Below are 54,672 nucleotides of genomic sequence, written 5' to 3' on the forward strand. Positions count from 1 at the left end.
GATTTCAATAGACCCCTGAGTTCCTCTGCATACGTGTTTTGTTTAATTTGCATAATATGCATAAGAAATCTTAACTTGTGTTTCGTCCTGTTTTCAGCCTTTGTTTGACGTGAAGTGTCAACTGGCCGAAGCCGGTGCACTGTTATAACTTGCTCTGCATTGTGGAATGAAAGGAAACCCAATTCGACAACATTGTAATTCATGTCTTCTTTAACACATTTCATTATCATATTATCGTGAGCAGTGTCTCGTTAGAGTCTGGTGGAGATGCTAGAACGGTTTCATAATATATCTTTTTCAGTTGATTTTCTTTTTTTGGTTAATATTATAAAGTTCCACATATTCCTTTCCTCCATTAGAATAATAACATTGCTTTTTCCATAACCGGGCCTATAGTGAATTCCGCCATGGCCCATAGCTCCCTAAATTTGGCTATAAACAGATGCTACATTCTAAAAGGGGATCGTTTCCAATCCACACTGCCGAAAAGCCGGCAAAGTCCGATCGATGATAACAGCATTTCTGCCCTCTTGTCTGTCCAGTATTGAGCTCTGTCCTTGCTATATATAGAGGAGCCTTCTTTCTAGATAATTCACCCGATGCTAGAAGAGGAGTAGCCAGAGTGAGCAGCACCTTGCATATCAACTCGGAAGTTAATCGTGGAGAAACCCTGAAAGATTGAAATGGCCGCAAGAACTAGCTTCTTTTTCCTGCGGATGGCACTGGTGCTTTCTCTGCTGGTTACTGTCACAATGGCTAGTCGCTGTAAGTCTTCTTTTCAGGCATCACCCAAAGTTCATCCAACAAATCTTCATATATAATCTTCGTAATATTTATTTGTTTCAGGAGCCGTGCAACTTCTCTCTGTCATTTTCATTTCTCTTTTTTTCTCTATTTGAAATGCTTAGCAGTCGGGATCTTGAAGGGAAAAGCTGCTGGCCCACAATGCGATACCGTGTATGGGGTCAAGACTGGAGACACATGCTTTTTCGTTACTGAAGCATTCAATCTCACTGAGTCTTTCTTTCTCGGGATCAACCCAAATATCAACTGCATCTCAATCTTTGTCGGGCAGTGGATCTGCATTGCCGGCAGTCCGAACTGATCGAAGAACATTTGCTCTTAAGAATGCTAACCTCAAGAAGGCATGAATAAGGAGAGCTAAAGTTCTCCATTGTAGTTGTTAGAGAGAGAATCAAGGGATATGCTATCAAGGATATCGAATAATATATGACATTTATGATATTGTTTAATCTTTAATATCCTCCAGATTTATTGTATTTCGTCTGCTATAAATAAGGACACCTCCACACGATTATGTGTGTGAGCCAATTCTATGTATTCTAAAAATTCTTCATGGTATCAGAGCATAATCGTGACCTTCCGTTGCTTTGAGTGCCGACGCGTCTGGGCGCACTCGGCAACCCAGATTCCGCTATAGTTCTCAAAATCCTTGCCTGGCAACCCAGTTCTGACTTTTTTTGTCGGTCTTTATCGATATCCCTACAACCTCTCTAATCTCTCGGTCAGCCCTAGTGGTCCATTCCTCACATACTTTCTCCTTCCAGGTCATTCCCTCAACCACGCCACTGTTTATACCGTAATTCTCTATCAGCCGACTCTCTCTCACTCAATGAACTTGTCATTCGATCCCCTCAGTACCTAATTCTTCAATCTTCCGATATGAATTGTGAGCTTTGCTCCTCCTCTGCCTTTCTTACTGCAAACTAAGCCAAAATTGGCTTTATTCTCCTCTCATTGTTGTTGTCTCTCTCCTACTCTGTTGCTATTGCTTCTCCACTTCATGCAGCCCCCTCTACTTTCTTCCCCTGCTAAACTGCGCTTTCGCATCTCCAAACACCACGTGCAGCCTCTGCTCGCTCTTTGGCCATCCAGCATCTCGACGAGCTCCCCTTCCCTCCTCTTACTCTTTTGGCCATCCCAAGCTTCAGCCAGGGCCTTGTTATCACAAGATCTCTCTCTCCAATATTAACCGGTCATCACAGCTTCTCCCTCTCTTCCGGCTTCCGACCGCTTGGCATTTTCTTGATCTCATCACCTTCTCTCAATCATATTTAGTTCCGGCCCCACAAAAGCACAATCATCTTCTTTTTCGTCTTCAAGACTCTAGTGAAGCTGCTACTATCATGTCCTCCTTTCGTTTGAGGGATAAATGCTGCTATGGTGTCCTCATTTGTTCTCTCACAAATTTAATTTCCTCTCTCGAGTCAGCAATATCATCATCTCGGTCTCCAATGCTTAGGTGAAGGGCTTCCACGATGGCTATGAACGGGAATGCAAATCTAACTTACCTAGAGCTAAGGAAGAGGAAAAGGATAGGGGCCACATCACTCTACCCAATTTTCAACAATGCCCACCTCACGTCAGAACAACTAAAGGATGACAATCATATGGCAAGAAAACAAGGATTTTTACTGATCCAATCACAACATGAAGTTCATCTCGTTATGCTTGCGGGTGAGTGTTAAAGAGAGAATAAAGGGATATCGTATCAAGAATATCGAAGAACATCTGATATTTATGATATTGTGTAACCTTTTATATCTGTCAGATTTATTGTATTTCATCTGCTATAAATAAGAGAACCTCCACACGATTATGTGTGTGAGCCAATTCTATCTATTCTAGAAATTCTTCAGTAGTTTTGTATGTCCTTTGCTAGAGTTGCTTCCATGGCCCTCACATGCCACTGGGAGATGATGACTTCTTGTTTTCCAAATTTATCTTGAATAGGAATCTTTGTCTTAATTCCTTCTTTTCGCTTTGGATTGCATAATTCAATGGGGGAATCCGAGTTGTTATCTCCTCATTATTGTTGTCCATTTGAACTATGATCATGGCTTCTTACATTCTCAATGGAAACCGCAAGGAGAATCAAAATCATTGCTGTTGGACAGAATAAACAACGGGGCGACTAAGTTAACCCACCCTCCTCGGACATCAGCAGTGATTCGTGGAAAGCCAGGGTGAGTGCAGTAAGCGCCAGGCATGGCAGATTCAAATCGGCATTCGAGATGTTGAGTGATGGACAAGGGAGGCACTCGGACACCCCATGGTCAAGTGAAATTGATCATTATGGCCCAGTTCTAGCTCCTGGGAAGGAGATAAGGCGTCCTGTTTTTGCAGGCCCCTTAGTTCCTACGTATGTTTGTATTAAATATGCAATTGAACTCTTACCTTGTACTTCATCATGTTTTCAGCCTCTGCACAAACGAATTTCTGGTAAAATTCTAGTATGATCTCTCACGGTACTAGCATTCCAAGTATTCCTTTATTCGCTCTTTTAGATTCAGGAGTCCAGCTTTCATCATCAAACCCAAATCTCGAGTTCTTACTCTATCAAAGGAAGAAATTCGCCTCTTACTTGCGGCTCAGTCTACTTTGGGTCGTCCAATCCGTGAATGTATTCATGATTTGCTCCATACAGTGGAGAAAAAGAAACGTAGTTCAACAACATTGTAATTCATGTCTTTTTTCTTTTTCTTTTTTTAATTTCATTCCCTTATCATCAGCAATGTCCCATTGGGGTTCGGGGAGATGGGCACACGCCATTAGCATCATTTTGCTAGAACACGACTAACATACAATTTCAGCTTAGTTTTTCCTTTTTGTATGGTTAATATTATAATGTTTCACTCTAACCTTTGTCCTGTATCTTTCATAAATTAACCTTTGCCCTGTACCTTTCATAAATTAAATGATCTTATACTCTCCTCCATAAGGCTAGAAGGGAATCCTTCCCAATCCACATTGAGAGAAAAAGACGGCAAAATCCGGCTGATCATAACAAGTTTTCGCCCCTCTCATCTGACCAGTGCTGTGGCCTGAGCTAGCTACATATAGAGGAACCTTCGTTCAGGAAAAATCTGCCCCCTGCTAGTCAGCAACGCTTGCATATCAACTTAAAGTTGATTGCAGAGAAAACCCGAAATATTGAAATGGCTGCAAGAACTAGCTGCTTCTTCCTGCTGGCAGTGGTGCTCGCTCTTCTGGTTACTGGCTTTAAGTCTTCATCTCAACCATTGCTCAAAGCCGACCAAACGAATCTTCATATATAATCTCCGTGACTTGTTTAACATATTTGGATAATATAAACGGTGTACTAGTTATTGGGCATGAAGAGGCTCTCGAGTTTTCGTTTCCCAGCAGAGAAATTTCCAAGAATCTTGCTTCTTCTGTCTGTCATTTTCACTTGCCCTTTTCTATTTGAAAATGTTTAGCGGCCGGATCCTGAAGACAAAAGCTGCGGGTCTGCAATGTCGTACTGTAGACGAGGTCAAGACTGGAGACAAATGCTTTACCGTTAGTCAAAGTTTCAAACTCACCGAATCTTCCATCCCCAGCCGGGGACCAGCCCCACCGAGTGAGGTCGCCTGCCAGGGAGCAGCCGTTGTTGAGTTGCCCCATCTCAAACGGAAAAAATAAACTTTTAAGAAAAGAATTGAAAAATATAGAGTCTTAAAAGACATCATTTTGCTTTTATTTATTTCCTTTAATTTTTATGCATCGCATCAATATTTTGTGACGGTCGTTTGACATTGCATTATTATTTGATTGATTGAAGTTTTAGGCACTATTTTGATGGTAAAAAGCTTTTGGAGACCAAAGTGATAATTGATATAACTATTCAAAAATCGAATCGAATCAAATCAAATTGGTAGTTAACTCTAAGGAAGGGGAAAATTGAAATACAGATTGGTTCAATTTTTACTTTCATTTTTTAAAGAATAGGGTTTAATGAATGTTCCCAAGATAATCTCGTGTATCTTACAGTTATGTATATTAGTTGTATATTAGGTAGTCCCTGATTTTCCTAGGTAGCGTAGCGTACTGAATTTATGGGATATTTTCTGGGATACTTCCCTCTTTGTATTTGGCTTCTCCTATATGCACACAGACGTATAGTAATGAGAATCGACTTTTGTCCGTCATTGCCGTATCAAAAAATTCTAGATGGTTTCATTGATTCACCATGTCGAACGGCAGTACCTCTACCGTCGTCAATATTTTCGGTCTTTCCTCCTCCAATTGCCCAAGCAATATTCTCTTTCTTGCCAGCTCAATGGCTCAAATTATCTCACCTGGTCGCGCCTAATGCGAACGGCTGTTCGTGCGGAGAACAAATTGGGCTTTGTTGACAACACCATCAAGGAACTGGCTACTGTTAACCTGAATAAAGACCACTGGAGCATCGTCAATTCTATGATTGCGGACTGGATATCAAACACCTTGGAGAAGACTTTGCAACTGAGCATCGCGTGCATTGAAGACGCAAAACTTCTTTGGGATGACCTGAAGCGACGGTTCTCTCAGGACAATGAGACCCGTATATACAGCTAAAGTCCAAAATCTGCCTCCTCAAGCAAGAACAGAGGACGGTCTCTGACTATTACTCCCTGCTTACGGGATTATGGGTGAGCTTGATCAGTTGTTCGAATGCACGATTTGCTCTTGCGCCTGCACATGTGGAGCCACGACGGATGGAACACTCACCAAGAGAGAGAAAATCTCATCAGTTTCTCATGGGCCTTGGTCCCAAGTTGCCACAGTTTGTTCGAATATACTTAATGTTGAACCATTTGCATCTCTCAGTCATATCTTCTCTATGGTCGTTCACGAAGAACGACAAAGAATTGTAGCTCGTTCTCAAGAGACACAGGACATAGCGACTTTTTTTCGCAAAAGAGGGAATGACCGTCAAGCCAAATCCTTCCCGTCTCAGCAGTGGCGGTCGGGTCCAGTGTGATTACAGTGGTAGACCTGGGCACACAAGGAGCACATGCTACAAACTCCATAAAAGACCCCCCGCAGGTGACAATTTGCAATGCCAGAAATCTGGAAACCGAGAGCAGCGTTCTATGGCCTAGGACTCGCAGTCCAAAGGAACAGGGCTGAGATGCCCACCTAGCAAGAATCCCAACAAATCAGCTGACCTAGGCTCGTATACGGGAGGCAGAGGAGGTCAGCAGGCCAACGTAGCCCAGTTTGCAGGAGGGAGCAGTTCAACCCAGTCGGTCGAATAGTTCACTGGGCTTCCCTTCACGGAGGCTCAAATTCAAAGGTTGCTTAGTATTGCCGGGCCCGATGATGATGTCGAGCCTCATACCGGTAATGCCTCTAATTTTATTATCTGTAGCGATGACTGAATATTGGATAGGGTGCCTCCAGAGAGATATTAGAGGTTGCTCGAATTTTTTGAGGAATATGGTATCTATCGGCGGGAATTAATCGGTTTTCATTCTTAACAGACGCACGAAAGTTAATCTTGGAGAAATTTTTAAGATTTCTGGTGTGTTATTAGTTCCGGATTTTAATTGTAACTTAATCCCTGTGACGTAATTATCAGCTCAATTGAATTGGAAAGTGACTTTGACCCTAATTTATGTCTCATACCGGACCGCACCTCAAGGAGGATGATTGGAATAGGTGAGCTCACCGGTTGGGGTTCTATCTTGGGTGGTGTGTGGCGTCTACTGGAGTCACTTTTCATGCAGCGTCCGCTAAGATCAGTGATGTTTAGCATAGAAGACTTGGACATCCATCTCACTGAGTTCACCTTGAGGGAATACCCATAGACGGGCTATCAATTCAGTATGTGAGGTATGTCATAAGGCCAAGCAAACTCGGTTTCAATTTCCAGTTAGCTTGAATAAAGCAAAATTATTATTTCAGTTGGTACATTGCGAAATATGGGGCACCGGTGCTCTCTCTTCCGGTTACTCTCACAATGGCCAGTCGCTGTAAGGTGTATTTGTTTCAACTTAATCAAATAAGTGCTTAAAAGTTAGTTATAAAAGAGAAAATGAATGTAAGAAAGAGGGAAAGATGAGAGATAAGGTAGAAAATATGACTTAATGAAATAAGTCATTTTTCACTTATTGATGCTCTTTTATCTCTCACAAAACTTTTCTCATACTTATTCATTCCTCCCATCTTCCTATACATTTCTCCTCTTAACTAATTAAGTGCTTAATTTTTAAACACTTTATTTATCAAACACCTACTAAGTCTTCTTTTTAGCCATCGCTCAAAGGTGCCCGGACAAATATTCATATTTAAATCTTGATAGCGCCATCAAGATTTACTAATCATCTTCCTACTTCCAACTGACTTTGCTCTGTTTTGGATCAATCAGTCGAGTAACTAAGCAAGTGTTTATCAAATTTTTAGGACTTAAGAGCGATTCGCTGAGCCAAATAGTTTCCGTTGATTCCAGTCTGGACAAGGCATCATTACATCTGTACTTCAGCGAAATCATCTGGGAACACTGCAGATTTTTCATACAAGCAATGAATACCACACCCTTCCTTTTATTCATTAATCTATCAGTCACTCTGGTTTAGTCGGTATCTGACGTATCAGCAAGTGATCTTGTTCAGCCACTGTACTGTCTAATATATCTATTAAGTTTCATCGAAATGAACGGTTTCAATATTTGCCCAACTCAAATTGACAATTTATTATTAAGTTATGTACAGTTCTTTTCTTTGTTATATTTGGTCATAAATGATTGCAGTGGTTCTGAGTTCGGACTTACTATTGAACATCAATAAGGGGGGTTCCAGATGAACTTGGACAGATTACTTTCTCAATATTCCGGCAAAGAGGACTCCCTGCAATGTGTACCGAAAAAACACCTCTATTATCCGCTAACCAAACTGCTTGGTCTTCTCTTCTCTATTAGAGTTGGGTTGAAGTAAAGCAGCTTCTTCTTGTATTTGTCTCATCAAGTGCTGCCTGCAGGGCCTCCAATACTAATTAGTGTCTTTAATGACAGCAGCTATTTGTCAAACCAGAAATATGTGTCAGTTCCTGACCCAATTTCATGCTTTATGATTCAACGCGAGTATGAAATTCGGGAAGGAGAAATGTGTCATGTCATGTACATATATGATCGAGCTCTAAAGATCCACAATGTCCCTGCTGCCTTGAGTTGCTCTATTAAATTGTATCCTTGTTTTTCCTCGCAATTTTCCATCTTTTTTTTTTGTTTATATTTAATCAACACATGAAATTTGGGAAGGAGACAAAGCGTCATGTTTTCGCAGACCTCGTAATAACTCTAGACGCTGGTTTGTTCGCATCATATGCATCGGAAGTTATGAGATGCATCGATCCATCCAGTTTTGTGCCTTTGCTGAATGTGAAGTGCCAATTTGCTGAAGCTGATGTTGTGTTATATCATCGACTAACCATTGGGTCAGGATCGACACTTATGCACTAAGAAGGACTACATTTATGGTCCCTCGTTGACTCTTTTAAGCTCAGAAATCCAGGTTTCATCATCAAACCCAGATTTCGAGTTCTTGCTAAATTCGGCGAAGAAATTCGCTTCTTACCATGAATGCACTCATGACTTGCTTCACATGTTGGAATGAAAAAAGAAAAACATTGTAATTCATCTACCTTATTTTAGTACATTTCCATATCATTTCATCATAAGGAATGTCAAGTTGGAGTTCGCCAGAGACCGGCAATCAGCCTCGATTTGCTAGTACACACTTCATACAATTTCATTTTAGTTGTTTGTTTTTCTGGTTAATATTATAATGTCTCCCTCTCCCTATTTCCATTGTCTTGTTCTTATTTATAAGTTAGCATTGTAAGCACTTCAGGTTTTTCCTCCATTAGAATAATAAACCCCGTCTCTTCCTATAGAGGAGTCCGCCGTAGCTCACTAAATAGAAGGGAATACTTCCCAATCCACATTGTCAGAAAAAGCCGGCAAAATCCGGCTGATCATAACAAGTTTTTGCCCCTCTCATCTGTCCAGGACTGAGGCCCAACATCGCTATATAAAGAGGATCCTTCTTTTGAGAAAATCCATCCAGGTGCTAGAAGAGGAGAAGGAGCTAGGGAGAGTAAGCAACTCTTGCATATCAACTCAAAAGTTAATTGCGGAGATAACCCGGAATCGAAATGGCCGCAAGAAGTAGCTTTTTCTTCCTGCAAATGGCGGTGGTGCTCGCTCTTCTGGTCACTGGCTGTAAGTACTCTTCTTTTCAGCCATTGCTCAAAGTTGATTGGGCAAATCTACGTATATAATTTCTGTAATAATTTACTTGTTTAATGGGACCGGCTAATATAATAGGTGTCCTGCTCTCGAGTTTTCATTTTTCGAAATTTTCCTGAAACCTTGCGTCCCTCTTTGTGTCATTATTCATATTCCTTTTTCTGTTTGAAATGCTTAGCAGTCGGGATCCTGAACGCTGAAGCTGCTGAGCCACAGTGTGATACGGTGTATGGTGTCCAGCCTGGAGACACATGTTTCTCCGTTATTGAAGCGTCCAAACTCACTGAATCTTTCTTCCTCGGGATCAACCCTAACATCAACTGCGACAAAATCTTTGTCGGGCAGTGGCTCTGTGTTGCCGGCAGTCCGAACTAAACGCAGCACGTTTGATCTTAAGGATGCCAGCCTTAATTTCTAAGGCGGCTTGAATAAGAAGAATTAAGCCTCTTCACGTATTGATGTAGTTTAATATGTTCTATTGCTCAATTTGCCTCCATGGAGCTTACTGCCATTGTGAGATGAGTTGTTGTCTGTTTTCCAAATCTAATTGCTGAATGAGAATCCTTTGTCTTTTGATTTCCAAATTGCTCCCTTTTGCTTTGAATTGCATAATTCCATGAGGGAATCCATGTCGGTATCTCCACCATCATTGTCCATTTGGACTAAAATCATAGCTGCTCACGTTCTCATAGAAAGTCACAAGGAGAGCCTAAATCATTGCAGTTGGACTACAAAACCAATTGCGGAAACTAAGCTAATCACACTCATCGGACATCAGCAGTGATTAATGGAAGAAAAGGCCTAGAGAAACTGCCAGCGCTTGACAGCAGAAAAGGTTGGGCAGATTCAAGCCTTCTTTGTAGATGTTGAGTAATGGACAAGTGAGATATGGAAGCCCATTACAAAAGCTATAGCCTTGAACAAGTTGCAGGCACTCGAATTCAGTCATATAAGCCAGCGAACTCAATCCCTATGGCCGGGTTGCAACTCCCCCTCGATTTAAAAATTATCCTCCTCGCTACTTCCATGCGGCCTTGCTCTGTTTTTGATCTATCAGAAAGTAACATAGTCAGTGTGATGTCAAATTTTTGAGGACTTGAGAGCGATTCGCTGAGTGATAAAGATTGTGCTGGTTCCAGTCCGGACAAGGCATCATTACATCTGTACTGCTGTGAAACCATCAGGGGACACTGTAGAATTTTTATACAAGCAATGAATGCCACACCTTGCCATTTGTTATTAGTCTAGCAGCCATTCTGGTTTTATTCAGTATCTGACCTTTCAGCAAGTGATCTGTACAGCCGCTTGTACTGTCAAATATATCTATTACGCTTAGTCAGTTTCATTTTTTGGCCACCTTGAATTGACAGTTTACGATTAAGTATCATTCTTCTGTTTGTTATTTTTGGTAAATTAATGAGTGCCGTGAAGTGTAGAGCAGTAGCGTACACCTTCACCTGTCAACCAAGAGGCTGCAGCTTGCAATCTGCAACTTACAGGTCCGATTCTTATGTTGGGACTACTAGTGCCCTTTGATGAAATACTAGGATTTCCGTTCATTATACTAGCTAGCTCTATGGGCCTCTTTGTAACGGAAAGATATATATATATATATATATATATTAGCAGAGTCGTCGGATTGTTCTGATCCACATGGAGATTGAAGTAATTTGTTAAAAAGAAAACTAATGCAGTAAAATGCAAGAATTCGAACACAGATTCCACTGATGTCTTGGTCTTGTATCACAGGGCCATACATCCAGGCTTCACATCGATCTTCCTTTAGGACTCGTAGTACAGAGAGACGAGGATCACTTTGCCCAACTAATCATTTATGAGAAAAGGTGCTGCTCGTACCTCATCTGGCAAACTTTCAAAACCAACTCAGCACCAACACCGTCATAACATTTGTCGATTATCTGTTTCACGAGTTTGGTCATGCATTTAGCACAGTTGTCAAAACTGAGAACGGTGTTACACAGGGCGTGGCCATAACAAGCTGCATCTTAATTTGGAGACTGGGTGTGGTCATTATAGCACCGGAGGTTGGGTGTCTTAAGTAGTCCTTGAGAACGTACTGCAGGCCATTAGAAGGGAAGAAAAAAAAAAAAAGACTTGAGTGATCGATCGAGCTCCTTCGAAAGGGACTTTCTCAGAATGTTAAATAAATTAATATAATATGTCTAATTTTTTCACCTCAGATCCTCACAGCATTAATAAAAAAATAATAAAACCACGTCATATGAGGTAACCTAAGTCATTTTACAAGGTTACATATATTTTTGTAATTTTCACAGAATTCTTTATCGCACGATCAATGGTTAAACTAGGCAATTCAGGATTGATGCACACATCTAATATTCGATCTTACGAAATGCTTTCCTGTTTATTCAGTTTGATACATTTGATAGATGTACTTTTGATGAGCTTAATGAACTGATGCTTCGCTTCTCCAGCTAATGGCAGCAACCTACCTATGCTAATTCCATGTCCAGAGTTTTGAATCTCTCTCGTGTAACTTATTTCAACAGTCATTTGGAACGACCAATCAAATTTACCAGAAATTGCTAAAGTGAAAGCCACCCCAGTATAATCTTGACGGCATATACCATCAAGAGGGGAGACACCTGCTATTAACGGTTTCAATTTCTGCCCAACTTGAATTGACAATTTGCTATTAAGTTATGTACAGTTCTTTTCTTTGTTATATTTGGTCATAAATGAGTCCAGTGGTTCTGAGTTCTGACTTATTATTGAACATCAATAAGAGGGGTTCCAGATGAACTTGGACATATTACTTTCTTAATATTCCGACAAAGAGGACTCCCCACAATGTGTACCGAAATAACACCCCTATGATCCGCTAACCGAACCGCTCTGTCTTCTCTTCTCTATTAGAGTTGGGGTGAAGTAAAGCAGCTTCTTCTTGTACTTGTCTCACCATGGGCTGCCTGCAGGGCCTCCAATACCAATTACTGTCTCTAATGACAGCAGCTATTTGTCAAACCAGAAATATGTGTCACTTCCTGACCCCGATTTCATGCTTTATGATTCAACACGAGTACGAAATTCGGAAAGGAGAAATATGTTCACGTCATGTTCATATATGATCGAGCTCTATAGATCCACGATGTCCCTACTGCCTTGAGTTGCTCTATTAAATTGTATCCTTGTTTTTCCTCGCAATTTTCCATCTTTTTTTCTTGGTTTATATTTAATCAACGCAAGTATGAAATGTGGGAAGGAGAAAAAGCGTCTTGATTTCAGAGACCCCGTAATAACTCTAGATGCTTGTTTGTTCGCATCATATGCATTGGAAGTTATAAGATGCATCGATCCATCCTGCCTTGCGCCTTTGCAGATTGTAAAGTGCCAATTTGCCGAAGCCGATGTTGTGTTATATCATTGACTAACTATTGGGTGAGGATCTACACTTATGCACTAAGAAGGAAGGACTGCATTTATGTTCCCTCGTTTACTCTTTGAAGCTCAGAAATCCAGGTTTCATCATCAAACCCAGATTTCGAGTTCTTGCTAAATTCGAGGAAGAAATTTGCTTCTTACCCGTGGATCTTTCTACTTGGGTTGTCCAAGAGACGTGAATGCACTCATGACTTGCTCCACATGGTGGAATGAAAAAAGAAAAACATTGTAATTCATCTACCTTTTTTTAGTACCTTTCCATATCATTTCATCATAAGGAATGTCAGTTGGAGTTCGCCAGAGACTGGCAATCAGCCTCGATTTGCCAGTACACACTTCATACAATTTCTTTTAGTTGTTTGTTTTTCTAGTGAATATTATAATGTCTCCCTCTCCCTTTTTCCTTTGTCTTGTTCTTATTCATAAGTTTATGATCTTATTAGCATTGTAAGCACTTCAGGTTTTTCCTCCATTAGAATAATAAACCTTGTCTCTTCCTATAGAGGAGTCCGCCGTAGCTCACTAAATAGAAGGGAATACTTCCCAATCCACATTGTCAGAAAAAGCCGGCAAAATCCGGCTGATCATAACAAGTTTTCGCCCCGCTCATCTGTCCAGGACTGAGGCCCAACATCGCTATATAAAGAGGATCCTTCTTTTGAGAAAATCCATCCAGGTGCTAGAAGAGGAGAAGGAGCTAGGGAGAGTAAGCAACTCTTGCATATCAACTCAAAAGTTAATTGCGGAGATAACCCGGAATCGAAATGGCCGCAAGAAGTAGCTTTTTCTTCCTGCAAATGGCGGTGGTGCTCGCTCTTCTGGTCACTGGCTGTAAGTACTCTTCTTTTCAGCCATTGCTCAAAGTTGATTGGGCAAATCTACGTATATAATTTCTGTAATAATTTACTTGTTTAATGGGACCGGCTAATATAATAGGTGTCCTGCTCTCGAGTTTTCATTTTTCGAAATTTTCCTTGAACCTCGCGTCCCTCTTTGTGTTATTATTCATATTCCTTTTTCTATTTGAAATGCTTAGCAGTCGGGATCCTGAAGGCGGAAGCTGCTGGGCCGCAGTGTGATACGGTGTACGGTGTCAAGCCTGGAGACACATGTTTCTCCATTACTGAAGCGTCCAAACTCACTGAATCTTTCTTTCTCGGGATCAACCCTAACATCAACTGCGACAAAATCTTTGTCGGGCAGTGGCTCTGTGTTGCCGGCAGTCCGAACTAAACGCAGCACGTTTCTTCTTAAGGATGCCAACCTTAATTTCTAAGGCGGCTTGAATAAGGAGAATTAAGCTTCTTCATGTTATTGTTGCAGTTTATTATGTTCTATTGCTGAATTTGCCTCGATGGCTCTTACTGCCATTGTGAGATGAGTTGTTGTCTGTTTTCCAAATCTAATTGCTGAATGAGAATCCTTTGTCTTTTGATTTCCAAATTGCTCCCTTTTGCTTTGAATTGCATAATTTCATGAGGGAATCCATGTCGGTATCTCCATCATCATTGTCCATTCGAACTAAGATCATAGAAAGCCACAAGGAGAGCCTAAATCATTGCAGTTGGACTACAAAACCAACTGCGGAAACTAAGTTAATCACACTCGTCGGACATCAGCAGTGATTAATGGAAGAAAAGGCCTAGAGAAACTGCCAGCGCTTGACAGCAGAAAAGGTTGGGCAGATTCAAGCCTTCTTTCTAGATGTTGAGTAATGGGCAAGTGATATATGGAAGCCCATTACAAAATCTATAATAGTTGAACAAAATGCAGGCACTCAAATTCGGTGTTATAAGCCAGCGAAGTCAATCCCTGTGACCGGGTTGTAACTCCCTCTTGAGTAAGGGACGCGCGACGGACGCGGGTGAGAAGGAGTCGCCACTTATTGTTTACGATCCGTAGGTCGAGGGCCGTTGAGTCGCCCGGATCTAGGGGTACGGGGTACACCTAAATGCTAAGGCAATGGTCATACGGAAACGAAAATTCCAAATTCGGGGGTTCTATTACGTGCGGGTCTATATCCCGCACGCCCTTTCGGTACTCTAGTTTGCTAGGCTTGCCGTTTTGTTTATTTACCACGTGATTTAGGGTTGCACTTGACTCGCCCGTTTTGACACCGTAAAGTCGATGAATTGATCAAGTTGGGCCAAGAACACGAAAGATGAGTAGGCTTGTGCGTCGAGGAATCGGTTCACTATCCTAACGTTTACAGTTCATCAAACCACGGCGATCGACTCCCTGCGTGAACCGAAACCGCGAGTATTCGAGCTTACTTGTCTCTAGGTATTAATAGACCGAGAGGGAGTTACAACCCGGCCACAGGGATTGACTTCGGTCTTATAAACCACGCTACTTCCATGTGGCCTTTGTCATGACTCGAAATTTCAACAAAGTTTCCCTGAATTTTCTCGATATCCATTACAGCACATAAATTATTCACATAAAAGCATGTTTTTCATAAACACGCAAATATATATGTAACCAATCCAGCAAACTCTAATATCTATATACATCTCAAGAGAGTACTTTTTCTTACTAACATCAGTAACTCAACTAAACAAAAGTTTCAAGTCATGACATATTTATAGCGTTTTGCATGAACTTACTACCTATACTACAAGTGGGCCTAGCAACAAAATCCTTCATGTTGGTTCCTGATGTCCAAAAAGATTTTCCCGTGCTGCTAGTCTAGCTCCTAGATCATCTGAAAAAATATATGCAGGAGGTGAGCTGTATCTCAGTGAGTGTTAAATTCCACAATAAAATGAAGTATCAGACTTGTTTATGCATTCATATGAACAATTAGTCATATCACCTTTTCAAAATGCCTAATGCTATATATGCTACTTTCCAGCCTCAAACCGTTCTCTTACCAACCAATTCAATATTACATAACCCAAGCAATCATTCTTAAGCAACAAATAATAGCCACAGGGTCACAATACTTGCGACAGAGTTTCAATGGTACCGTGACCTCGCACACATATCCACAAGCTCCTCATTTTATTTCTCATAAGCTGGGGTTACCCGTTATCATTCGACAATAGGAGTCTAGGCATCCCTTTTGTATCCCGTTAGATTAGCGGTCTGGGCGTCTTTTTTGTATCCCGCCGGATCAGCGATCTAGGCGTCTTGTCCCGCCAGATCAGTGGCCTAGGCGTCCCTTTTGTATCCCGCCGACTCAGCGGTCTAGGCATTCCTTTTTGTATCCCACCCAATTAGCAGTCCATGGCTATAATCAATAATATCACCACACCGCAATTAACAGAATTCATTTACAATAATTCCTCAAAATCCTCATACTATCTTTATTCAACTTATCTCATTTAAACAAGCATTGATATAATTAATTTAAGATTTAGTTTCATTCTATAGTGGAATAAAAATACTCAGAAAGACTCCCAAAAGGATAACTCAACGAGTAGAGCCTTCGGGTGTATAGTCTCAGTCTCCTTGGCCCCCATTAAGTTCAAGCATAAAGATTAGATTATATACCAAATAAGAGCATAAATATACATCAATTCAACTCCCTTGTTCCTTCATTTATATAGCTATAATATAAGACTTTCATAAACAAATACACCCCTATCTAATTAGTTACTTCTCATCATCTCCAACTTGTACCTTGTTCCAACTACCACCAATAACGAGGAACCTTTTTCCTTTGACAAAACTAACTTACAACATTAGCTGGTTTCAATCTTTCTCGAATCACCACTGAAACAATTCCCCATCCTATATTTCTTTTAAACAATTTAATGGAGATAAATCGTAAATCAATTACTTTTATAAAAGTAGATCAATAAACAAGGAATTTCGATAGTAAACTCTAGAAAGACAATTTTCCATACTCAATTGATCACTATTCAACAGAAATCCAAACAGAAGCAAGTCTTTATCCCAAAACATCAACATAACAGTGCTCTACCCCAATATATCAATTCCTTTAATTATAACAGTATAGTAAAACCAAAATCAAAAGCCCGTGATCCTAAGAAGTCGACCATTCCAACACAACCACCATCTAGCATTTCCAAGAGCTATTGTAACATTTTCTCAGTTAGTAGCCAAATGCCCTTACGTACTACTCAATTCATATTGAAATATCAAATTATACAAAGAATAAGAGCTCAAAAGAAAATGATTTTAGTCATACATACCTAAACATCAATCTAAGTGATGCAAGCTTTAAGTTACCTTCGAGATGCTCTCCCTAATTCCCGCTCTCAATCTATTTCGTTCCCCCGTTTCCCTCTCTCCCTCTCGAGCTGGTCTCTCTCTCTCCCTCTGTTCGTTCTTCGTCTCCCCCCAGCAAAACAGAACAAAGAAAGAAAAAGAACAAATAAATGGAATGAATAAGATGGCGGTGGAAAGGATGGTCTCAAGAGAAAATAATTGGAGCCACGTGGAGACAATGCCATAATTTCACTCGTATTGGCTTCCATATAATATTTCTTTCTTTTCTCTTCTTTTGTTTATTTATCTATTTCTTTTCTTCCCTTTTTTTTTATTAATGTTCCAGCAACATAAAAGTATAATATATAATATGACACATGTATCTCTGCATGCGTATTTATATAAGCGTATACAATTACGTGTGTATATATGCATGTTTACCAAAAATTTTGCTGGGTCTTACAGCTTTGCTCTATTTTTAATCTATCAGAAAGTAACATGGTCAATGTCATGTCAAATTTTTGAGGAGTTGGGAGCGATTCGCCGAGTGATAAAGTTCGTGCCGGTTCCAGTCCGCACAAGGCGTCATTACATCTGTGTAGAATTTTTATACAAGCAATGAATGCCACGCCTTCCCATTTGTTATTAATCTAGCAGCCATTCTGGTTTAATTCAGTATCTGACCTTTCAGCAAGTGATCTGTACAGCAGCGTGTACTGTCAAATATATCTATTACGCTCAGTCAGTTTCATTTTTTGGCCACCTTGAATTGACAGTTTACTATAAAGTATCGTTCTTCTGTCTGTTATATTTGGTAAATTAATGAGTATAGTAAAGTGTAGTGCAGTGGCGTACTCCCTCACTTATCAATCAAGAGATTACAGCTTGCAACCTGCAACTTGCAGGTCCGGTTCTCATGATGGGACTACCAGTGTCCTTTGATGAAATACTAGAATTTCGGTTCACGATACTAGCTAGTTCTATGGGCCTCTTTGCAACCGAACTGTGTGTATATATATATATAATTAGAAGAGTCAACGGATAGTTCTGATCCACATGGAGATTGAAGTACATTTGTTTAAACGAAAACTAATGCTGTAAAATGCAAAAATTCGAACACAGATTCCATTGCTGTCTTGGTCTTGTATCACAGGGCCATACATCCGGTCTTCACGTCAATCTTCCCTTAGGACTCGTAGTACAGAGAGACGAGGATCACTTCGCACAACTAATCACTTATGCGGAAAGGTACCGCTCGTACCTCATACAGCAATCTTTCAAAACCAACTCAGCGCCAACACCGTCATAACATTTGTTGGTTATCTGTTTCACGAGTTCGGTCATGCATTTAGCACAGTTGTGAAAACTGAGGGTGGTGTTACACACGGCATGGCCATAACACACTGCGTATTGATTTGGAGACTGAGTGTAGTCATTATAGCCCTGCAGGTCGGGTGTTTTCATTGATAAGAAGTCCTAGAGAACGTACTATAGGACATTAGAGAGAGAGAAAAAAAAAAGGAGTAGATTGCAGTGATCGATCGAGCTCCGTCGAAAAAGACTTCTCAGAATGTTAAATAAATTAATATAATATGTCTAACTTTTTCACTTCAGATCCTCACAGTATTAATAAATAAATAATAAAACCACGTCGATATCTAATAAGGCCAAATAATTATGGTTATTTCAAAATTAAAAGGCACAACATGCATGAAAAACTCTCGATGTTTCCAATTCATCTTGCCAAAGGGAGTTATCTACTTTGGTGGAGCAATAATGTTGCAGTACTTTTACGTGGAAAAGGGGAGGGTTCGAATTGGATTAATCGTAGCTCATTACGTTTATGAATATTAGAGTGTACACCGAAAAAAGCTAGGGGAGACGAGACAAAATGGGCTTACTTGTGTTTTCCAAAGAATGAAGGAGATTCTAATAATTAAGGCCATTCATATATATATATATATATATATATATATTACGCTTATGAATGAGGTTTACCGTGGTGCTCTTATGAGGTAAACCTGAGTCATTTTACAAGGTTACATTTATTTTTGAAGTTTCACAGAATTCTATATCGCACAATCAATGATTAAACTAGGCAATTCAGGATTGATGCACACATCTAATATTCGATCTTACGAATTGCTTTCCTGTTTATTTGGTTTGAGACATTTCATAGATGTACTTTTGATGAGCATAATGAACTGATGCTTCGCTTCTCTAGCTAATGGCAGCACCCTACCTATGCTAATTCCATGACCAGAGTTTTGATTCTCTCTAGTGTAACTTATTTCAACTGTCATTTGGAACGAACAATCAAATTTAACGGAAATTGCTAAAGTGAAAGCCATATATGGTTGACGGCATATACCGTCACGAGGGGAGACACCTGCTTTGGCATCACACAAGCATTCAATCTGAACGACCAATTCTTCAAAGTAATCAACCCTAATCTCAATTGTGATGAACTCTTTGTTGGGCAGTCGCTCTATGTTTTGGGGAGTCCAATCTAATAAAGATACGAGTCAGGTCCTAGAGACGGTGTTATAATCTTGAATCTTGAACAACAAGAAATGTCCAGTGGACAAAAGTAGTGAATGGAGTAATTAAGTTGCAAAGTGTGCTCTCTTTGCACAAAGTTATGGGCAATCTCTCGATAAATAACAAATGATCAACCATAGGGAAATTAATGGCTTGTTTGGTTTGTGAATGCAATTTTAAAATCACAATTTTAACCTAATTCTATTCACAACAAAACAAAATAACTCATGCAAAGTCAAAGAGTGGATCTCATTTATACCACTTTTTTTCACAACAAAACAAAATAATTCATACAAAATCAAACGGTGAATCCCATTTATAACACTCTTTTTCAAAATCAAAATCTGATTTTAAAATCCCACTATGAAACCAAACGCAGCATAAGCTGATCTAACTGAATCGGTAATTTCTATAAAAAAAAACAATGCACAGGCAAAAAGCTGTTGTCCGGATCATGTCCATCCAAAATTCAAATGTCTAGCAATTTGATTAAACAAAGAAACTAGCCCAAAACCATAATATAAGTTCTTGAAATCATAAACATAACCAATATGTACGGTTACATGAGATTTAAAGCAAAAGGAGACTCATTGAGAGTGTCCAGTTTCTGAACCGGTCCCGGTATATCTTTCAAGGAACAACCTTCTTCCCCATCTCCACTCCTCGGTTTGGGGAGTTGTCCTCTTCATCAAGGAATCGTTTCCAGTACCAGTGCCTCTGCCATACAATGCTCATCTCCTCAATGGGGACGCCCTTCGTCTCGGGTACAAAGATATACACAAAGATGGACATAACAACCACAAAGAAGGCAAAGAAGAAGAAGAGCCCGAACTTGAGGTGGCACAGCATGCTGAGGAAGACTTGGGCAATAGCAAATGTAAACAACATGTTGACCGAGACATTGATACTCTGTGCAGCCGATCGGATCTCCAGGGGGAAGATCTCACTAGGGACGAGCCACCCCAATGGTCCCCATGACCACGCGAATGCTGACACATAGATGCAGATGAAGAGCACGACAATGATGGAATACCACTGGGGCAGCACACCAGGGTTGCCACTCGTTCCGAATTTTGTTGCAATCGAGGTTCCCACCGCAAGCTGAAAAATATTCACGTTACCGTTAACTGAAAAACAACCTCATTCCTAGCAGAGCACAATCATGTAGTTGTGGCATTTCCGGATTATTTAGTTACCTGGCATATAAACATTTGAGCACCACCCTCGAGGAAGAGGAACCTCCGACCCCACTTGTCGACTCCGTATATCGACACCCAGGTGGCCAAAACATTTACTAGACCAGTGATCACAGCAGACATGAGGGATGCGTTGCTCCCGAATCCAATCGAGTTGAAAAGGACAGGTGCATAAAACATGATGACGTTGATCCCAGTGAGCTGCTGGAAGAACGGGATCAGTATCGCCATACTGAGATGGGGCCGGTACTTCCTCTCCAGGAGGTTCCTCCAAGGGTGTTCCACCTTCTTCGATGCCTCACTCGCTGCGACAAGATCATTGAACTCCTCATCCACATTCTCTACTCCGCGGATCCTCTTGAGCTTCTCTCGGGCCTCGTGGAGCTGGCCCCGCTCAATCATCGAGTTTGGAGTTTCTGTGAGGACAAGACCTCCGATAATGATGATCAGGGCAGGGAACACAGCCCCACCCAAGCTCAGCCTCCATCCCCACCCGCCTTTTATCTTGGCGAAGAAGTAGTTCAAGATATTGGCGACAAGGATGCCTACCGTAATCGATAACTGGAAACCAATGTTGAGCGCTCCTCTGTACTTGTACGGCGCCATCTCGGAGAGGAAAAGCGGCACAGACTTGACATATCAAAAAAAGTATAAATTGTTAAATATTTCCGAACAACATTTTGCTGAGATTTAATTTGCAGCAGGCAATATGTATTTAAGAGATGGCCAAAAAAATTATGTACTAAATAAATTTTAAATAGAATGGCTAGCTAATACATAAATTACCTGATTAGCAAATCCAACGCCAAAGCCAAGGAGGATACGGCCAAGGATGAGCATCCAGATGGCTTGGGCGAAGCCGTTGATGAGGGCACCTACACAGAAGAGGAGGCCACCGAAGAGCATGGAGAGGCGCCGACCAAAACGGCGGGTGACGGTGGACGCGACTACGGATGAAGCCAGCGCTGCCAGGTAGAGGGACGAGGTGAACAAGGTCAGCGACTCACTGTCATACTGGCAGTACTCGTTGGTGGTCGAGTTCTCCTGCTGCTTCTTGTACACCGACGGGAAGAACCTCTTCAAGAACGATGGCATCGCCGTTACCCCACCTAATAATTTTCAATTACAAAATAAAGATATATATTGACAAGTATTTCATCATCATCCCACGAAAAATAATAACAAAATAACATTATAATCATGTCTCAGACACAATAGAACACAGCATAGCACGGCATAACCCCTATGCAAATATCAGTATACCCAGCACACACGACATTTTATTTAATCGTCAAATAATTTCTTTTCTTCATTTATTAATCGTACCAAATTGCTCCCTGCTTCTGTTTAATATAACAATTAGAACATCTGAAAGGACACTCAATTTTACAAATTAATATTGGCCTTATTTTTCTATAAACATAATCAAAACCAAACGAAAGTCGCCGGATAAATAATATACTGAATTACTTTGGCCGTGAAATAATTTGTTTTTCACTGCTTTATCGTACAAAATGAGATCCGAGAATGGGATCACACATTTTTTTCCTCGTTTACACAATTCAGCAATTATAAATCGGCTGAATATTGGCCTTATTTTTCTATACACATAATCAAAATCAAACGACAGTCTCAGGCAGGACCAATTCATGTCAAATGTATCTTCTTAATTTATGCATGACACGGATCCACAAGCACTCATTGCCAAGGCCCATTTGAATTGTTAAACTAATTTTAGAATTATGATTTTGATTTTAACTCAACACACTACACAACAAAAATACACGTTTCCCAAGTCAAATTTATAATACTATCTCATTTGTTTTTTTCCACAATCAAAATTAAAATCAAAATCAAAATCATGATTCTAAAATCACACTAACAATTCAAACGCAGCCTTATATTTTCCAGTCCAACTAATTTGCATAAGAGGAATGAATTTAAAAGAGTACCTGAAATCCCGATATCGTATCCGAAGATGAGACCACCCATGGCGGCGACCATGCACGTCACCAACACGAAGGGTGTGAGGTTCCCCGGGTACGCTTTCCCATCTGCAGGGCCTATCCCTCCGACTGCCGGCATTTTCCCGTCAAATTACAACGCTGAGAGGGGTGTAGTACAGAGTCGAGAAACGAGGAATTCAAAGAGCTCAATGGAACAGTAGAATAATCAATATCCTTGAGAGATAGAGAGAAGAGAGGGGAGATCAGTATTGGGAAGTCAAGTGAATATATAGAGGAAATGAGATTCAATTTTATTTTATTTTTTTGTAAGGATAATGAAAGAAAAAAAGATATATTCATTTTAAAAAAAAAATTTGTCCAAAGAGGGGCGATGGTATAGCTGTCGAGGATATGTACAATGAAATCTATTATTAATTATCTATGAACATTAGGTTCACGTTATGATAAGGTCCTCTGATGATCACTTATGGTAAGTCTTATATTAAATTGCCTTTGAAAGGAAACATTATTTTCATAAAAAAAGGCCTTAGATGTTCCATTTCATTAAAGTAATTTGTTTTTATTTCCAAACATCCTACCCGTATATGCATGCGTTGTATGTATATACGGGTGTAAAATCCATTTATATACGTGTAATTAAGTCAAATCACTAGTCTGAAAGCCATTGAAATTTATTATCAGATTAATACAAAATTAAATTGATTTGACTAATTCTAACTAATTCTCAATTATTTGGATATACATATACTTATATATATATATATATATATATATATATATATATATATATGTCCAGTCATCTCGTGGGTGGACAAAGGAAAAAACGGAGATCTAGTTCATATGTTCCAATTCAATCGGATATAGTTGCCACCTATACATAATGATATTCCATTTATGTAAAAACCATTTCATAGTGATAGTATATAAATAAATTCCTATAATTTTGGTAATATATAATTAATGGAATAGTGAGACCTTTGGTGTGGACAGCCATCTGTTTATCCTATGTAAAATTTCCATGATTTCGGGGATAAGCCCATGAGGTCATTGCCACATTTCATGCCCTTACATGCATATGCATTAATTTGTTCCATAGTCCAAGGACTTATCGAGAAAATTCGTGTCATCATCGATGACCTCCCGTCATTGAGACTTCATCAACGATATAGATACCAAACGATTCATTTTATGCACCATTTTGGGAATTTTTTTCAGCCATTCTATTCTTAATAAAGTCGTAAAGTTAAATTATTGATATAGTTACCAAAATAATCCCAATATCCATTTCAAGAATAATTGAGCAGCGAGTAAATGGATAATCTTGACTCGGATGTATTAATTTGGGAATTTCAATTTTACGTGGGTTTTGGGAATATGTGAAGCTGTAGTCGAGAAATCAAATAGTTTCATATACAAGTACACATTCTTTCCCATGTATAGGTTTGCCTTGACCAAACTGGGATTTTGATGACTTATTAATTGCATGATCTATTTATTATTACATTTTGGATAAACCTGAATTTACTATTAACACGGTATAGGAAGAAAGAAAGATATGGATAAAATTTACGACTAAAAGATCTTTAGTGAACGGATTCATAACCAATAGGGATTAGTCGGGTGCACATTGGAGAAAAAAATATACGGTAATAAAAACGAAAAAACGGCTCTCATCTGCTTATTCTGAATTATTATGGTTTTCTTTTAAAAATAAGACGCGGTTTGATCCATCTGATCGGTCTGCACAGTACGATTATATAATCATACCACCAATTTCTAATTGTGCTTGCAAGTAATTAGATGTTTGTATTATATTTCCCTTCCAGTGTCGTGATTTCGTTGCGAACACATTATCGAAACTTCAATTTAACATATTCCCGAAAAAAAAATTCAAATAATAATAATGTTGAGAAAGAATTTAATAGTAATTAAAGACACCCTCAACAAAGGCGTAACCCCTTTTTTCTCTTTTTCTCTCTCCCTCGTAATAAATTTTGTTCTTTGGTTTCGAAGCTGTCCTGGCATCCTCAATTGTGTGCAGTTTGAGAAAACTAGACCAACCGGCCATGCATATGCGCGCGGGCTAGAGGGATACAAGTTAGAAGTTTATCGTGACCAACCAAATTTTTTTAATAATGTTAATATTTTAGTTTAAGAAATTTTTATGCATACCCAATTTGAGCGAGACATTTTTTACTCTTTAATTTAAAAAGTTCTTTTTTTATGAGTACATCCAACCCTAAATTGTATAGGTTGAGTTTTTGCTTTCCACTTTCATGTGAAGTAATTCCCGACCAATGATCAACATGATCATAGAAAATTGTTAAATCACTTTGATATTCATATCTCCGTAAAAATACAAAAGCCTTTTTAATCGTACGATTCATAAAGCATTACATTATCGAAAGCATTAATACGTCGACCTCAATCGATGCGCGGAATTGTGCCAATAACAGTGAAGAATGACTCTCACTCCCAAGTTATATTTATAGTGCGGTTCCGCTACCTTACCCATATTAGAGCAACTATATTTGGCATCACAATGTTATTCATTCTCTTGGAAGAGAAATTAGCCGGTGAATTGTAATATAATATTATTCAATTTAGTTAATTTATTATATTTTGGTCTTATCGTCTTCCATGAGTACATATTTTTTCAGTTTCAAAAATGAGGCGATAACACTACATTATGCCACTTATCACATTTTTATTGGTGGCACATGAAAGGTGACGCGACGAAAAGTTTCATTCGTCCTACGTGGCGCTTCCTTATGTCTCGTCCTAGCTTTTATTATTTTATATAAATTTGTAGATTATAGCCGACGCAGGGAACATAGCCTCCACGCTAAAAAAGGTTGGCTCTACTTCCTCTCCATACATTCATATATTATATTTATAGCTATTTTCCAATTGTTCCTTTCTTTTGAAACTAGTTTTTCTATTAAAAGAAGATGTAATACAGTGGAGCATACTTCAACTCCTTTATTAGTTATTTAGAATTTTTCTTTTATTATACTAGGTCTTGGGTCTTCTTTTTAACTGAAAAAAAGTACTTATCTATGAAATAAATATTTTTCACACTTGATTGTTGAAATGATTACTATATATATTAATTTTTTAACCAACGCGGCCTCTCAACTTATTAACTGTGATTAATTTCCATACTATACCAAATTGATTATGATTATAAGGTACTTGTACGGATCCGAATGTGGGCTCTCGTCGGGGCCCGCATGTGCGCTTTTGGATCGCGCGGCTTGGGAGTGTCCACCTTCCCGTGGGGACGCGTGACAAACACGCGTGAGAAGGAGTCGCCACTTATCATTTTACTACCCGAAAGTCGAGGGCGGATAAGTTACCTAGTGTCTAGGGGTATGGAACACCTAGTTGTTGTTAAGGCATTGGTTTGTGCGGAACCGGAAAGTCCGGGTTCGGGGGTTCACATTACGTGCGGGCCTATATCCCGCACGCCCTTTCGGTACTCTGGTTTACTATGCTTGTATTTTATTTTATTTACCGCATGAATTAGGGTGCACTCGACTCGCACGTTTTGACATCATGAATTCGGTGAGTAAAACGATATTGATTGAGAAGTCGAGAGAAAAGTAAGCTTGCATGTCGGGGAATGGGTTCACTATCTTTCGTTACAGTTCATCGAACCATAACGGTTGACTCCCTGCGTGAACCGAAAACCACGAACTTTGAGATTTACTTTCATCTGAACAAATGTTGAATCGATTCGATTAATTCGACTCTCGAACCGTTCGCTCATTGAATGAGATTCTTACAATAACTAATGTAAAAATAAATCCTTACAATGTGCTCTCAGAATAAATACAATAAATTACAAATTACAAATGATTGAATCCCATTTGGTTCGCTTTCGGTTAATATTCCGCTCGACTCACTGTGAGTTTAGGAAATAACCGAAAAATGCAATTCAGTGGGCTCTCAGTGAATAGGGCATTGAACCTTGTGAGTGATGATTAGGACGTTGGACCCTGTGATCGATGATTAGGGCGTTGGAACCCTAATATTATTCCGCCTAGGGATCAGGGTCGACCCGCATGACAAACAAGTGCTGAAAGATAACACACAGCGGGTAAATAACAGACAATGTGTTTGTTATTATCGAGTGTACGTGTTTTAACAAGTTGTTAATCCGGGGTATTTTGGCATGCAAATCCTACCCTAGACAAACAAGCATGTGCCAATGTTTTAGCATTCGGCTTTGTTTTGAGAACTTGACAAAGAGAGTCAAATCTCGTGTGTGTGGATTGCTTTTACAGTTATTCTGTATTGTGACACTGAAATACCCCTGAATTAACCAAACTCGTGTTTTGACTCTAAATTTGGAACCTAGAGTTCCCCTAACCATTGTCTAGCATTTGGTTAGATCGAGTGAATGATTAATCAGGATTTTGCATGTTTTGTGACAGAGATAACCGTTTTAGTTACCCGAATCTATGATAGGATGACAAAAACTCATCAGTTAGATAAGAAAAGGCTATGCATATGAACCTGCACCTGAACAGGTAGCTCGTTCCTATCCCGTACTGTAGTGTTTCTGTCAAGCTAACCCTAGAGGTGTCACTGAATTGTGAAAATACGATTTTTCCCTTTATTTGAAAATTATTTTCGGAAGTGGGAAACATCGTAGTGCGGGCCACCTTGGCCTGTAGCCGATGTCGACCAATTCCCTGGATCGTCCAGAGTTGTGCAAGAACCCCGAAAAAGCCAAAGAACAGGTCAATCTGCCCGGAAGTGATCTAGAAAGATTTTCTGTATCCTGACCTGAGTTATCTGGATCAGGTAAAAACTCAAGTTGAGACACAGAAGCCCTTTTTAGACGTTCATGTTACATCGGACCGCGCGTTTCGATTTTTGAAATTGATAAGTTTGAAAAGGGCACCAACGCCATTTGACAACTCATTGATGCGAGTTATCATTTAATGACCAATTTGTGTAAACTTTATCAATGCGAAGTGGGTTTAATCAAGTGAGCGTCCCGATTAACCCGTTCGTGAAATTAATACTTAAGGGTTGTGCCGAATGCATTAATTGTGAAAACGATTCGTAACTCGGCAACCAAGGTGATTCAATAAGGATCGAGAATGATTTGGTCAAGTGACCGAAAATACCCTCATAACCGAATGAACCCAAATGAGTCATCGATACCCGAATCCATGCATATTTTATTTGGAAAAGACATTTTCATGCGATATTGCGACAATAATGTAGATTGCAAATTACACGAAATCCGAGATCGGATCCAAAACGGGAAGAGGAAGCCTCATGGAACCCGAATAACTCCATGAGACTCTCGGCCTATTCTCCTTGGAGAAAGCCGAGAGGTCTCATGGCTTGTATTTGGTTTCACGAGTTAAATAACACGATTAAACGAAAGTCGGTATTATCATGATTTAAATAACACATTCAAACATTCAAACATGCACAAACATATTATTTAAGGAATCGATAAAACAATACCGACTTCATGGATGTGAGGAAAATAATAAAACTCTGGAAACAATTTAAATCGGGCAAAGGAATCCGGTCTTGACCCAAAAAGGTCAAGAATGCTCTCGGTTACCTCATGGAGAGGTTAACCCGAACAATCTCGGCTTTTCCGGGTCGGGATGGTTTCCTCGACTTCGATTTAAATATTTTCCGACATACTAGCACGTTAAACGATGATAAACATGCATGGTGTAATAAGGAAATTGCATAAAATTAAAGTTCGGAATTAAAATCATGCTTAAAACCTCTTAAAACTCCATAAACACAACAATAATGTAAAAGTCCTAGCTCCTCTAAGTCGGAAATAGTCATACCTAGTCCCGAGATGCGGGATGGGACCTTCAAGAGTCGGATTGGACCATTGGTGGGTCGGGTATGGGCTGTTTTCCGTTGAACAGACCCGAATGGCACCAAACAGACTCGGCTGGAACACTGGACAGACCCGACTGGCACAAGTCGGGTCGAACGTCGCCACGGAGGCTACCGATGGAATTCTGAGGAAACGTCGGCGGCCTTGGGTAGCCAAGGGACTCCTATAGGTGACCGTGGTGGTCGTTTTCTCCCAGAGTAGTCGGGTAAACCCGTAAAGTCCTGAAAAAATCACCAAAAACAGAGCACGTCTAGAAACTGGCCCGACTGGGCAATTTTCGGGTCGAAATTCATAACGGTGGATTCCGATGGAATTTTTTAGCAAAGCCAACGGCTCCTGACTCCTAACTGACCCCCGGAGGGGATAGGGGTGGTCGTTCGTCGAAAAGGGTCACTGATCGACCCGATCTACAAGAAAACCTTACAGACAGTCAGAGACGTCAACCCGACTGAGCAGTTTTCGGGTCGGAATTCATAACGGTGGATTCCGATGGGGTTTTGAGGCAAGGTCGGTGGATCCCGACTCCTAATGGACCCCCGGAGGTGTTTGATGGGTTTTTACAATTCAGACCGACTCGAAAAGGTGAGAAATCAGGGTTGGAAGTTTTGACCCGGCTGGGCAAAACTGGACTCGGTTCTGTACTGAGCTGATTCTCTAACTTAGAGGCTTCAAACTTAAAATCTAACTTCAGAAATGGACAGAGGGGGTCGAAAACACGTGGGATATGAAGTTTGGTGAAGTTTGGATTTAAGTCGGGATGGATTCCGACTTAAGTCTTGAGTGTTTTGCTCGGTTTTTGGGTGGTTCTTGCTTGCTGCGATTTTGCTGAAGTTCTTGGGAGGTTGAGAGCATTTGTTTGAGTGAGAAATGCCAGAGAGAGAGTGCTGGAAGGTGAATATTAAGTTAATGACATTTGGACAATATATAGAAAGCTTAAGTACAAGATTAGTGAAGAAAAGTGCAATTAGGGTCATGGATTAGTGGAATCCGAATTTTTTAATCAAGATAGGGATGAAGACTTCTTCAAAATGCATTGATGAGGAAGAGCCAAATGCATTGATGAAGGTGCAGTGTTGAAGTGAAATGGTAGGCTTGATATTTTGAAGAAGGATAAGGCAAGTTACATGGAGAAGATGCCAAGGAAATGGGCGGCAATGGCAAGGGATAGGGCTGGTCATGGCTGACCCGTGGGCCCCACGTGTTTGAGAGGAAGTTCGGGACAAAGTTCGGGTCTTGATTGATCGCGTGTTCGAGGTTCGTGGCTCACGCGAACGTCGAATTGTCATTGCGTGTGTGAAAACAATTCAAACGATCCCAAAATCATCCGTTTTGCTCAAAAGGAAGATTCGTGTGATTTTTTGCTCGGAAGCCGGTTTTGCTTATTTCAGGCGATTAGAGCAAAGTTAGCCGTTTCTGAATGCGCATCTCGTGTCTGCATTCCGAATCGGTCGTTTTGACATGCATTGTCGATCAGACTGAATAATTGACCCTTAAGCCGGTATTGTCAATGTGAAGCCAGAGACGTCCTAAGAGTTTGAAGCCTGATTTCTCAGAATGCTTCCCGAGTTGCTTGGGCGAGCCGGAGATCCCTGTAACCTCTGTTCGTTGAGAACATGGCTCGGAGGTTCAAAAAACTGCATCTGAAACCTTAGAATGCTATTTTGAGGGTTTAGATGGATTGTGCGATTCTGTCTGAGGATTTCACATTGAACGTTGAGATAAGCGGTACTGGAATTGCCAACCATCCGGCGTCAAGTTTCCGTAAAAATGACCTTCGGTTATGAATTTCCATTAAAAACGGTCTTTTCTGCTCTTCGGAGGTCACTCAGGAAACCAAATGGGATTATGCAGTCTGATTTGCCCAATTGCGTATGTCCGCTGTAGTTTTCGGGGCAATGCATGGCTAACTTTGTTTGCTGATATTCCATCAGATCAGTCTTCGAATATGGTTTTCCGTTGAAAGGTATGCTTGATATATCGTTCGGAAATCTTTTGAGGAGTTTGTGTGACTTTCGGAAGACAATCTGAAGCAATGCTTATGCTCTGTATAATTGTTGGATGTGACTGTATCTGACATCGGGCATTAACTTTTCTCAGGTGAACCATCATTTTTAGACTCCCACTGAAAATTTGTCTGTATTCTGAAAGTTGATCTGTATAAAGCAGATGAACTCCAAAATGCGTTTGAAGGCACTTTTCATTTGTTTGGGATCACGAGGGATTTTTGGAGTCCAATATTGACTTTTTTCTTATGGTCAAGCGAACTAGTAGAAAATAGCACTATACGTGTTGTATTCTGAAATACCGATTTGGATGCTATTAAGGCTCTCTGTTTGCTCCGTATGCCACTGGATGATTCCGTATATTCCTCTGTCATGTGCTTGAATCATCTGCCTATCTCTGTTGACTTGAGAATGAATAGCAATTTGCTGCTCTGTTGAGCCTTCTTTTGTATTGATGCTCAAGTCATAGCCTGATCGCTGTTGAGTGGCATTGCCTGAACTGATGGACCAAAATGGGGTGCTGACAGTACTTTCAGTGAGTTACAAATTTCGATATAATCTTTCACTTAAAATTCTCGTGATTCATTATTTAAGTCAGTTTGCATGTGCCTTTCCATGAGTTTTTCCCCTAAATAGACTTATTTGTAAATCTTATTCTCATACTAGATTTCTTTTGAAAATAATTCAATCTAGACTTGTATGTGTGAAATTCTTTTCAATTCAATCCTTAATTTTTAACTCTTTTAAAAATACCCTCAAAGATATTCTTATGTCTTACTTGCCAAATATATCTTCTTCCCGATTCGATTAAAAATTTAACATAATTTTTTAAAAATATTGAAAGCTAGATAAAAATTGTTACTTTGTATGCAATTCGTAAGAGTCAAACGTAAATTAAAGTGGGTTTTTGTACTTTTAAAGACACTCATACATCTTATTTACCAAATATAATTGTTTTTCCTCGGTAAATCGATTAACTGAATTTTTAAAAAACATCAAAATCTAGATATAATTTAATCGGGTGTAGCTATATTGGACGCAAATTTTAAGAATTCCTGAAATACCTAAAATAATTTAAAAAATATAAAATATAAAAGTAAAAATAAATTAAATAAGAAAACTCAAAAAACCGCTTCAATTTATGTTTGATTCTCAAAATTTGCTTCCAACATAGCCAAACTCAATTAAATTTTATCTAGATTTTAAATTTTTTTAAAAAAATCCAGTTAACCGAATTACCGAATCGAAAAATAGTTATATTTTGTAAATAAGACATGAGATTGTCTTTAAAAGTATGAAAACTCAACTTCAATTTATGCTTGACTATCATGACCCGCAATTTCAGCTGAATTTTCCCTATATTTCCTCGACATCCATCATCTCATAACTATTCATATAAAATCTGCTTTCCATAACTCTAAAAAACATACAACTACTACAAATGCTCTCACATATATATTCATATAAGTATGATTCTAGCAAAGGTACATTGCTAAACCAACTAGAGAAAAGTTTCAGGTCGTAACATTCTCAAGCCCATTCTGTACAAAAAGGATATCTATCAAATAACTAAGGTTTCTACCTAGTTCTCCAAGCTGATCCCCGATATCAAAAAGTGGTTCATCCGCGCAATCGGAAGCTTATCTGGAAAAATGTATGGAGGGTGTGAGCTGCATCTCAGTGAGCACTAAATTCCAAAGAAAAATGAATAATATTAAGTGATAAATATATTTCAGACAACCAAATATTCATATGGATAGTAGTAGCATAACCAAGTCTATCAATTAATTCACCAACACGACATATTAGACAATACGTACAAATGATTACTAAGTTCATTCATCAACAATCAATTGCCCTTATAACCATATAAAACTATTATTAGAATTAACATTTAACCCAACATCATCTTGCACTCATAGCCTAACTAAATCAAATTGGCAACAACAAGGTTTCCATATAATAATTCAAACAATCATAACAATCATCACATTTACAGCAATCCAACCAAACAAACAATATACAACACAACCAAATCAATATAACTATAGGGTTGCATTTCCTTGCAACAGAATTATAACGGTACCGTGACCCCGCACATCTCGCTCATACCATTCTCAACTTCCAATATCCACATCTCATAAGTGGGGGCCGCCTATTAACCTCTGGCGGTAAGAGTTGACCTCAATTTGTATTCCGCCACGTCTTAGCAGCCCATCAGGCCCCCTTTTCTATTCCGCCGGGTTCAGCAGCTAATCAAGCCCCTATTTATATTCCGCCGAGTCCAGCGGCCGATCATGCCCCTATTTATATTCCGCCGGGTCCAGCGGCCGATCAGACCCTATTTGTATTCCGCTGGGTCCAACGGCCGATCTGGCCCATTTTGTAATCCGCCGGGTCCAGCGGTCCCATGGCTATATAATCACGCAACAATCACAAGCACAATCAACTACAACCACGCCATCTCATATCATATACCCACACCAAATTCTTATTCCCAAATTATCGCAATCTCCGCATACACAACCACAATCACAATCATATTGAATCACATTATCATCATATACTTCATACGCTATCCACATATTCAATCCCACTGCATATCCCAAGTCCAGGTGGAACATAAAAGGCCATATTTCTCATATCCTTTCACACAACATAGCAATGTCAATTCCTTAATCTAACTACCACTATATTCATCTTAAATAATCTATATAATTATAACACATGATTTCACTAGGGAATAGAGTATTTACATAACATACATATATATATATATATATCATTTCACAATGGAATAAAGTACTCACCTAGCATCACTAAGTTCAAGTCTTCGAGATACGTGGTGTTGGTATCCCTAACATGTATTAAGTTTAGCAAGAAACCAATTTATAAGCATATATCACACCTCCATGTAACTAATCATACTCTTTAACAGTATGTTTATTCCCCTAAAAATTATAGATTGTATTTCAAACTAGTTCTCCATTTTAATATGACTTAGAGAAATTTTCATGAAAAGCCATCCAATACTAGTCTCTAGTATGCTTATCTAGCACTAAAAATAATGAGAGTAGCACCTCATTAACCCGCGGTGATCCCTTTATAATATTATCTTAGTTAAATCTACAGAATAATACTTCATGGAATGATACAAGATAACCTAAAGGACACATAGAAAGAGGATCAACAAATGCAACCATTTCCGAACAGAACTTGAATCTCAATTATAGAGCCTTTACCCAAACAAACACATTTGTAGAAATTATCGAGCTTAAACTAGTATATAAGCTCAATCATAAAGCTTAAGCTATTTTGTCTATAATCTTATCTCTTCAATTCAGAACAAATTAGTCAAAATTCAACCTTCAAAGATAGAGCTTGCAGCTAAGCAACCACATCAATTGGAATCATCAAGCGAAAATTAGCATATAAACTCAATCTTCCATTAACCCCCTTAAAGTTTAATAATCTCATGTAATCTAATTCTTTCCTCAAAACTAATTTAAACAGGGCCAAACCTGTGGATACATCTATCTTTCATCCAAATCGACACATTAAGATAGAATAATTAAACATACAATCAACACACGAACTAAATCCTTCATTGATCCACTAACGAGAACATTAAAAATAAAATCTCCCCTACCTCCATGATCAACTTGCACCCAAACAGTGTAAATCAATAGAAATCATCACCACTGAACCTCAAAATCAATTCTGTCACAGCATCTTAAACCCTCAATTTCAAACATTCTTTAGGTCAAATTTGAACGCATTAACTGAGATAACCGAGGAAGCAAGAAGGCACTTTCACAGCTGATCAAAGGCAGAAACAAGACGAAGGAATTCTGCCGCTTTTTGAGTTGTTCTGCTTAACCAAGCTGGGCCGGTTTCTCACCTCCATTCAGCTGGTGAGCAGCAACCAGAGAAAATGATCGAGCAAAAAAAAAAGAAGTGGGACAGCGTATAGAGAAACGGAAAGGAGAGGCGCAAACGAGAACGGGAATCGGAGCAACGGCCTTGCTCTCCTAAGCTTCTCCCTCTCTTTCTCTTTGTTGCTCTCTTTTTCGTTTTTGGCTGCCCCACCAGAATCCAAAAAGAAGAACAGAAAACAATGGCAAATGATAATTGGAAGGCTTAGGCGGTGGGGAAAAAGGATGAAAAGGGTGATAAGGTGTGGGCAAGTTTACCATAAACAAGTTAAACATCCCACTTATTTGATCTCTTTCTTTTTTCTTTTTTCTTTTTCTTTTTTTTTTCCTTTCCTCCAGCAATATGTACGTAATATATATATATATATATAAACATGTAAGTAAATGTATGTATACATACATATATATACTAATTGAAATAATAAAAAAAAGATGTCAGGTCTCACATTGACCCTTAAGAATTGAGTAAAACGTAGCCAAACCGGTTAATTTTTATCTAGGTTTCAATATTTTTAAAAAATTATGTTAACCAGCTAATCGAATCCAGAAAATGGTTATATTTGACAAATAAGACATAAGAGTATCTTTGGGGGTATTTTGAAAAGAATTAAAAAGGGAAGGATTGAATTGAAAACAATTTTAGAGATATAAATCTAAATTGAAAATAATTTTTAAAAGAAATCTAATTTGAGAATAAGTTTAAAAAAAAAGTATATTTGGGAAAAAAAAACTCCATTTCTTTTTAATATACTCCCATGCTGTGAATGTTCTTGAAGAGGACAGGTAAGATGTGTCAACGCCCCGATGTCAAATCGATAAAGAGAACCCGAGGTTTAGAGTTGACCATCGTCGAATTTCTTAGCTGAGGCAACCATGCTCTCATTGTTTCCTTTATGTCACTTTCTAAAATTCATAAATTCATCTTAGGAATTTGAATTCTACTATGTTTGGTTTTAGAATTACGATTTAACTCTACTGTAAACTTTTTAAAATTTTAAAAAGAGCCAATTTTTTTAAAATTTTTCAATTTTACCCACCCCTTTCTCTCGGAGCACTGTTCATCTTCTTCTTCATCTTTATGCCTTTCTTCTCTCCTCTCTAACTGATCAGTTCACTTCCATGGCCGTCCCACCCACGACAAGCCAATTACAACTCATGGTAATAGTTCTCGAGTCACGGTGAGTCTCAGATTTCGATTTGACCAACCTCGAGCAAGAAATCAAACCAAATTTCACCTCAGATTTAAATTTGACGAAACCCTAAAATTGGGATAGCCAAGATCTCCTTTCGCCTGCTCTATTACCCCTTCAATGACTGGGTCCGTTGAATGTACCATAAATTCCAACCCGAGTTAAGCACTAAAAGCATAGCAACAAGACTTGATTTTCTCCCACTTCTGAGAGAGCTCGAAGAACCCAAAATCTGAACTTCAACTCAAGCAACTAAAGCCACATTCTTGTAGAAACCAAAAACCACAGTATGAGGAGACAAAGATTGAGGGAGGCAAAGGGCATTGTCCATGAAAGTCTCCCATCTCAGACCCAACCGAGAAATCCCCTCTATGTACCAGAAATTCCAACCGAAATAAAGCAATAAAAGTAGAGCAACAAGACAGATAACAACAATGGAGGCCAAGTACGTCGTCGTGTTCAAAAATCTCTACTTTGACATTGCAGAAGAGAGAAGCAACCTTATATCTTAAGGAGGAATTAAGCGAGGGAAGTGGTTGGGGAGCCATAAAGACTGGACCCATGGGGATTCCATCAGACTTCGGGGTGATGGAACAAAGAAGAGCAAAGAGAAAGAGAGGAAAGAGAGGGAGTTGAGTGGAAGGAGAGAGGGGTTGGGCAGTTTTTAAAAAAATAAAACAATTATGGGTCAATTTTTAATTTTTAAAAATTTTAAATCAAATTAAATCATAACTCTATTATGTTATCAAACGCACTATAAAATTATTCTAGGTGGTACTAAAAATAATTTACAAATTTTATTTCATTTTCTTAAAAGTTTTAGAATTCAACATCCATGGTTTCTTGGAAAAAGAGAAAAATATTCCCGGTTTACTCGAGATGGGGTATCCCAAAAATGCAAAACTAGAAAATAGTAAAATTTGAAATTTGAAAATAGAAGACCACAATTGTTATCCCAAGTGTGCACAAAGATGTCAGGGAGGTCCTCAATTTTTTTCTATAAAAATTGGTGCTTTGTCCCGTGCTTTTCAAGGATTCATTTTGATAAAAAAGAAAAAGAAAAAGATACTTATCATTTCTTATTTTAATTATTCACTTTTAGAAAGACCGATTTTTTTATCAAGAGTAGTCATATTCTTTAACTATTAAATCATATTTCAACAATAATCGTCTATAATAAAATTAGAGTAAGTTTAACAGTTCAATGAATATATGATATTTTATTTATATTTTAGTATTATAATTACTCATTTATAATGTCAAATGTAATATTAGTTTCATGTATATTATTAATTTGATCGACGTTCTAACATAATGATCCATACTTGTGTATAAAATATACATATCATTCTAATAATTTTGAAAGTGCTTGTCTATTCATGGATCTCCTTTTTCTATATTACTAGTCGGCTACCCATGCGACTTACGGCTTTTGGTCTATTTTTACGATTCAATTTTGTACCATAAAACAATTTAAAATAGGATAATATAATTGAAATGCTTCTTTTTCATAAGTTTATACTCTAGTTGAAAAATATGTGTGTAACTTCATATAATGAAATTAACATATGGAAAATATGATGAGGAAAAGCTTACGTTTTATTAATTTATGAAGTGATTTTTCTAATAAACACATCGTATTTACAATTGAAGATCAAATAATTAGCATAATTAAATAAAATATTATTCAAGCTAATTTTTAAATAAGTATCATGATAAATATAGATAGATAGATAGATAAATAGATAGATAGATAGATATCATAATAAAAGTACAATATATGTTCAAATAATATTTCATATGTAAATTAGATACCAAAAAATTACTAATATTTTAAATTTTTAGCAATAAACTATAAAATCAAATAAATTATAATACATAAAAATTTATTCATTATTACATTATCAATTTAAAAACTACATATATACTTCAATTGTAATAATATTAAGAAGGGAAAAAAAACCTATACAAAACATCTCCTTAAAATATTTTGTTTTAGTAGATCTCCTTAAAAATTTTTGGAGTGCAAACTTCTATAACAATAATTATATTTACCCGGTTTATAAAAAGTTCAAGATTTTGCTTTTTTGATGAATCGTTTTATAGAGAACAAAAATAGAATTGGTTAAAATTTCATAAAATTAAAATAATAATTTATATTAATATATTTAATGCATGTTTAATGTACTAATTCTACTTTACGTTATGTACTAATCTACTACTCGTGCGATGCACATGTTTGTGATATATTCAATCTATTCAAATTTATATTAATTTTTTAAAACGAGAATATTATAATCAAAGCATCGCTTTATTGATAAATTCTTTTTGCAGTAATTTTAATAAAAAAATTTAAAATTGTATGCATAATTTGAGGTTCCAAAGTTAACGTATGGAAATCACAATTTGAAAAAATTACTTTTAACTCCTTAACCAAATTATCTTTCTAATCTAAACCCATCAAATATAATTATTTAATTTAATTTTTAAATATTTATAACAAATAAATAGATAAAATAAATATAAAAAATAAACTATTATAAAAGTAACCTCTTTCGATTAATGTTTACATTTTAATGATATTTATAGATATTTAATTTTAAATAATTCTTACATACTTACATGAAATTATTATGCAAAATTATGTAGATATTCAAATAATTTTTCATTTGTAAATTGGCTAATAAAATTATCAATATTTTATATTTTCAATAATGCAGATGAAAGCAAAATTAAATAAATTATGATGGATATGAATTTCTTCATTATTTTTATTATTGATGTAAAAACTAAAATTTGATGTAATATCAATAAGTACAAAAAAACTATATACAGTGTCCTTTTAAAATATTTTAGAACGTCAAATTCTATAGCAAAAACTTATATGTATTTGTCGAATGAAATTTTCAAGATTTTTTTATTACGAATCATTTCATAAATGATAAAATTTAAATTGATTGACTTTCGATAGAAAATAAAATTAATTATTTATATTTTATCACAATAATGCATAATTAATGTACGGATTCTGCTTTACATTATGTATTAGATTATTGGATCTGTGCGTTGCACGAATTTGTACAAAAAGTTTATGAGAATGTGCTAAAATTTGAAAACAATATATAATTAACATGAATTCAAAAGCTTATCTATATATATATATATATATGTGTGTGTGTGTATGGTTCGTTTTTATGTTATATTGTTATATTATAATAATTGACATGAATTTATTATCCCGTTTCCAAATTTATATATATAGATATATAGCTATATTACTTTTTTATTTGATAAATATTTTACTATGTGAATTGATTGTATAGATAATTACATTTGTGTCATTATTTAATGCAATGTTTTCAAGTTTATATATATAGATTATATGCTTTCTTGCTTTAAGTTTCCTAATGGTTTATTGTTTCTTACATTATTTTCAATATTATAAAATTTTTATAATATTAAATTTTCTATTTTCTAAATTGAATTAATTGAAGCATATTTATTACTCTTGCTAGTAAATTTTACCATTGGCATAATAACAAATTATAGTATTCATAATAATAAATTTTATAATGCTCCTTCACATCATTTATTATAAGGCGTAGTTAATTTTACTAAATAACTAGTGCACTTCTCGGGCATTGCATGGGATTTTTTTTTATTTATCTAGCGTTGTACTTAATTATTTATAATATCAAAATTTAATATTAATTTTATATATTATTGATTTAATCAATATTCTAAATTATGATCAATTTTATTCATACATCGAAAACATATCATTCTAATAAAATTGAAAGTTCGATACTGTTTTCTTTACAAACTTCATTTTTTACATACTATTTAAGTGCTATCTTTGTAAACTTTTTAAATCTTTATTTTTTTGGGTAATCAAACCTTTTAAATCTTTATAACTCCATTGTTTACTTTTGATTACAAGAATGCTGCGTTTTCCAATAAGTATTTCAATTATCATTTATAATATCAAAATGTAATATCAGTTTTACATATGATTGATTTATTCAATATTCTAAACTGATCATTAATTTTAGTCATAAAATGAAAATATCTTCAAATAAAATTGAAGTCTGATACACTTTTATTCATAAACTTCATGTTTTATATTGTAACCATCTTTGTGAAATTTTAAATTTTTCATAACTATAATGGTCCATTGTTTACTTTTGATTAAGATAATGTTGCATTCTCCAATTAATATTTCATTATTGCAAAACATAGTTAGTTTTACTATATACTAGTTTCATATATTCCTATACTATATCTTATTGTAATTATTTACATGTTGAAACATAAATTTTATGATTAAAAATAATAAAAAGTTCAATTATTAATTATAATTTCAAATGTTTACTGTTACATTTTTTGTTAAATATTAGAGTTTTTTTTTGCCACATAGCAAGTTAATTATTATGATATTATTTGAAAACTATTTATTTTAGTTGATATGCATCACCATATTTTTATTAATTATCAATATTGATGACATATATTGAGTTTAGTAATTAGAATAAAAATTTATTTTTCTTCGTTCTTTTAAACAATATTTATGAGATTCTTATGTTCAAAATTTTATTTTTTATTATATTTATGAGTTTAAACTCATAGCATTATATCATAATATTTTTCATTTATAACACCGTAACTTTTTTTAAAATTACATTTTTATTTATGAGCGTAAAATATTTATATATCATTTTTGTAGCAACTATTCTGAATTTAAAAAAAAAATATTGGCTTCTTTAACACAATAAAATATTTTTAATTGTTTTTGTTTCTTTCAAATGCCGATAGTTTATGGTTTAATCCTATATATTAGTTACATAATAATATCTACTTAAATATTTCATATTTTATATGATTCTAATAATATCCACTTAAATATTTCATATTTTATATGTCGAACATGTGACTATTGCTTACCTTTAACCTTCATGAGACCGACCAACATACAACCTTTTGAAACTTTAAGCACAGAAAAAAAGAAGTAACATTATGTCGAACATGTGGATAAAGCAAAGTAGATCCCAAACTGAATTCTATGACAGTCAATACACTACTGTGGGAAAATAGCGAACGGGGTTGGCTAGCAGTTGCAGAATACAGCAAGCATGGTGGTGGGTGGGTGGGAAGGGGGGAGCCGTCTGTGGGAAGGGCAAGGGTCGTCAGAAATCCTGAATAAGTAGGGAATTTTGGCGGGAGATCAATTTGTTCCTTTTTTTTCCTTTTTATTTTTTTTTGGCAAAAAAGGCACAAACAGTGTCCTACGTGTGAAAACACACAAAAGCTATACAAACAAATGGTCAGTTTGATCCCCTTTTTATGGGCAAAAAAGGCACAAATAGTGTCTCTACGTGGGAAAACACACAAAAACATATACAAATAGTGTCCCTACGTGTGAAAACACACCAAATTAGCAGCTTCACCTTTTTTATATGGAGAATAGATATATAAATAGAATATAGGTACAAATCTGGATATAAATGTAGGATTTAATTACGCGTGAGGCAAGAGACTAGAATTTGAAAAAATATTATGTAAAGATTGACACACTCTACCTGGAACTTAATCCATCATAGTGGTATATTTGAATTGAAAATTTCGCATATGTGGCCTTGAGTAGATATCAAGAAAGAGTTTTTTTTTATTGGAAAAAAAAAAAGAGCTCGTTGGAGTTGCAGGTCATTGCGCTACTATGGCCAAGCCACACCCTTCTTAAACCCTATCTTGAATGACAGAGTACCACCGAACAAAGATGTGACTAATTAATTTTTAAACAAGGGGTCAGGATACGACTTTGAGTCAGAGTTGAAGCAGCTCATCCTGCGCATGGAGTCTTGCTGTGGTAACTTTTCATGCACCAATACCAATCATCATATCAGAGTCGAACACGCGACCTCTTACTAAAGAAATGTTGATTCACCACTTCGGCTGCCACCCTCAATGGTCGAACTAAAGAAGGAGAAAGACCGTTTGATGAATAAGGAATTATATATATATATATATAGCTAAGCCAAACGTATGAACTCCAATTTGCTCATCGGAGTATTTTTACTCAAATTAACTTCTCTTTAATTAGAAAATATGGAATTGAACTACCTTGTTTGACAATAGACTGTGGACTTCGTTTTCTTGCAAACTTGACAGCAGGACATGGGCCGAATTTTTTGGTGAACAAGTCTTCATTAACGATAGTGGGTCGAATTTCATGGGCTTTTCAAATTTGGGGATATTAAACCGGACCAGATAAAAATGAGGTGTCTGGAGGAATAATTATACCGGCCCAAACATATTGATCCAAATTTCGAGCCACTCCATGGGAAATCAACAACCCAGTTTCAACCTAATTGATTCATATATTTTAGTATTAGCCACTCCGTCAGAGAACCAGGGTGATGAAACCATCCACGACCTCCGATGGCCGTATTATTTCAAGCAGCTGTGATCGGTATCGGACTGAGGGGTCGCTTTCTCACGAGACCTCTACACCGACAAGAAAGCTCCGTTACAATGCGGATGCTTGTGAGCAATACCTCTCTACGCAAAAATTAAAGGAATATCTCTCTATGCGATGTTTCTTCACTTGGACTTTGGAGGAAGAAATCTATTTGCAGTTGCGCCTATCTGATTTTGGAAATGCATGCATGTCGCTTATGTAATTCTCTTTATGGGCTCAAGCGGACTTTGAGATGCTAGTTTGCGGAAGCTAACTTCGGCTCTTGGCGAGTTAAGAGAGAGTCCTCCACGTACAGCCCAGAAGATTCACAGAAATAATCATGTGATCAGCAACGTAGGTCATTAAAACTTCGGTATTGAGGAGTGTGGAACATCGCATCGCATGGAATTACCAAGCCAAATTCCTTGAAGTACGATTTATTCACTTTTGCATTTGGTAATGTTTATATGCTACGTTTCGCTTATGCGCAATCCTTGCAAGGAAATTCCTCCTAGGTTATGGCATTGATCAAGGGTATATTTCTTTGCAAGCTACCTGGCTTACAACTCCCAGCGTACAGATGATTCGAATTAAGCAAGTTGCCCAATGACATGGCGATCGACTACAGCATATTTGGCGCTTGGAGGGTTGCTCGTATCTTGGATATTCAAGAAACAAACCAGAGTCTCTAGTTTGTCAACAGAGGATGAGCATGGATATCATCGTACTGATCCAACTCGGAGCTTCTGCTGCTATGAACTATACGGCTTTCAATGGGAAGTTTTCCATCCACAATCCATGCACTTATTCCTGATACCTTAGCAGCCTATATACATCGCACTAATGATCGTGTATTTCACTAACAGGCAAAGTATATAGAAATAGACCTCGAATTTATTCGTGATCATTTGAAGTCGCAGGGTATTTAATTCACCTCTCATGCTTCGACTATGCTTCGGCTGGCTGACATCTTCACCTAAGCTCTCTAGCGGCAATTATTTTCATTTTCTCCTATACAAGTTATGGCCTTGTTGATGTTCATATTCCAACTTAAGGAGGACGATGTAGACTCAGAATTTCGACATAATGTATGGAATGGGTAGCACACCTATAGGAAATCGGTTTCTTTTTTTTTTTTCCTTCTTTATGCGTACCATGATATCTGGAAGTTCAAAAAGTCCCGACTAATCCCAATTCGAGCTAGGTCAATCCTCTAAAAAGTAAAACTCTTCCAATGTCGATTTTCACTATTCAGAATACTCGAAACCCGAAACCATTTTGATTGAAGGGAACAAGTGGCATATCATTTGAACAATCAGGATTGTTAGTATATCGGTTTATTTTCTCTCATCTCCTTTTATCCACTTTTCTAGTTTATCAATAACAAAATGGATTTAACCTCAAGGGGTTTGGCCTAGTGGTTAATGTGCATCCAAGTTTGCACCAAGACCGGGTTCGAATCCCCTTGGGGCCATCGGAGCGCCTTTGGCGTAATTACCCGCTCGTGTGCCGCCGGGGGTTCACGGAGCCCTGGGAATTAGTCAGGCAAAGTCCGGACACTCCGGGTTAGCAAAAAAGAAAAAAATAATTATAATAATAACAAAACGGATTTTAACAATGGCTTTTGTCCCTATAACCTTTCCTACCCCAATAACGACCCGGCATGGTATCAAATTCAAAGTCACTTCATTGCATAAAATTAGTAACATATAGTCACTGTGCAGTCACATATTATATTCGACCAACATCTACATGAACTGCTAGTTCTTGGTGATCATTGGAGAATCGTATGTTCTCAAAATTTGATAAATATTATAAATTGTATTGACAGGGCACAGTGCAGTTACATATTATATTGTCCACTACATATCAATGGTCAATAGGACAATTGGTGTTTGTGTTTCATAGGTTATGATGCTTGCATTTGAAGTACAGAATTATTGAGCCAAAAAAAAAAAGAGTACAGAAATTAGTATCGTGGAATATATTAGGTGTAAGCTTGTCAATATCATGACGATACATATTCACTGTTTAGAAGAAAATTATCTATTTATAAGTCAAATACATTATATGGAATATTTCTTGCCAAAACGAATTTTGTGAAATACATAAATAATTTACTTGAAATAACTCCAGCAATTCACTTAAAAAATTCCCTTAAAAGGGTGTACCTATCGAAAAAAACAAATTTATTCAATAAAAGGGTGTATTTGCCTTTGAAAGTATAATGTTTTATCATTAATGACACATTAAAACATATATGGTAACCCATAATTGCTTATCTTACGCCGGCATAATTACAAAATCTTTACTTGTATAATTCAAGTAAATTATATGAAATATATGAATAATTTACTTAAAATAGCTCGAGTAATTTACCCAAAATACTACAAATTCACTTAAAGCCCACTGTATAGTAAACCAACCCGTGGCTCTTGCCTCAATAAAAATTAAATAATTAGAAAAAGACTTTTTTCGGATATAAGTTAAAAAAAAAGGATTATTTCCTAATTGGTCTCTGATTACAGATGGGTTGCTTAAACGAAAAAAGAAGAAGAAGAAGAAGAAGAAGAAATTATAAATTTTACAAGGCAATATCAATTGTTTTCAAGAGCACAACTCATTGCATCAACAGCGTGGATGTCTAGAACCCGGCAGCTAGCCGTCCGTTCTATGGCAGCCGTGGCGGGCTGAGGAGGACGCGGACTTGTTAGAGTTGTTGAGGCCGATGATAGCAAATGCACCAAACAAGGAGGGCTCCTCCTCCTCGTCTTCGTCTTCCCCAAGAATATCTGACAAACCCGAGATCCATGGATGGTTCGGTTCGAGTGGGAAGTACCTGAGGCTGAGGAGCCACACTATCAAGAAGGACTCAGCTGCAGAGAAGAGTACAAAGAAGTGGCTGTGGCTAAAGGTCAAGACGAGCAAGCTGGGCGCCGGCAAACATTCGATGAAGGATACACATTACCAGCGCATTCCCGAGTGTCGCAGCAGCAGTCAACATCCCTGTTCGGTCCTGGAGGTTGTCCTCGGGTCCCTTCTCTTGGCCAAGGTTGATGTCATTGACGACGACTAACTAACGATTCAGTCCAACTCGTCTCGAGACCCCTCCAAGACGGTCTATTCAAGCAGTTACACCGAAACAGAGGTAATGTTGGCAGTGGCCAGTGATGATCACTTTCATTCGTTTGCTTTGCAAAATCAGATTCTCGAATATCCTTCACATGTACTACAACTGAGATCGAAATATAGCTTTGAATTTCGCAATTTCATGTATGCAAGCACGCATATATCATTTAATATTATTTTTCTCAGAGATTTGCCATTTAATTAGAAAATAAATTAATAGAAGAAACATTCGATGTGAGAGCAGGATCAGTTTCATCAAGTTCGTAGCTCTGCCTCCGTTCAATCGGCATCGAGAAAAATTGCCTCAAAGCATTATAAATCACAGTCAACTGTGTAACATACAAAATCAGCACCCTCAAGTCGAGCTGCTTATTGTGAAACAGTACGTGGTAACAGCTCCAGCGACCAACGTGCCGCTGCCGAATCAATCAATTAACCGGAGAACCAATTGAAAAACTAGATATTGAAACAAAACCTTTCACTAACACTCCACATATGTTGATCAAAGTACTTTGCTTCAGATGCGACTCGAGTCCCGCCCGAAGATAAAACGCCTCGTCCAATCTGAGATGACCAGCGTCCTCGTGCGCCAGCTTACTTGCTTACTGAAAATTTCAGAAAGAGAGAGTGGGGCGTATGAAAAAGAGCACACGATGTGAATTCATTTGATCTGTAATGGGAAGGGTAGAGAACGAGATGAGTTTACCTCGCATAGACTGAATACCAAAGCCACTGGCTACTGTGACCTATTGAGACCCAGTCCCAGGGAAGCTGTGCTGCTGTTTGTTCTCCTCCCAGTGGTGCAAATTGCCCGAAATGCTTGTACCTAATTATCAACAGGAAGTCATTTACTGGGGGAAAAATATATACCTAGAGGGAAAAATTTAAAAGAACCGAGCAGACTACAAATGTTTGTACAACCCAAACATCATAATCCCATTGCACCTAGAACCATGAGATGGAAAGTTGGATAAGTCTCAGCCACAGTGACCAAGCTTTCCATTTCCGAGATCAAAACCGTTGTGATTACGTTTGTGTTCTGTGTAGAGGCTAGCAGGAGAGAGGTTCCATAAATCTCTTCAGTTGCAAGTTATTAATATATTTACCTGAAAGGACGAAACCGGTGACGGCCAGTTCCTCTGAACCTCAGAGGACCTTCAGGGTTTTTCTCACACTCCTCCATACGATTGAAGCAATCAGCTAAGTAGGCACCTTGCTGAGCTGCAACCTGAAATAATATTCGAGGTAGATATAAGAAATCTTAAGAGAGAAGCCGTGCCAAGAATGTGCATTGCTTAACGATAAGAAGTATAGAATGTCTGATGAATGATGGATACCTGTGCTGTCGCCGGAAGATTTTTCATCTGAGAATCAACTTCGGAAAGAGCAGATTTGAACTCTTCGATGTTCAGCTCGATTGATTCTTTTTCGACATCCTTCTTTGATTCCTTTAACAGATCAACGATATCACTCAGCTTCTTATTCTTCAAGTAGAGCTCCACTTGAGGGTACCTCTCACAAATGTCCGAAATGACTTCTCGAGCTTCTTTGGCTGTCAGCGTTCCCGAGTTGTCCTTGTCTGCCTTGCTAAATATAGCTGAAATATCTTCCTGAAAGCAATTGAAAAAGCGGGGAATGAATCCCATACTTGTATTCTCCTTTTCCTTTGGTTTTGTGTTGCTTCCTGATACTGACCGGATCATAGACACTTGATACGATCAAAGTGCATGCGGCATCTACCAGGATGGTGAGATGATGTCCACTAATATCAGCATGCATAATCCTATCAAGATAACTTTTCCTAGGGAAACAATGCTCTAGAACTTTTGATACATTCTTAATAGAGGTCACAAGATAGATGCTGTATTTATGCACTTATTACATTATAAAGGCATTCAGCTTCTAACTACTCCCTAGGCATGTGATAAAAAAGAATGCTCTGAGAGAGAGAGAATGGCAACAAGAATATAATGAAATAGTTTGGGAACTGAGTCCTCCTGCCAATCTGTCATGTAACTTAAGACTAATGAGCGGTAAGACCTAATATTCATTACTTGAAAGTACTGTTTAATCCCAACAACAAAGCAAAGTTGCTCTCAATCAATAAGGAATGGGTTCTGTCAAGAAAACATATAGTACAAATGCAAGCGTACTGCAGCAGCAGAAGCAGCTGGATGGTCCGCGTATATTAAAAGCCAACCTTGCAAATTATATTGGCAAGCCACTAGAAGCAAATATGACGCATAATAGGAAAAGTTAGGTGTTATACCATGACTTTACGCTGATTAATTGTAGCACAGTCACCAAGAGCGTAAATGCTATCAGTTCCTTCCACTCGGAGCCATTCATCTGTTGCCAAAGCACGTCTTTTTGCCTGTGATTACAAACGAAAATGTCAAGACAAATCAGCAACAGATTCATTCACAAGATCATATCATGTAAAAACTAGACTTCTGTTCCCAAAAAATAAAAATAAAATAAAATAAAAAATCTATTGATAAGTCGATTCATTGCACAATAACTAATTCAGAAAAAGAAAGGAATCAATGTACAGTAATAGACAGCCGCCAAAAAGAGAGAATATAATTGATTGCTACACATTTCCTCCAGTTCTGAGGTAACCCACCTGACCAATCTGCTGCATGAAATCCCTAATAACTGGACGAGTTCCAATTCCCGTTGACCAGACTGCCATTCCATACGGAATGGAAGAAACTTCCCCGCTTCTCTCTTTGGTAGCAATTTCTTTATCGGATACTTTCACAACCATTGACCCAGTTCTCACATCAATTCCATCTCTCTTGAATTTCCTTTCAGCAAACTCTGTGATTCTTTTGTCAAACCTGCAAGAGAAGAATGGTTTTCCCATATATAAATTCTTCCACAGACCGTATATATAGAAGTCTGCAAGACCATTGAGTACCATCTACTTAGAATTGGTCGAAAAGAAATCATACAATATCTGCTGTTATAATATTACATCTAAATACAGATCTTCTTTAAAATGGGTTTGAAAATTTTCTCCATTCTCGATTGAATTACCATATTGGTCGAGGCTACAGTAGCAGATTACAGCCACAAGAAAAGACGTAGGAGGAAAAGTGGCTGGACATGTAAGGCAAAAAGATTCTCTTTACCATAAATGCTTGGAACTTACATGCCCAAAATATGGTCTGCTGCCTCCAGGAGGGTTATTTTTACTAATTCCTGCACACGCGGATACAACTTCACTATGTCCTCATTAACAAAGTCATGAAGCTCTGCAGCAAACTCTACACCGGTGGGGCCTCCCCCAACAACAACAAAATGAAGGATTTTCTTCCTTTCTTCATCACTTAGGTTTGGTAAGCTAGCTTTCTCAAAACAGTCAATGACACCCCTTCGGATCTCCTGAGCATCTTCTACCTCCTGCAGGGGGTTTACCATTGAAAGAATGAAACAGAGCAAAAGAATTTTTGAAATTATTACTTTCTGGCGGGCAAGCAAACGTAGCATCTTATGTAGTAGAACGATGGAAGGCAACAGATATTGTGACATACAAAGAAATCTTTACCTTCAAGAACTTGCAGTTCTCCTCTACCCCAGGAATATTGAATGTATTAGAACGAGCTCCCATGGCTACTATAAGGTAGTCATATTCCACAATAAATTCCTTCTTCCCGTTCAAATTATTAGTAGATCGACAATAGATCTTCTTATTTTGCGCGTCAATCTTGAAACATTCAGCTTCCCAATAGCGGATATCCATGTTCTTCTGCTCAATAGGAAGGAGTATTCAGTCTGATTTTTACTAAAGAAAGTACCCAAATCCGAAAACACTACAGTTAGAATCACAATCTGCCACAACACCACCTATTAAGTGTCTGAATATCTTCATCTAAATGCTATGGCCATTCATAAATGAACTTCATTTTATCTCAGCATATACATTATCTGGTTGTACAAGGTCATTGAAACCTTTGCTGAATTTGTCTGGTATTCACTTTATTCACCGCGGTGCCACTAGAATCTAGGATCATCAGTTTTCAAGACCAAGACCTGTTCCAGCATACCCAAAAAGTTGAACACACACAAATCTCCCTAAAAGAAACTTGAAACTCTTCATATTTAACTTAAAAATAACTAGATCGTAAATGATTTCTAGATATACAATATGCTATGTGTCAACCATGCCCTAATGCTGATGGCAAGCAATGCCTATAATTGATACATCTCGTTCGTTCCCATAAGGCTGGCAAGATTACCTCAAATGGGGGCATTTATTAGGAATCAATAGTCATATTAATTAATTTATTTCTTACCTTCCTAACAATGTTCCGGATCGGTTCAACTATACTGCGAGCTTCCACCGTGCCACAGGTAACACTTGGCAGCAAAGGAGTAAATGCAAAGTAATTACGAGGCGATACCACCTGAACATTATAGTCAGGATTCTCAAGATTCTTCAAAAAACTGGTTCCAGCCCAACCAGTTCCAAGTACCACCACCCTCTTCTTCTTGTTCCCTGCTTCTGCTGGAACAATACCTTGCGGTCCACCGATTGGACTTGCATCAGCGTATGCCAGAAGCCCTCCCCCACTGGAATAAATCATGAATAGCATTTAAGCCATTGTCCAGAATTCCAGATATAATACTTCAAGAATATAAAAATAGGTTCCATTCAAATCTCAGATAGCAAGAACTGATCAGAGGATATCGAGCGAATTAAGAGGATAACTCTCCAGAAGCATAACACCAACTTAAATCTCTGCAGCCGAAAAGAAAAGGCTAACTATCCATTGAAATCGTTGGAATTAGTACCAGTAGCCCTATGAATTAACTCAAATTAACAGTAACCCTGTCTTAGAAAGCAATAACAGTTATGTGCATGATCGATCTTAGAAGGCATCCATATCCAGCCTAAGTAATATACGCATTTTCCATTCGAGAAGAAAAATAAGTGCAGCCAGAGGACAGCTTCAAAATTGTCGATGACACAGAGATCCACCATTGACGTTTCGACCACCAATGTTTGGACCAAAAGGAATCGATAACTTCATATGCAATGATCCAAACACAAATAACGTCATGTGAAAGAGAGAGCAGGAAAGCTGCTTTGCTTCCTTCCAAACAGGTTTTACACAAACATCATCAATCCAACCGTTACAGAGCAGATGAATTGAAACCAGAGAAAAAAACAGAGCAGTCCTCGTCAAGGAACATTCAACAAACTTCATATCAAGCTCAGTTCCTTCTCTGAGGTTCGACATGATCTGATCAGGCGAAGGCGAAACAAGCTCGGTCAGGGACAGAGTAAAGTTAGTAAGTAGTACCTGACGGTGAAGAGGACGACCAGCTTGGAGAGGTGAGGGTAGTCATGGAAGGCTCTGGAGAACCTCTCGTAGAGCGTCAAGGTCTTCATTCGTAGCCGCCGGCGGTGATCGCAGCGGTGCCGGATGTGACGGAGGTTCCCGGATTTTTGGAGGACGGTAAGAAGAAGAAGGAGAGCAGCAGGGGAGGTGAGAGAAAATGTACAGAGAGAGAGAGAGAGACGTGGCGTTTAAGGGTGACTCTAGAGAGAGAGAGACGCAATATATACACGTGAGGAGAGAGAAGAATCCAACGGAAACGTATTTTAATGGTCCTAACTGGCCCCAACCGCCGATTGGTTCCAGCTTTTTCGTCACATTTATTTTATTTTATTTATATCTAAAAAAAAATGCTTTTCTTGACTTGGCGCCCAAGCAGGCGTGCCACGTTTCGTGTGGTCTGGAGAGGGATTGGGTTCAGGTGTACCGTCAGTTGCACCGGGCAGTCGTTGCGGTCAGCGTAGCCGCCGGATCGGTCATTGGGTGAATTCGATTGACTGCTTGCTGGCCGTCCATTATTTGGTTGGACTGGTCAAATGTCAGCGAAAATTTCAATAATGAGGCGTATTTCTTTTTTCGGCAAAAGCGCGTACATAAATTAAAACAACAGGAATTAAATCAAACAAAAAAAACTGGGTATGGAAGCAATGATATCTCCTAATAACAGATGGCCTAAGCTATTAGGATTCGAGTCAAGGAAATGAAATACAAGTGGAAAGAGTGAAGTTTTTCTCGCAACTTAGTTTGCGCAACAGTTGCATTCCCGATATGTATGAAAGACATGAATCTACCATTTGAAATTAATTCTCGAATATCAGAGAGAACCTGTCTAAAATTAGAAGCTCTACCTTCGCTACCCTACATAAGTCGGTATACAACAGAGGAGTCAACTTCAACAATAATCTTCTGGCAACCTATCGACCAAGCAAGTTCGAGACCTGAGTAGACTCCCTACATCTCTGCCAAAACAGAGGTTGCAATACCAACATTATGAACGAAGCTGCAGATCCAACTGCAGCCAGAATCACGGATCAGTCCACCTGCTCCAGCTATGCCCGAGTTGCCTCGAGATGCCCCATCCGTATTCAACTGTAGCCAATTTCCATTCGGCTTGCTCCAACTAACATGTCTCCATTCTCTAAGGGGGGCCGGAGAAATGGTGCCCTCCATCAGAATGGAGTAGCTGAAAGATCGAGTCGTGTTAAGGATGCACTCTGCTTCATCGAAGGGCTTGAGACATCCTTCCTGGAACAGTTCTTTGTTCCGCAAATTCCATAAGAGCCAGCAGCCACTATATTGCACACGCATATTTAAATTGAAGGAAAGCCAATCATGCAACGATTGAGAGAAGAATACCGCAGATGAAGCTGAAGAAACTAGTTTGAAGGTCCAAACTCGTTTAGTGAACGGCAGTCTCGAAGTACATGAAGGACTGATTCCGAACCTGAACGGCAGCGATGGCTAAGCGAAGAAGCTGCTAAACTCCATCTTACATGTTGTTCATTGGTAAGGAGTTTGCCATGAGCTGGGAGCCACAAGAAAATTCGAATTCGTTCAGGCCCTTTCCAAGACCAAATCAGCTTCCAAGTACGATCAGTTGGTTGGTCATCCTCTTCTGTAATACTTCTATAATCCCCTGAAGACGAATCTCTCCAGAAGAAAACATCTGGGTCTGATCCAGGACTCGAAGGACACAAACTAGCTATCCTCAACGTGTCCGTATGGCTTAAGAACGGCGATAGATGGGACCAATCCCAACTACCACCTGATGTAACAACATCCCGCACTGTTGCACCTTCTATCTCTGGTTGGATCTCGCTCATAGCACTGAGCTCCCCTTCCCGGAACCCAGTGGTCCTCCCGGAAAACGGTGTGAGAACCATCACCCAACAACCATACAACGCTGTCTGAAACTTCATTCTAAGCAGACGCGATACCTTTTCTGTCTCATTTTTTTGGTCGGTGTATCTGAAATTCGACAGTCATTTTCTGGTAAAATAAGTCGCCGAAAAATAAAATGACTTAAAATGACGAAAAGTTCTTTGATGATCTCATCTCAGCACGTAGCGTAAAAAATATCAATAAATTCACAATAAATTGTACCCAAAGAAAAATTTATAATAAATGGATGAATAAATTTACTAGAACACGAGTATAGAATTATAAATTTATGAAATGAAATAATTTTGTTGGTTTTTGCTCGGCAGTAATAGAAGGTGAATAACATGAGTAGTCAAAAGGTGTCCACTTTTCCTCCTGCCATTATTAGATATAAAGTTCGCATTTTCGCTATTTTCTTAATTCAAGCGAAAAGTTAGATCGTTGTCAAGGCCATAATAACTTGGAAAGCGGTGATCTTACCTCGCTATATGATATGAGAAAAAACCAATTGAATTGTAATAAACTAAATAATAAGTGTTAATCACTCAATTAATTGTGATAAATTTTTTTAATTGAATCAATCTTATTGATTATTTCTCACCACATTATTATGAGGTAGGATCATTTAATATTTTTTCAATAACTTTTGGCAACTAACTCTATGGCCAATCGGAATGACTCGACTCCATCATATGGAAGCATTTTCCTCTCACTTTACCCGTTTCTTAATTACATTTGACTTTCAAATATGTAAATTTTCTTCCATTTTATTTTCTATTTTCCATTACGGAGATTCTTAGGAGCGATTGGTTTCATTTGGTTTGACTTTTCGCGACCCATACCAAAAGTAAATCATAAATTATTTTTTTAGGAAATCTCAAGTCAAACAATAAAATTTGGTTTTTTTGGGGTTTGATTAATTGTCAGCTTTCTAAATTTTCTTTCAGGCCATATGAGGAACACAATTCATACAAAAAAAAATGGCTACATTGAGATAATTTATTTTTTTTCAGTTACAGGAGAGGTTTATGAATCTAGTATAGCTATCTTGAAATAAATTGATTGATGATCCTATCTATCATCTATTGCATAGCATGAGACACATATCTCAAGCCAATTTTATTTATCGACAAAGTTGAAAAAAAAATGCATACATGATGTATTACAAATCACAAAGGTCATCAACAAAATAACATCGAACCTAAGCTTCATTTACATAGAAAATTCATAGTAAAAGAATTGGCAAAATAATCACTTAAGAGTTCATCATTCAGAAAGCAGAAAAACAAATCAAATTGGCAGTTTAACAGACAAATATATACATATATACATTATGATAGGCATTGCAAGGTCCGGGGGAAGAAAATTTTAATATATTGGTTCGGCTTTCTAACTTTAAAATTCAAAAATCAAACCGTATCCAAAACTGTATGGAAAAATCGCATTATTACTGAACCATATTTTTTTTTTTGATATTCAAACTTTTGAATTGGTTTCGGTTTGAATATTTTCGGTCTTTCTATTTTTCAAATATATTTGAGCAAGCCCTAGAGGAAAGGAAGTTTAACTTGGTTGGTAGGGAAGAGGAAGAGGAAGAGGAAGAGCCGCCACAAAGCCCGAGAATCTAAAGCTACATAAAGGGGAAATGGCAAAGGCATGACGTTAATTAATTAATTCAATTAGACGTTAATTAATCTTTATTTTCGCCATAATTAATCAATTAATTTATTTAAAGAAAGAGGGAATCGACAAAAACGACTTGAGATTGGCTGGCTACACGTCATTCATAAGAAGCATGCTTGCTCGCTCGTCCGTCAATTCAACAGATTCGGTGGCCAGAGGACAGGCTGGCCATGAATATGATGAGAAATGTACACACATGTGACGTTAATTGAAGTCATTTTCCCACATTGATTGAGCACAGGGCCATCATTCTCCATGTTCGTTAGGAGAAAGTTTTATACGTGACAATGTCACAAAATAATTTATTTTTAGAAATATCATCAAAAAAATTATTATTGAAAAAATAGAATATTTTTGTGTGTATAGTGACATAGTATCGCGTGATATACTCGTTACACATAATACTAGATGGTGGATCTCATTCATCAACTTTACTTTGTTCCTGTTAGGGTCTAGGATTATTTCGGTGGGAACAGATGACTTGCGATTTGAGGAGGGGGAGACCGGGTGCTTGCGGTGGCAAATAAGATGATATAAACTCTGATTTATGAGAGAGTAAATAAGTAATTTCATCGAAAATTGAAGAACAATATAATAATTTTCTCACGCTGATAAAATTTTCGCGAGTTGTCTGTGGTTATTTAGATGATCATGGAATCCCTGCAAGGCCGTAATGCTGATCTAGAATGTCAACTAATGAATTATCGTTTCACTAGTTACATGTATGGACGCTTTTTTTTTTGTCAATATAAATTTTATTCGGTAACCTAGTTGATTCATTATAGAAAAAAAAATAAGTTAATGATATTATTGGACATTATG

General features: G+C 37.8%; 2 protein-coding genes across 2 annotated transcripts; both read right to left on the reverse strand.

Moving 5' to 3' along the window:
* Positions 1–19,678: 19,678 nt before the first annotated feature.
* On the reverse strand, positions 19,679–22,561 carry LOC116203135 (sugar carrier protein C). The gene is made up of 4 exons (XM_031534795.1): positions 22,323–22,561; positions 21,157–21,479; positions 20,371–21,000; positions 19,679–20,275 (listed from the first exon to the last, which is right to left on the reverse strand). The coding sequence occupies exons 1-4, from the start codon at positions 22,453–22,455 to the stop codon at positions 19,805–19,807; spliced, it is 1,557 nt and encodes a 518-aa protein (XP_031390655.1). The 5' UTR covers positions 22,456–22,561; the 3' UTR covers positions 19,679–19,804.
* A 22,612-nt stretch (positions 22,562–45,173) lies between these two features.
* LOC116204985 (external alternative NAD(P)H-ubiquinone oxidoreductase B2, mitochondrial-like) lies at positions 45,174–50,500 on the reverse strand. The gene is made up of 10 exons (XM_031537389.1): positions 50,251–50,500; positions 49,240–49,516; positions 48,492–48,692; positions 48,096–48,346; positions 47,565–47,781; positions 47,208–47,312; positions 46,276–46,548; positions 46,045–46,166; positions 45,645–45,764; positions 45,174–45,543 (listed from the first exon to the last, which is right to left on the reverse strand). Exons 1-10 carry the CDS (start codon positions 50,337–50,339, stop codon positions 45,456–45,458), a joined length of 1,743 nt encoding a protein of 580 aa, XP_031393249.1. The 5' UTR covers positions 50,340–50,500; the 3' UTR covers positions 45,174–45,455.
* Between the last annotated feature and the right edge of the window lie 4,172 nt (positions 50,501–54,672).

This window comes from Punica granatum, chromosome 4 (genome assembly GCF_007655135.1).
Source record: "Punica granatum isolate Tunisia-2019 chromosome 4, ASM765513v2, whole genome shotgun sequence".
NCBI lineage: Eukaryota > Viridiplantae > Streptophyta > Magnoliopsida > Myrtales > Lythraceae > Punica > Punica granatum.

Coding starts and splice junctions, on each gene's coding strand:
- LOC116203135 (XM_031534795.1), bottom strand. CDS start 22,455: ATGCCGGCAGTCGGAGGGATAGGCCCTGCAGATGGGAAAGCGTACCCG. Junction 21,480..22,322: donor ATACGATATCGGGATTTCAG/GTACTCTTTTAA, acceptor GAAAATTATTAG/GTGGGGTAACGGCGATGCCA. Junction 21,001..21,156: donor GCGTTGGATTTGCTAATCAG/GTAATTTATGTA, acceptor TGATATGTCAAG/TCTGTGCCGCTTTTCCTCTC.
- LOC116204985 (XM_031537389.1), bottom strand. CDS start 50,339: ATGAAGACCTTGACGCTCTACGAGAGGTTCTCCAGAGCCTTCCATGAC. Junction 47,782..48,095: donor GCAGACCATATTTTGGGCAT/GTAAGTTCCAAG, acceptor CTTCTCTTGCAG/GTTTGACAAAAGAATCACAG. Junction 46,167..46,275: donor ATCTTCCGGCGACAGCACAG/GTATCCATCATT, acceptor ATATTATTTCAG/GTTGCAGCTCAGCAAGGTGC.